General features: G+C 37.9%; 2 protein-coding genes across 2 annotated transcripts; both read left to right on the plus strand.

The window, feature by feature from the left end:
* The first annotated feature begins 21,586 nt into the window (after positions 1-21,586).
* Positions 21,587-31,206, plus strand: MMP12 (matrix metallopeptidase 12). The gene is made up of 10 exons (XM_024574608.3): positions 21,587-21,720; positions 22,613-22,845; positions 23,440-23,588; positions 23,677-23,802; positions 26,627-26,788; positions 27,659-27,782; positions 28,616-28,749; positions 29,115-29,274; positions 30,029-30,132; positions 30,689-31,206. Exons 1-10 carry the CDS (start codon positions 21,622-21,624, stop codon positions 30,787-30,789), a joined length of 1,392 nt encoding a protein of 463 aa, XP_024430376.2. The 5' UTR covers positions 21,587-21,621; the 3' UTR covers positions 30,790-31,206.
* Positions 31,207-52,696: 21,490 nt separating this feature from the next.
* LOC112317540 (stromelysin-1) lies at positions 52,697-61,269 on the plus strand. The gene is made up of 10 exons (XM_024574618.3): positions 52,697-52,943; positions 54,182-54,426; positions 54,521-54,669; positions 54,786-54,911; positions 56,384-56,548; positions 56,734-56,872; positions 57,772-57,905; positions 58,310-58,469; positions 59,791-59,894; positions 60,920-61,269. Exons 1-10 carry the CDS (start codon positions 52,839-52,841, stop codon positions 61,018-61,020), a joined length of 1,428 nt encoding a protein of 475 aa, XP_024430386.1. The 5' UTR covers positions 52,697-52,838; the 3' UTR covers positions 61,021-61,269.
* Positions 61,270-72,089: the final 10,820 nt, after the last annotated feature.

A 72,089-nucleotide genomic window follows, 5' to 3' on the forward strand; every position in this document is an offset into this window, starting at 1 on the left:
TACTTCGCCCTTACCTGACTAAAATAATTCATATTAAAAAAATACCTGCTCCAGCAAGGGACATCACCTTAGCATAATATGAACTAAGTGTGGCAGACAGGGAGGAACCTAGGAAAGTCTGTCAGATTCCTCCCTGTATCCCATTGTTGCTGAGTGACCTGGCAAGAATTTATTTACCAAATGTTTTCTTGTTCTCATCTACCTTTCCTGTGAAGTCCAAACCACTCCCCCCAAGCTCTGCCCGCTCTCCTTAGCACAAGATGGCATATAAGTCTGAACTGCCAGATTTGCCCCAGGATCCCATATTCCTATGGAACCCCCATATGTACAGACATAATCAATTTTGTTATTTTCTTCTGTTAATCTGTCTCATGTCAATTTGATTAGTAGACAAGTTAGAAGAACAAGGAGGGGAAAGAGGGAAAATTTTCTTCTCCCTGGCACCTCTCAATGTTTGCTGGGAATAAAATCTAGAGAATACTCTCCTTTACCTCCTATTTTAAAAAAGTAGAGAAAACTTATAACTAAGGAAAAGAAAAAAAAAAACATGTCCTTTCAATGTCCTTTCAGAGCATTGTTTAATTGGTCAACCCAAGGATTAATCAATAGTAGAATATATTTTCATTTGGCTTGTTACTTATTATTGATTAAAAGTGTAGACTTAAAGAACTACATGATAACATAATTTTTTGTGTGTATTTGTGATATCAATGATTTCTATCCAGTAGAAAAGATAACCCCAATGGTTATGGTTTTATTGTCTTGTAAGATATTAACCAGTTTTGTTCCTAACCTAAACTTATTCTAACTTTTTTTTCAAATGTCCATACACACTTAGTTTCTTAAATATTCCTTGGACTCACTTTACTATTCTTCTGATTATCTCATTAATTAATTGAATACATTCTTATATGAATCATATATTTAACTTTTTGAAAACTTTATTTTGGTGCTCTCCTTTCTTATTTTTAACCAATTTTCAAAGCCTAGCTCAATGCTCATCTTTTTCCCAAAGAAGGCTTGCTTAGCCTCAAAAGATCTCTACCTGCTTTCCACTACTATTGTGTTTTTCTAGGTGGAGCCCTAGCATTTCTTGAAGGTACTTGGGTACTTGGGACTTGGAGGTACTTGGTACGCTGGGAAAGGGGAAAAAATGAAAAATAGGAAGATAGTGGTAATAATGACTAAGTAAGGTCTTCTTTTCTGTTTTATGTATTGTTTTTCTTTTAAACTAATTTGGAAATCCCTGTCCTACAGCAGGGGTCAGAAAACTTTATCTGTAAAGGGCTGGAACATAAATATGTGAGACTTTGTAGGCTATAGGGTCTCTGTCACAACTATGTACTTAATTCTACCATTGTATGAGAAATTAGCTATAGACAAATATACTTAAATAATGTCATGTTTTCCCATAAAACTTTATAAACACTCAAATTTAAATTTTATATAATTTTCATGTGTCTTGATGTATTATTTTGAACTTTTTTGACCATTTTAAAATAAGAAAACATCTTAACTCACAGGCTGTACAATAACAGGCAGCAAGCTGAATTTTAATTGGTCCACAGCTTGTGGATCCCTATTCTTCTACAGTGTTTAAGAATCACACACCTTTTTGATAAGCCATTGACAGACTATATTTATTAGGTTTTTTTTTATTGACGTCTTATGTCCTTAGCTAGGTTGTAAGTTTTTTGAAGGCAGGTATCTCATACATCTTTGGAAACCTCCTGAGGACAAAGTCCATTGATGGAGAAAAGGAAGCACAAAAAATGTTGACTCTGAGAAACAGTCTTGCCTGGGATGAGCCCAGCCTGAGGAAATAGTGGGTGGTAGGGGAAATGGTCTTTTAAGTGGGTGGGAGATTCAGGAAGAACCAGAGAGAAAGCAGCCTTAGCAAAATCCATGAAAGATGGCCAGAAAATGGAGTTGGAAGCACAGATGCACGTAAGGAACTAGGAGGCCAATGTCCATTCTTCATCCAAATTGTGAGGCAAAGTGAAGCTAAGCAGAAGAAAAAGCTAATTCCTAACTAGTTTTGCTCCTCCAGGGTTTTACTATAACTTTAAGGATCAAAATATGTATTGCCAAGGGAATCTTTGAGCCTTTCTGCAGGTTGGCCCTTCTTACTTTTTGACATCGCCTCCCAGCTGACTCACTATTTCCAAAAAGCCTCCCTCACTTTCCACTCCACTCCCAACGCAGACACACGCAGGCACGTATACAGGCCTCTGGGGAAGAATAGTCAGTTACCTTTGTATTTACTGGGTATCATTGGTACTCGGTAACTTTCCTTGAATCGGGGTTTTAAATAGAACCTCCCTTAATATAGCATTTTATAAGTCTCAGAAAGGCCTAATTTTTATGCATTTTTATCTTTGTTTCTATGGAGTGTAGAAGTGGGGAACTAAACTCAGATTTTAGAGCAAATTCTTTGCAAATCCTCCCTTTAAACTCCTGAGCAGTGACCTCCGAAGCAGAATTGCTGGACCCTGCTGTAGAGTTTCTGAATTGAATAGGTCTGGGGAAGGAGCCAAAGTTTTGTTCTGTAACACATTCCTAGTCAAGCTTGCTACTGCTGGTCTGGAACCAGAGTTTGAGAACCACTGGTCTAGAAGATTAACCCTACTATTGCCCTATACCACTAAGAAGTTTCGGAAGCTTGTCTTCTGACTTGGTGGCCTCCATCCTTATTATCAACCTTCTCTCTCCAGTAACAGACCCCTGATTTTTCATTCCAGTTCCTCATCATTGTTATCCTCCCATTAGGACAAGAAAGGATAAAACTACTAAAAAAGGAACTTTTGAAATCATTTAAAATTAATGATTTGAGATCATTTAAAATTAAAGTAAAAATAAATGATCAAAGCTTTGTTTTACATTAAGAATTAGTCTTTAAGGGGTGGTATAATTTTGTAAGCTAGTAGAATGGCACCCTAGGAAGAATTTCAGGGTTTACCTACGTGGAACTGAAGCTTTCCCACAGAAAATCACACAATCCCAGCCACCCCCACCACTAGTGGATACAACCATCTCAGGGCAAGTAATAAGAAATTAAACCCCCCTTGGATCATGTATTCAAAACACCATCAATTGAAATAAACCCATATTGAGTTCTGATTTGTGTGTGCAGCTTTGTGGTGGTATTTGGGACTAAAAGAAGATAAAAAACAAAGTCCAGGAGTGTAGTCTAGGAGGGAGAAAGGGAGATCGGACAATAGCTGGAAATATCCATCAAGAGAAGAAGATTAAGATTTGGAGAAATCAGAGAAGTGAATGAGGAAGTCCCTCTAGGAAAAGAGTAACTGCAGCAGCAATGTCAGAGGGACGGGAATAGGAAAAATGGGAGCGTTGGTTGAAATGGAAAAGTCCGTGAAAAGAAATGTTGGAGATAAGCTGGAAAAGGAGGGGGGTCAGATTGTAGAGATTAAATTTGACCTTGATTAACTGGACTACAATTTAGCCCTTCTCTCATACATTCTCTTTACAAGGACCAGAATGACATTTCTAAATGAAAGTTCGACCTTTGGGTATGTTCTTCAGCGCCTCCTAGCGCCCTTAGGATTGAATTGAAACTCCTTAGCACAATTTAGGACTCTCCTCTGTTTTCCTATGGAGTTCCATCTCTAGAGAAATCCTCCCTTCCCCCCCACCCCTCCACACACACCCCCTGCTTCAACCATTCTTATTCCTTCAGGCTTTGCACATCCTTTGTCACTTCCCCTTCTTCACTCCCTGCTTCCCCTCTCTACTCTCACCTGGTTTAAGACTTCTCTGAGACTTCTCTGGGAAGTCTTTCCCGACCCAGAGGAAAGGGGGTGTGTGTGCTCCTCCTGTGTGTTTAACCCACCCAGACCCCAGGGCCGCACTGTCATTGTTGGATCCCTGTAAGGTCCCAGGGACAACAAACCCAAAACATATCTTCTCAGTTGATTGTAATTATCTGCTCATTTCTCTGTCTCTGTTTTCACACTGTGAGCTCCTTAAGAATAAGAGCTGTGTCCCTAAAACCTAAAAGCATGTCTGGCACATAGTTGATAAATATTTGTGCAATCAGTGGATTGGGAACATTTTATCTCTTTTCCCCACTCCTCACTTGAGGATACGTTTATTGATGAGAGAGAGAGAGAGACATCAATGTGAGAAACAAACATCAAACTTGATGTTTCTCCTATGGGTGATCAAACTCACAACATTTTGGTTCACGATATGACGTCTCCAACCAACTGAGCCACGTGGCCAGGGCAAGAGTTTATCTTTAAAAAAATAATAATGTGTTGGAATTTTGACAAAAAATGTATTCTAGAAAATTTGGAAAATACAAAAATGTACAAACAGGAAGTAAAAATCATTATCAATCTCCCTATTCTCAGATAACCCCTTTTAATTTATGAATGAGTTTTTCAGAAAGGGCATACTATGTAAAAAGTAAAATGTGGGGGGAAAATGTGTAACAATGAGTCTTACATAGAGAATTGAATTAAAAAACTAATTAGAAGGGGGTTTAGATTCTAGGTATAAGAATGATAATAAATGTATGGACTAAATAGGACTAGAAAAAGAACTAAGGCGATAAATACATGAGATGACAGGACTTAGAAAGTGATTAAAGGTGGTGGTGAGTGGGGAACAGAGCAGAGGAAGAGTATCAGATGCCCTACAATGGGCGTCCAACCTTTTGGCATCTCTGGGCCACAGTGGAAGAATGGTTGTCTTGGGCCACACATTAAATACCTTGGGACACATAATCACAAAACAAATCTCATAGTGTTTTAAGTAAATCTGCGATTTTGTGTTGGGCCGCATTCACAACCATCCTGGGCTATATGCAGCCCATGGGGCACAGGTCGGACTCCCCTGAAAGGTTAATAAAATTGGTTGAATAAATGAAAAATTTTGAAATTATATGAATGGAGGATTTGTTACTCATTTATTCTTTCATCAAGTATTTATTGGGCACCAATGCTTTGCCAGGCAATGATTAGTTACTAGAGCACATCAGTGAATGAAACAGCAGAAGCCCTGCCTTTCCAGTAGCTTCAGTTCTGGTGGTAGGAACTGTGGTACCAATGAGAAAAACAGGCAGACTTAGACTGGAAGATCAATCAAGGAAAGTTAAAAAGTTGTTTAAGAGTTGTTAAAAGAGCACATATATTCCTTCAATTCTCTGAACATATGTATATAATGATAGGAATAAAACATATTCAAGGCTGCTACACAGTAATGAGCTGGGGGTTTTTGGTGGGTGAAGAAAGAAGGTGGCTGTTTCAGAGGGAGGTATAAAACCCCTGATTATGCAATGGCTGGTTTTTGGTTGGTGCCAGATGTGGATGGGCTGAATTCCTTCTTGATGAAAATTGAGAATTAGTTTGTCTCTGAAGAGACATTCCCTAATAAAAAAATTCCACAATAGCCAATACCTCGAAAAACCACAGAAAATTAAAGAAACTTTGGAAAAAATTCATTAAATAAATAAAATGGACCAATGAAGATTACAGAAGTATATTTACTGTATGAAAATACTTTAAAATACAATGGTACAGAGAAGAAACAGAAAATTACTTTAACAAATTTGCAAATATGAGAGAAGAAAAGTGTCTCAGTAAACTTAACATTTATAATTTTTATACTTTTCTGTATGTATATTATATATATTAATAAAAATTATCTTAAAAGAAAAACTGCCCCAGATATAGCTTCTTTTAAAAAACAACAAAGCAAAACAAAACAAGAAAGTTCTTTCTTGTTTCAGTCTGACAAGAAGAATTACTGCCTCAGGCTATGATGTTAGAGTGCACCCTGAGGGGCACCCTCCCAAGGAGTTAGTGAATGTGGACACAACACACTCAAATTCCAGCTCCTTAACTGTGTTCCTCATCTGAAAAATGGGAATACAACAGCATCTTAGAGTCATTATGAGCTTGAAAAAGAGAATGTGGATAGTGTTTCTCCTAGTGCTTGCCATATAGAATGCTCCCAGTAATGTTAGGTTCTCATTTTCTCAAACTTCCCTCGTTTACAACTTCACGAGTTTTCCTGGTCTGAACTCCCAATAAAGGCAAAATAAGATGCTACTGGGTCGAACATGCCGAGGGCTGAAGAGCAGGAGAGGCTCTAGCAGGAGCCAAAGCCAGCCAGGCCCTGGAACTCTTGAGTAACAAGGGAAATGTGAAAGGATCCCTGTTATAATTGAAACCCAGCCAAACACTGCTGTTGAGGGCCAATGATAACATGGGAACTTACAGCTGAAATTATAACATTCGCTCACTGCACAGAAGTATAGAAGGGTAAGCAAAACAGACAGTAGTGTGAAATATCCAAACCCTGTATTTTCCCACTGGATGATTATAGCAGGGAATCTGAATTTACTTTTTGGTACCAGTCTTACAGGAATGTTTGGTTGACTCATTATAATCCGATCAATGGTTGTTTTCATGTGCCATCTTCTGACACAGGGTTTTGGGGAATTGAGATATTCTGCTGTCAGCAGCAGAATATGACGTTAACTTTCTTAAAATGGTTTTCCTCAAGTGTTCCATTTTCCCTAATTTGTACCTTAGTTAACTTGTCAAGATTTAGCTGGCAATAGAATTTGCATGGCCATTAGTTCTAAAGCTTCCCCTGGTTCTTCCTTCCTTGCCTCAAAGCCCACCTTGGTCTTAATCATCATCTCAACATTTGGGTGCCCTCTGCACTTCACATGTAGCTCTGGCCTGATGCTATATTTTGATGTGCTTATTTGGTGACTTTAGGGATTTCTTTCTTGTCCTGCATATTGGTTTAGTGTGGTTTCCATGAATACTGTGCCACCTTATACCCATGCAGACTGTATTTTCCTCTTTATAAATTTCTTAAATATGAACTAACAATCCCATCAACCTATCATTTACAAGAAAATGTGTTAAAACTACATATTGCTTAAACACCAACTGTGATACTGTACGTATCATTGGGTGGTGTTGGCTCAATAGAACAGCTGACCTTGTCTGTCTCTGCTGCCTTATGTGATATGTGAATGATAAGTACTTACATTTAGGTTGCATGTAAGAGACCAATCACTTCCACAGCAGCCCCCAAACTCACACAAGTCAGGATATAAAGGGACATTTGTCCAGTGGCCTGTGAAGTCCCTTGTGCTTCCACAAAGAAGGGTATGAACATTGCCTTCTCCGCTGCCTGCCTTTAGCATGCTTCCTGACCACAGTCTATTATGGGTCATATCAACAGAATGAAGATGTCCAGAGTTTGGGGGCTGTTTACAATGATAATAGAAAGTTCTTTATTGTGCAGAAGTTTCATTTAAAATTTAGGAATTTTTCACTGGGTCCAAGGACACTAAAATTATAGGCAATTTTTAAAACTATCAGTACATTTTTTTTCTGGAAAGTTTCATCAGTTTTATGAGATTTTTGAAGAGACCCACAGTCTCGAAAAAGTTCCTGAACCACACAGCTTCATTCAAATCACTAGACAATGGTACAGAGAAGAAACAGAAAATTACTGTAACAAATCTGCAAATATGAGAGAAGAAAACTGTCTCAGTAGAGTAAACTTAAGATTCCCTCACTGCTAGTGTAGAGGTAAAAAACTGGAAATGGAGTCTATACCGATCAATAAGGAAAGCCTAAACTATGAAACATAATAAAGGTATTTTAAAGATCAAGTTAAATCTATATTTGATGATTTGGAGGTCTGTCTGTGATGTGATAATTTAGTGAGAAAGGCAAGAATCAGAGAAATAGATGTAATATAATTTCATTTTGTAGAATAAGTTATGATAAACTTCCTTTCCCTTCACATATGTATATGTGTGTATGTGTGTACATATAATAAGAGCAAGAGGGAAAAATATAGAAGACTATAATACCAATTACTAATGAAGAGTAACCAAACAGAGAGCAAGAGAGTTATTCAGTAGAGAGAGAAAAAGAGAAGGGGGATACATACAAAACAAATGAAGAAACTAACAAACAACAACAAAAAGACCCACTGTATTGAAACATGAAGGTGTCCGTAAAAAAATTGCATGCAGGATATGAACTCATTTATATAAAATTAGTTATGAGTGCATAAAGAGATGCATAGAGGAATGGTGACTAGAAAGGTGATTAATGTGACTGAAATATTAATTGACATTTTATTCTATTAATATATATAAGTTGATTCCTTCTTCTTATTCTTATACCTTTTGTAGTTCAAATATTTTATGACTGGCATGTATTATTTATATAATCAGAGAAAACATTTTAAGTTTCACTGTGATAAAACAAAAATGTTTGCTAATGCTTATTTTGGGTTGCAGTTTTCATTCTCAGTGTATAATTCCAAAGCCATTAATTTAATTACCCTCATAAATAAGACATAGAAGGCACACTAATTGTAGTCTCTACATTATTCACCTTATGTGAGCAGATTCCGTAAGGGTATAGTATGCACTCATCAAACCAAATGATGAGTGTGAATGTGGGTGACGCCAATGGAGTGGCTTAGATGTTGAAAGGAAAAAACCCACTAAATCTAGTCTCATGGTATAAGGAAGGCAAACCCATCTTAGTTTTTGGTTGGAACACTAACAGAGAGACAGATTAACAAGATAAAACCATTTTATTAAATGAGAGCAGTGCGCACAACATGGCAAAAACCTAAATGAAAAATAACTCAAAATGGCAGCTTAGAATTCCAGCTTGTACACAATCTTCAGAAAAATCAATAAATTTGTAGAGAAATGACAAAACAGAGGAAAGCAATTTTAGCCTTCTCAGGAGGGCAACCTGGGAAGGTAAATATATAGAAACGGGTAGAGGAATCTGCAGGTTCCTCTGGTGCCTTCTCTAGGCTCTACATGGTAAAAGGAGAATTTATATCTTGACTTTAGGCCATGAAAACAGAGAGCTTTTTCCTGCATTTGCTGTTTCTTACTTGTCTTTAGCTCAAAATGATTTTTATGTCAAAGAGCCATATTTTAGGGTGAGATATTCCAGTTTCCTTCAGTGGATTTAGGTTCTGGGAACGAAATCAGAATACAAACAATTTACTCAGGTTACGAATGCTGGAGCAAGAAACAGTCTGCTGGCTCTCTGAATAGGGCTCGAAGCAAGAGTGAGCTTCACGCAAATTTTGTTACCAGAACTGGGCCCTGGAATGCAGGCTGCACTGGATTACTGAGCAGGATCAGAGTTTTTTCCGAAGCAGGCAAGAATGTGACCAAAGACGTTTTTTCCTTGGACAATGCCTAAAACATAGTTGTTTAGACATTGTTGTCACCCACTTTGAGGTATTCTGCATTTATAAAATAAATTTTAAGCATGATTCATACTCTTTGCACAGCTTACCAATAGTCTGATGAATTTAGTATTAGAAAGGAGTAAGTTCCTTTCCATCTCCACAGAGTGCATCTTCTTAGAGTTGATTTGATTTGGAAAATCCCAAGAGCTTTGTTATTCATAATGAAACTAAGATGTGAAACTTGAGATCATGAGCTTCCTTGGTGCTAAAGAAGGGTTTTATCCATATTTGAGGTAAGTTATCACCTTGCAGCATAGAGAATTCCACTTCCAAGTTTATAAATCAGTGCTCAAGTAGCTACATTCATTTGTTCTAGGCCTGTGTGTCCTTTTGACCTTCCCTTCCCTGGATTATCTTCCTTGTTGTCTTCCTTTTCTTTCTCCCCAGGGGCTAATGTGATTCTCCAGCAGGACCCCACATGGCTTACTTTCAGTCAAGGTCTTGGCGTATCCTAACTTTGGATATTGAAGTGCTTTCAGTGGAAGAGCTCGCTCAAAAGCTATCTCTCTAAGCAACCTAATTAAAAATGGGCAAAGGACTTGAACAGACACTTCTCCAAGGAGGACATACAGAGGGCCCAGAGACATATGCAAAGATGCTCAGTATTGCTAGCCATCAGAGAGATGCAAATTAAAACCACAGTGAAATACCACTTCACACCGGTCAGAATGGCCATCATAAACAAAGCAACAAACAACAAGTGTTAGAGACATTGCGGAGAAAAGGGAACCCTACTGCACAGTTGGTGGGATTGCAGACTGGTGCAACCACTATGGAAAACAGTATGGAATTCCCTCAGAAAACTAAAAATGGAACTGTCTTTTGACCTGGCAATTCCACTGCTAGGATTATATCCTCAGAACCTTGAAACATCAATCCAAAAGAACCTATGCACCCCAATGCTCATAGCGGCACAATTTACAATAGCCAAGTGCTGGAACCAACCCAAGTGCCCATCAGTAAATGAATGGATCAAAAAACTATGGTACATTTACACAATGGAATTCTATGCAGCAGAAAGAAAGAAGGAGCTCCTACCCCTTGTGACAGCATGGATGGAACTGGAGAGCATTATGCTAAGTGAAATAAGCCAGGAGGTGAGGGACAAATACCATATGATCTCACCTTTAACTGGAACCTAGTCAACAAAACAAACAAGCAAGCAAAATATAACCAAAGACATTGAAATTGGGAACAGGCTGACAGTAACTAGAAGGGAGAGGGGAGGGGATAATGGGGGAAAAGAGTGAAGGGTTTACAGGAACAATTATAAAGGACACATGGACAATAACAAAGGGGGGTGGAAACAAGGGAGGGAGGTGGGGAAGGCTGGGGTGGTGGGGAGTGGTGGGGGGAAAGGCAGAAAACTGTACTTGAACAACAATAAAAATCAAAAGTATTTTAAAAATAAATAAATAAATAAATAGGAAAAAGAAAGAAAGGCTATCTCTCATGAGCTAACCATGTTTCAGAGTCTTCCAGTAGAAAGTAGTCATGACTCTCCACATTTTTCCAGGAGAAGACAACTCAATCGCTAGAGAGAGGGGGACAAATAAGAAAGAATCAGTGCAGTTTTCTTCAAGGGTGAGGCACGATGATTTTTAAAATACTATTTTCCCCTATATTTCTCTCCTTTCCTTCAAGCTCCATTCACGCTGCCAGGGGACTCTGTGTCTTGCCTCACATTTGCGACCCTGAACATATCATTCACTCTCTGACTTCTTGCTAGGAACTTAAATCCACCGAAGTTCTGTCCTTCAGAGTTCTCTATGACAATGAAAATGCCTGTAATATAAGTAGCTCTTTAAGGAGCCATCAAACAACACTTTGTAAGAGGATATTTTTTGCAAGGTAGCTGAGAGCAAGAGAGGCTTCTGGGGCTCTGATTTGTTTCCATGGAAATGGCTCAAGAATTGGGGTGGGGGCATTCAAATATTTCAAATATTTGCCTTAGATAACCCTAATTGGAGTTCATGCATAAAAAAGAGACCACCAGCTGTAGAAATATGAGCGCGTGCCTGTGCTAGGTCCTGTGGTGTTGCCTCCATGTTTTTATTTCAACTCATTTAAAGTCAAACACCTATTTACTGACCAGCTAGTAATAATACTCCTGTGATGGGGGGGGAGGGAAGGGGAGAAAAGGCATACAACTGTAATTGAATAACAATAAAAATTGAAAAAAAATAAAATAATACTCCTGTGTGCTCTTTGAAGACTGAAACAGGGTGTGCAGTGATGGCTAATTCATAAAATTCACACACTTTGTAGAAAAGTGAAACAAAACACTTAAAATTATACTTAAATATATTATTAATAAAATAATTATAATAATATAGCACATTCAATATGTAGAAAAGACCATGTTAGGAAGCCCGGATATGAAGCCATACCAGATAAAATGCATTCTTTTTAATTTAACTTTAATTCTGAGATCCCATCTCACTGGGCTGGTAGGAAATTCACCTTCAAGCATACTGGGATTGTGTCTCCTCCATAATGATTCACCCATCCCGCGTATCCTTTCAGTTCTGCTGAATGTTGCTCTTGTTTCTTGCCTGCTTCAGGGAAGCTAGAAGCACCAGACCCGGGATCTCACTTCCTGCTGCATCCTGGGATGATTCTTTCTGTGGTCCCACCACATCCTCGCAGTGCTGCTGTGGAGGAGGCCCTGTTCTTCATGGAACCCAGAACATCACACCACTCCCAGTCTTGGCTCAGCTTAGGAAAATTCCTCTCTTCTCAGACATATTCACTTCACTGAATTTAAGCTCTTGGCAAGAAGTCAGAAAGTAATAATGTGTTCAGGGTTACAGATGTTTGGCAACAAACAAAATCCACTGGATGCTTGAATGGAGCTTGAAGGCAAGGAGAGAAATACAGGAAAAATTTAGTATTTTAAAAATCATCTTGCTTCACTCTTGAAGAGAACTATGCAGATTCTCTCTGATTCTTTACCCTTGTCTCTAGCCATTGAGTTGCTTTCTCTCTGAGTTGATCTAACCCACAAATACAGCTGGTCAATCCTTTGTAAGAATTTCACTACTTCTTATTGACCCGGAGTTCAACAGGCTTGCCCTCTGTGATCTAGGCAGTGTCTCTAAAATCCCGATCTCTGGGCTTTATGACATCTTCCAGAAGCTGTGCCTTTTATCAACCTCCTGGTGAGATGCCATATCAGTCCAGGCATAACTGGTGTCATGGGTCATTTACTGACCCAGCAATGTAGAGTATATGCTACTGTGTAACAAACATTCTCAATGAGGGTGATATCACCTGAAAGTGGATAAAAGTGGGTCATTGGGAGCAAAACAATTGTTATGTATACAGGACACATATATTGTACAAATAGCACATAAAGAGATGTATAGTACATCTCTGGTATTAAGATTTCATAAGGGAGAATGTTTAAAATGCCTCTTTGCAGGGGCCATAATAAAGAAAATGTTGAAAAACACTACTCTAAATCTTGGCTACTGTAAATAATGCTGCAATGGACATAGAGGTACATATATTTTTTTGAATCAGTGTTTCAGGTTTCTTCAGATAAATTCCCAGAAGGGGAGTTGCTGGGACATAAGGCAGTTCTGCTTTTAGTTTTCTGAGAAAATTCCATAATGTTTTCCATGGTGGCTGCACCAGTCTGCATTCCCACCAACAGTGCACTAGGGTTCCTTTTCTCCACAACCTCACCAACACATTGTTTCTTGATTCATTAGTGATGGCCATTCTTGTGGGTACAATGTGATATCTCATTGTGGTTTTAATTTTCATTTTTCTGATTATTAGTGATGTTGAGCATCTTTTCATATGTCTATTGGTCATCCATATGCCCTCTTTGGAGAAGTGTCTATTCAGGTTCTCTGCCCATTTTTAAATTGGATTGTTTATTTTGGTGGTGAGTTGCATAAGTTTTTTATAAATTTTGGATATTAACCCCTTATCAGATGGGTCATTGGTAAATATATTCTCCCATTCACTTGATTGTCTTTAAACTTTGTTGATGGTTTCCTTTGCTGTGCAAAACCTTTTTAGTTTGACGTAGTCCCATTTGTTTATTTTTTCTTTTGGTTTCTTTGTCCGAGGAGACATATCAGAAAAAATTTTGCTCTACAGAGAGTGATACTCAGTAGATGAGTAGATAAAAAATCTGTTGTACATTTACACAATGAAATACTATTTGGCAGTAAAAAAAGAAGGAAATCTTACTTCTTTTGTGACAGCATGGATGGACCTAGAGAGCATTATGCCAAGTGAAGTAAGTCAGTAAGAGAAAGATTATCCATATTATTTTATTTATAAGTAGAATCTAATTAACAAAATAAACAAACAAAATAGAAACAGACTCATAAATACAGAAAACAGACTTACAGTTGTTAGAGGGGAGGAGATTGGAGTGCTGCATGAAAAAGGCAAAGGGATTAAGCAAAAGAAAGCCTCATAAACAGAGACGACAGTATGTGATTACAAGAGGGAAGGGGAGGTGGGGTAGTAGGAGAGGACAAATGGAAACAAACAGTGATGGGAGGAGACTTGACTTGAGATGGTGAACACACAATACAATATACAGATGATGTATTATAGACTTTTATACCTGAAAACTATATAATTTTGTTAACCAATGTCACCCAAATAAATTCAATAAATTTTTTAGAAAAGAGAAAAACTAGTCTAGGTATTACAAAAGAAAAAGAACCAATATTTTTGCACAGGCTGAGCAGTTTTATGCATTATCTTATCTAATCCTCAGGATTGTCATTTATGGGTGAGGAAACTGAACTTAAGTAACTTGGTCAAAACCATATAGTTCATAGGTAGCATAGTTGAGGTTTGATGCCAAGTCTGTTTCCAAAGCCTTGCTCTCCACATTAGACCAGGTCACAAAGTCCAAATCAGTTCAGAGATATGAGTCATTATTTCAACCTTTAGGTATTCACCTTGTTGTTGGAGGGCAAGAACAGGAAAGTAAATAAGACTAACACCACTTATGAATATGTCACCAAATTGTCTCTACCTTGTGATGTATACATAGGACATGTGCTTCCTGCTGTGTTTTTTTTAATATATTTATTGATTATGCTATTACAGTTGTCCCATTCCCCCCCCACTCCACTCCATCCTGCCCACCCCCTCCCTCCCACATTCCACCCCTATAGTTCATGTCCATGGGTCATACTTATAAGTTCTTTGGCTTCTACATTTCCTACACTATTCTTACCCTCCCCCTGTCTATTTTCCACCTATCATCTATGCTACTTTTTCTCTGTACCTTTCCCCACCTCTCCCCCTCCCACTCCCCTATTGACAACCCTCCATGTGATCTCCATCTCTGTGGTTCTGTTCCTGTTCTAGTTGTTTGCTTAGTTTGCTCTTGTTTTTGTTTTAGGTGTGGTCGTTAATAACTGTGAGTTTGCTGTCATTTTTACTGTTCCTATTTTTGATCTTCTTTTTCTTAGGTAACTCCCTTTAACATTTCATATAATAAGGGCTTGGTGATGATGAGCTTCTTTAACTTGACCTTATCTGAGAAGCACTTTATCTTCCCTTCCATTCTAAATGATAGCTTTGCTGGATACAGTAATCTTGGATGTAGGTCCTTGCATTTAATCTTGGGTAATGTAATTATAATGTGTCTTGGCGTGTTCCTCCTTGGGTCCAGCTTCTTTGGGACTCTCTAAGCTTCCTGGATTTCCTGGAAATCTATTTCCTTTGACAGATTAGGAAGTTCTCCTTCATTATTTGTTCAAATAAGTTTTCAATTTTTTGTTCTTCCTCTTCTCCTTCTGGCACCCCTATAATTCAGATGTTGGAACGTTTCAAGATGTCCTGGAGGTTCCTAAGCCTCTCCTCATTTTTCCGAGCTCTTGTTTCTTCATTCTTTTCTGGTTGGATGTTTCTTTCTTCCTTCTGGTCCACACCGTTGATTTGAGTCCCAGTTTCCTTCGCATCACTATTGGTTCCCTGTACATTTTCCTTTGTTTCTCTTAGCATAGGCTTCATTTTTTCATCTGGTTTTCGAACAGATTCAACCAATTCTGTGAGCATCTTGATAACCAGTGCTTTGAACTGTGCATCCGATAGGTTGGCTATCTCTTCCTCGCTTGGTTGTATTTTTTCTGGAGCTTTGAAGTGTTCTGTCATTTGGGCCATTTTTTTTTTTATTTTTTATTTATTTTTTTTGTCTTGGCGCGTCTGTTACTTTAAGGGGAAGAGCCTTAGGTGTTCACCGGGCAGGGTAATGCTGGTGGCTGCGCTATGACGCTGTGCGTGGGGGAGGGGCCAAGAGGGAGCAATGGCGCCGGCTTCACTCTCCTCCAGATTTAATCCTTCACTCCGATACCCACAATTGAACTGGGCCCCTCTGGTGCTGGTTCCCAAGTGGGTGGGCTTGCGCACGCTCTAGGCCCCTGTGGGTCTCTCCAACGACCTCTCCCGTGAGGCTGGGAGTCTCTCCTGCTGCCGCCCCAACCCCCACGGGCGCTCTCAATCAGAGGTTGAGGCTTTATTTTCCCCGCACTGGAGCCCTGGGTTACACGGTCTGCTTCACTCCCCGCCATTCGTCCAGTTTATCTATGCGTGAATGTGGGGCCGCAGGGTGCTACCCACTGCACAGCCTGCCCCGTTCTCCGCCACTCTGAGTCCGGCCCTCTCGGTTTACCTGGGCGAATGTGGGGTCGCAGGGTCCGCTAGTGCCCGGACTGCCTGCACCGTTCGTCCCACACTCCGCCAGTCTCGTCCCGCCACAGCCACGTGAGTCCTCTCTGCCCCGGTGCCGTCTCCGCCCCTCCTACCGGTCTGGATGAATGTTTATTTTTTATTTCCTTGGTGTCGGACCCCCTTGCTGTTTGATTCTCTGTCAGTTCTGGTTGTGTGAGGAGGCGCAGTGTGTCCACCTACGCCGCCATCTTGGTTCTCTCCTCCTGCTGTGTTTTATGTCTTAGTATATGGTTGTTTGAAGGGGAGCCTTTGCTGGGGGACAATGGGGGACAAGAAAAAGAAACTGCGGCAACCTTTACTTTCCCTATGTGCTCCCTCTACATCTTTCCTCTGGGCTGCACCCAGTGTGATTGCTCTCATTTCCAAACCCTACGCTTTCCAGGGTTCTCACCAGTATTCCTTTGGGAAGAATGCCTTGGGGTTAGGGAACTCATTGATACAATTTTTGGCTGAGCACAAGTCTGACAGACAGTAGATTTCTAACCAGTTACTCTGACATTCCCTGCCTTACGGACCGCCAAGTCCTAGTACCATCTGGGTCCAGTTCCCCTTCATTATGGAGGAAGGTGGAGAGGACTCTATGAGCCACCTCCACCACCAGTATCAGCCCCTTCCCAGACCATTTCTGTTTCTTTGCTAGGTGAAGTTCCACTTGTGGTTGAAAACCATTATTTAGGTTAATTTTTCTCCTATATGGAAAAAGTTAGCTGGTATAACTCAACCACCACATGACCAGCATACAGGGACAGAGGTGAAGTGAAAAAGCAAAGAATGAACATTTATGAGGCCCGAACATATGAAGCTAGGTGCTTTTAATGGATTATGTTACTTATTCTTTATAAAACCTTAACACTAACCCATTTTACATATGAAGAAATCAGGAACAGAAAAATTAATTTGTCGATATCCATAGGAATGGCTGGTAACACTGTGCTCTTCAGAGATGCTCCAGACAAATTCCTGGGAAGCCTTGGCAACAAAAGCACCTCAGCAGCAGGACACTGCCCAAGAGGAGGCAGAGAGATGGTACCCAGGAAATTGTTCTCCAGAGAGCAGACAAATGATGCCACCTCCCCAGAAATCCACAGTCACCTGTGTAAGGACAGAAAAATTTTCTCTTCTTCCCTTCCAGGTTCTTTGGCTGGTCTAATAGTTAATTTAATGTAAGATGAATAAACAGGAGAAAAACAAATTTTGTATATAATACAGGAGCCCTATAAAATATGAGACTCTCCAGATGGGTACTAGACTTATCGGGTGATCCTTTCATAAGATATGTAAATATCTAATCATTGCATAGTACACCTAAAACTAATATAATATTGTATTTCAACACTGATGGAAAAGTAAACATAAAAAAATTAAAAAATATGTGAAACTCCCCAGCAGTCCGATAACTGAGGCTTATATGCCATCCTGAACTAAATTGAAAGGGTAGGGGCCTATGGCTCCAAAGGGGAGAAAGAGCAAAGGTTAGCAGACATTTGTCATACCATGCAGATAGCCTTTAAGTTATCTCTGATAATAGTTAGGAGGGACATAAACAGCTCTTCCTGAGTCTGCAGGGCCCGGATTATCTTCAGCGAGATATAATCTCTGTGCCAAGGTGGCACATTCCGAGGTATTCTGCTTCCCCTCGTCTACAACATTCCCAGGGCTGTTTGGTTACTCCTAACCTTCACAACAGCAAAAGGAACAGCCTAGCTTTAAATTAGAAAGTTTAAGGGTGTCATAATATCATTTTTGTAGTGTTTGCATTAGTGAGATACCCACAGGGAAACATAAATCTGAAAAAAAATTAAAGTGATACACATGACAAAATGAAGTATGTTGTAACAAACAGTCAGGACAGAATCAGGAGACCTACCAGAATTTTCTTCTCAGGCAATTCACTTCCCTTTTCTAGATTCCTATTTCTTAACCCATAAAAGGAGATGGTTAACCAGTTGAAGCTTGCTTTTTGCATGAACAGACTATTGGTGAAAGGGCCATCTAAGGAATTTCCATATTTGGGGAGCATTTCTCCTGCCTGGTCTTCTCCATTTACCTCTGAATCTTCTGGGGAGTCTCCACAACTAGCTGACAGTTATTATATGCCCTAGTGTCGAGCTCAGAAAGGAAACAATGCAACAGAGAAGACTTGTGTTATAAATCTGCCTTTTTAACATTTTTTAAACATTTATTTATTTATTTGTAAAGAGGGGATAGGAGGGAGAAAGAAAGAGAAACATCAATGTGTGCTTGCATTGCCAGACCCTCTACTGGGGACCTGGCCCACAACTCAGGCATGTGCCCTGACTGGGAATCGAACTGGTGACACTTTGGTTTGCAGGCTGGCACTCAATCCATTGAGCCACACCATCCAGGGCTATATAAATCTGCCTTTTAATAAGGAAACTCTTGTCAAGAAAAGTTGTCCATCTTAAGAGGAACTCTTATCTCAGGTACTTTCTGCACTTTCATAGACATGCTTTTCTTCACGTAGAGTGTTGCTAGCGACCCCTGGATTCTCACTTCTCTCAGTGTGTTCCCTGGAAGTCACGTCTCTGCTGGGATCCCCAGCATCTAATCGTGGCCAAGATTGTTACTGGAATTCCAATGTTTTTGAGTCCGTCTGCCTGCATGAACTGGAGCAAAGAAATGCATGAACAGGAGAGAAAGAAAAATAGTTTAATATTGAATTGGCCTATTTGAAGATGGAAAACTAATGCTAAAGATCCAACTATCTGTTGGCGTTTAGGTTACAGATTATATAGGGTGAAATCACAAAGTATTGTGGGTTAGGGAAATTGTGCTCACACTGAAAGCTGATTGGTGAGAGGTGAGATAAGAGGTCTATCTCTTATCTCAAGAGGTCTTATCTCAAGAGGTCTTATTATCTGAAGAGGTTAACCATTTCTTCAAGTCTTGAGAACAGTTCTGAGGTCGCTTCTGTATCCCTATGTCTGATTTCATGAGAACATAGCCAGGGGTCAGTAACATAACTCAGGTCAGATATTCTCTTGAGCCTGCCAGAGTTCCTGACCCTGCGACCATTATTCAGGTCCAGGCCTCTGCCTTCTACTGCCTAGGGGGTTGCTGATTATCAGGGGAAAGGCCTGGTCTCTGAGGGGTGTGAAGAGGAAAAGTTATGGTTTCCAGAGCTAGGATTTAAAGCTAAATTTAATCAAAGTCATAAGAATTTGATCATAATCTTTCTGTAGCTCCTTCTACCATAAGAGAGTTACGAGCATGTAGTTGATCTCCTTTCTCATCTCCATTTCCAATTTCTTTCAAATGTCTTACATAAGAGTGCAGTAAAGGAAGGATAATAAATCATTGAACATTGAAGATGTGTCAGGATTAAGCCAAATACTTTTCTCTGTATTTTAATGTAATCCTTATAATAACTCTTGAGGTAACTGCTATTATTCCAATTTTACAAGTGAAGAAATTGTCTTATAAAGATGAAAGTGATGGCCCCAGTTCATAAAATGATGGAGCTAAGATTCTAAAGCGGGTCTGCTTGACCCCAGAGCCTAAACTGACAGCCCCTGCAATGTTCTCCAGATGCCCAGGGGGGCCTGGTCTCCTTGATCCACTTGGGGCATTAGATGAGCCAAGACCCAGAGACCATTAAAATGTGGTCGTTTGCTATTTTTTGAAACTTTTCAGTGAGGACATTCTTTCACTTCCTTTGTACCTTGGTCAGTTTTTATCTTGTATCTTATATCCTATACTTTCCAGACTTCCTGAATGCCTTCCAAAAACCAGATTCCTTCCTGCTATGAATAAGACCAGTTCCTGTGTGCTTTCAGTGAAGTTTGGGAACACATCCCTCTATGTAGTAACTGCTCCCACAAAGGAAGTTTACTACTGGTATCATTTAGGCCCTGTTCTCCAACTGGATTCACTCACACATTTATTGAGCACTTGCTAACATCAGGGTAGTTTTAGGTGCCAGGAATACAGTGGGGACAACACAGACAGACCCTGCTCTCATTGAGCAACACCCTGCTGGTGGAGAGCCAGTCTGCCCATAGTTTCTAATAAATCCCATTTTTTCTGCTTTCTAGCTAATGGCATGTTCCTCTTATGATGCTTGAGTTAAATCCAGTATTTGAAAAGATCACCTTATAATTCTTCTATGTGAACTTTTTTACCCTGAGTCCTACAGCCACACCTGTTTGCAGACTGCAGACGCATGATGTTCTCCTTTCAGGCCAAGGGGAAGGGAATGAATAGTAGTGAGCACGTGTAGTACGGGCTGGTATTTAAAATGCAATGTCCTATTTAATCATTGCAAAAGCATAGGGAAGCCAAGGTTATCATTCTCATTTTTCAAATGAAATACTTGAAGATTTTAGAGATCAAATCCCAGAGTTTGAAAAAAACAGAATTTGGAGGTGGATGCCAGGTGCAATGCAGAGGGCCTCCTTTCCTGCGTATGTGGGACTGGATTCAGTCCCCTGGGCCCCAGCCGCAGGGCAATGCTGGGGAGCAGCCAGCATTTCCCAGGCCTGGAAGATGAGGCAGAGCAACAACTGAATCATAACACAGTATTTTGTCTCTCCCTACCAGCACCCCAGACTGTTCATATGGCAACAGGATTCTAACCTTAGCAGTTAACTCCTTGATGCTTTTTCTAAAATTATTTTTATTGTATTTTCCCCTGTTACCATTTATCCTCCTTATATCCTCTACCCCTGAAACCACCACAGCATTGTCCACGTCCATGAGTCCTTTTTCTTTTTTCAATCTTCAAACATTCTCTATTGACTGACAGGCAGATTCCATGTTAATGGGACAATTAAGTCACAGGAAAATAAAGCTGAACTGATAGCAAGGAAGAGAGGTTCTAGAGGCAAATTTTTCTACCTCCCAAAGTTGCAGTGTTGGTCTTCGTGCTCCCAACTCCAGACAATTTCCTCCAGGGACATTTGCTTCTTGAATCTCTCTACCCAGCTACTCATTGGGAACTGGGCCTCTACTCAGATGGCTGAAGATCGGAAGTTATAGAAACAGGGCCTAAGCCCATACAACTCATAGAATGAACGCCAAAGCATCATGATGTTATAAACTTTTCTTTGATAAACGTGTAATCTCTACATCACAGTACTCTAGGGAGTTAGATTCAGCTTGGAGAATATTCCTCTATTCTAGCAAAATAATTTTATTTCTCTAATCTTCTAAATTTATTTTCTTATGAAAGCCTATAATGAACATAAATAAAGTATTACAGGGAATTTCAGGTACTACACTTTCTAAAAATTTATTTTTTAGTATTTATATATTTTAGGTGTTCAGTATTTCTTGTATGATGGCTTATTTTTTAGGGTGGGTAGAAATAGTGGCTGATTTTATTTGAAGAAATGTAACTTGTCTGAGTGAGTGATGACTTCATTGCTAACTGACCCATCCATGGGGTAGATGCTGACTGACATATTGTTGGTCCTAGAATAAGGTCATGCTTTTTGTGGGTTTTGAGACATATCAAAAGAATATGATATCAACTATGAGTCACTCAAAGGACTTCATATTCACAGAGGCTGGCCTAGGGACTATATAAAGAGTGACATTCAAGGAACTTGTTCTGAAAAGGAACAGAGTGACTTACATTAAGTCATTCAGGAGAAGTTCAGAATGAAGTTTTTTCTGTTGATATTGGTCCTGCAGGCTGTTGCTGCTCCTGGAGCTGCTTCTTTGATAAGCTCTGAAGAACACAATAACAACATTGCTAATGTAAGTACTAATGCTTTCGTACTTATCTATGTTGATTTCTGTCTTAAGATTTATTGCATGACCAGTCTTTTCTTGAGAAGTACCATTTGAAAACTGGTTTAGCAGGCTATTTGATTTTAGCACTGAATTTTTCTTTGCCAAAAAGGAATGTAATAAAGAAGTACTGGTTTCAAAGGAAAATTATAAAATTGGGGGCGAATTTGTCCCTTCTACTAAAAAGCTGAGGCCATGTAGTTAGTTCAGAATAATTGGTGTTCTACTTCTGTTATGGTATTTCATCTTAACCATTTAATGCTGGTTAATAATCTGAGATTTGAACAATGTCTTAATTGATTTAGCCAGTTAAGTCTGCCATTATAATTGAAGAATATTCTTTACTTTCACTATCTCAGATATTTTATTATGAGCAGTTTTTAAAATATAACTTTTCAATTTTTTTATATGAGTTCAGATGATTTCCCATTTTCTAAGACTGTTGCAACTTTGAATTTGTCATAGTTGTCCATTGTATTGAAGGCTTTCTATTTTTAAGCAAGGAATTTTTCTCTCAACTTAAATTAATAATTTATGCATCTGACAATAAAGATTTTGAGGCTTACTAAATGCCATGATGTGCTAGATACATAAATAAGTTCTAAAAAGTAGAAACTAGTTTGAAGAGGTAAAGACATAAAGGTGTTTTCACTGGGCTTCCAGAAATCAATCTTACTAACACTTTATGACACATCTTTGACGGCACAGAATATTTTTAATTTTTTTATTATAATTGTATGATACCTGGTTCAAAATCATCAGTGTGAATTTGAGTCATATATGCAGGGCTCCAATAGAAACCTTTAGATGTATAATAATGTAATACTACATGTATTTTTTCCATGATTTCTCGACACAGTTTTATAACTTAAACCTGGAGATAACTCCAAAGGCAAAAATGAAAGTCAATACAAACTTCATGGAGAAAAAAATTCAGGAAATGCAGCAGTTCCTGGGGTTAAATATGACTGGGCAACTGGACAAATCGACGCTGGACATGACACACAGACCTCGGTGTGGAGTGTCTAACGCTCAGGAGTTTAAGACAATGCCAGGGAGGCCAGTGTGGAAGAAACGTGTTATCACTTACAGGTGACATCATAGCCATGTATTTTTCTATTTTCTCATAGGTCTGACTTCTAGCAACCTGAACCATTTAGAGATAGTCTTAAATCTGGTAGCAGATAAGAAGCCTTCCTCAACTATTAACACTACCCTTTTGCTAAAGTTCGTTATCTCTGGAAGGAGGGGATTGTTCATCCAGGGATTGTTTGACTTGCTAGTCCAGACCAGACTAATAAGGCTGCGAATGAAAGGATAATGAAGTTAAATCTACAGTAAATAAGACACAGGAGAAAGTTTTATAGAATAGTCAAGATGAATAAATGCAGAAGTCTTGGAGCAGGGGCAAAAGTCTTAAGCTTCTATGAATGTAAATCTCTCATAATGGTGACCTATAAATCATAAATAAGAATGAATCAAATTAGATTCTGTTTAAGGAGGAAGCTGTCCAAGGGAAAATGTCTCTGTAGTATAAAAAGTATGTTCTTTTTCTTTTTATCGGGACAATTAATTTATGAAATGATTCATTCTCTAATGCTGCTAGGAGAAATGAAATATCACAATAAGACAAAATTAACACATGGTTTCCATATATTTTTCTATTTTTTCTTTTGACTGATAAAGAATCAATAATTACACTCCTGACATGAAGCGTGAGGATGTTGACTATATCATCCAGAAAGCTTTTCAAGTATGGAGTAATGTGACCCCACTGAAATTCAGAAGGGTCAACGCAGGCGAGGCTGACATTATGATACGTTTTGTATATGGAGGTACAGAACTTGGACTTACTTCATCTGTATCATTTGGCATGACCTATAGCATATATAGAAGAACTGATTTTCTTCTCTTTTTAACAAGCTCATGGAGACTTCAGTCCTTTTGATGGCAGAGGTGGAGTTGCAGCTCATGCTTATGGACCTGGACCTGGTATTGGAGGAGATGCACATTTTGATGAGGCTGAATTCTGGACTAAAAACTACAGAGGTAGGCAAACAAATAAACAGACAAACAAAAACGCACAACCCCCCCCCCCCAACAAATTCTAAATTGCATCATTTTGTTAAATCATTTTGAAAGGCTACCATCTGAGAAAGAATTATAGGATAAAAAAAAAGTGTTCTGATTATAATCTAGACACTAAATAAAAAGTAACACTTTGTCCCAATTATACTCTATAAATTGCGGATATAGGATCTATCTTAAAGATCAGTTCTTAGAATCTGAGGATGAGCTAGTTGGTTAGCATAAACTCAAGCACCTTAAGAACTACAGTGTATAAAAGTAAGAGTTGTTAAGTGATCAGTTTTGCCAATGCAACCCATAAACTCAAGACAACACAGATGCTAATTTTGTGTATGCTAACAATCCTGAACTAGTGTGGTCATCTTCATGATCCATTATATGGTGATAGTTTCTTAGGTTTATAGTGACACAGAAAGATGATGCTAGAGAGAATTTAGAGATCCTCGTAGAGATACACAATGTTATATGGCCATGCAGTCACTTGTTCTGGGACAAAAATTTCAGAACGCCCAACTGATCATTGAATAATACCTTGTATGTATTTACTGAGGGGCTGTAAGTCACCATTCCTATCAAAGAGTTGGAAGATAGGGAAAATTAGTCTCTGTTTGGAGGAATCACTTTCCATTGGAAAATTCAAACTATCAAATCAGAAGCCTTCTTAATCTCTCCATTGGAAATCCTAGATTATATGACTAACTTATGTGGAAAGTAAATGGAAAGTCATCAAGAATGAGTTTTATTCAGCATCGCCCTTTCTCTGGGTGATAATTATTGACATTAGATGGCAATATTTTATAGATCAGAAAGACTAGTTGTTTTAGTCTGACACATGGTCTAAAACTTATAGAATTCTTGAGTGATAAAAGCAGTTTTACATTGTCAAAAGACAAATGATGTAGGATTAGGTTTTTACTGAGCTGAAAATTCTCAGCTAGACATGTTAAATTTGTCTAAATTTTATACAAGGGAATTTGAGTTTTATAATAATTTCATCTGATGTGGGAGACTTGTGCTAGTTAGCTAGAATATTTTGGAATTCTAAAGGGCCCTAGAAAAAATCATTTAATATAGTTTTTTACAGTTAGAGGATATTGAGGCCAACAGAAAGTTAATGGCTAGTTTGTGGAAAAGCTGGGGTCAGAACATGCATTTTCTAGTTCTTATCTTGGTCCAATGTGTACTTTCTACCTGTCCATGTTGCTTATTTTTAATTGCCTTGATTATATATTTTCAAAAAGTTAAATTATTTATAAAAATTCTAACTTCAAGTGCTCATTATCAACATAATTTTTGACACATTAAATGAATAAACAATTAGCTCAATAGTTATTAAGTTTCTATTATAGTTTAGCTGATGCGATGTGGGTATTTGGCTATAGAGATGAAAAGGACCCAGTCCTGCCAGTTTGTGTGCTAGTTTGAAGAGCTAACAAACTAGCAACACACAGAACACAAACAGAAATTCATTATTTTAAGATAAAGACCAGTGCTGGTTTTTTATCCAAAGTATTATATGAACTGGAAATAAGATAAATTTAGGTCTAGGCCAAAATAGAAAAGGCTTTGTTTACTCTTCCTTGTATCATGCAGAGTGGAAAGAATGACAAAGTCTATGTTTCTTTTTCATTATCTGAGAGAAGCTAAAGCATTTCTGAGTTATCACTAAACCCTTGTGTTACAAGAAATGTTCCTAGACATCCCCAAGAGAGAGGTGTAGATTCTATGTTCACACTTGAGTGCTGGCGAGTATTTCAAGTCCAGGCTCTGAGGCTAGGTGGAATGTGACCCTGGGCAAGACAGTTCTGAGATTCAGTTTTGCCAGAGAAAAAGAAAGACAAAAATAAATGTATTGGACTAGAACACAGATTAAAAACTAACAGTAAGGGAGTTAATAACTAACAATCAAGTCTTCTTGGATTTGAGAAACTTGACAGAAAGGACACACCCCTCTTTCTTACCTACAAACGTGCATCCTCTAGGGCATAAAGAATAAATGGACAGGAATGACTATAATTTGGCAGTGTACATGTGCCTAATTTATAAGCATAGTCTCTTAGTTCATTTAGAATCATGTGTAGAAAAAGGATGAGATTTAGAGCCAAGAAATTTGGGTTTGAATCTTAGGTTCTTGGGTCAGCTCTTAATTTGGTCAATTAATCTTGCTGATGCTGTGTCCTCATCTTAAATAGAGTATATGGTGGCTTCCTATCAGTTGTATAAGGATTAGACATAATGTGGTGTATTTGTCAGTGACTCATAGTACCTGGCAATTAATATGACCTTTTATTTGGGTTTAGTAAGGAATGGATATGAGAGACTTTTTAATATATCCACTCAAGATTAATCAAAACTGAAAGCAGAATGAAGTGGGAATGATTTAGAGGAAATGAGAACTATTGAACACAGCTATGAGTTATTCTAGAAATTTTCACAACATAATATATTTCATTTGTGTGATAGTGTGGTGGTCCTTAACCAAAGGCCATTCTGCTCCCAAGGGGACATTAGACAATGTGGGGAAACATTTTGGTTGTAAAAACTGAAGAAGGATTTTCTACTTATTTAATGGTAAACCAGAGATTTCTAATCATCTATAACAAACAATTATCTGGCCTGTAGTGTTAATAGTCCAAGGTTGGAAAACCTTGTGCAAGGAGGGGAAACAAGTGAAGGATTCCCAAATGTTTCTTTTTTCATTGTGTCAGATTTAAAATGTGTTATTGTCTTCTAAATGCCATTATATTTCATTGCTCTTTTCCCTTTTTGGTTGGTTTCCTCTTAGGCGCCAACTTGTTCCTAATTGCTGTTCATGAGTTTGGCCATTCCTTGGGTCTTGGCCATTCCAATAATCCAAAGGCCATAATGTTCCCCACTGTGAGTTATGTTAATCTCAACACATTTCATCTGTCTCCTGATGATATACGTGGCATTCAGTTTCTCTATGGTAAGTTGAATTTATTTACCATTTTGCCTTATAAACATATTCACTCTTATGAATGAATAGTTTTAAGATATCTGCATTTGGATAAAACCTTAATATCTATATTTGCTTTTGAACCCTATGCAAATTCTATGAGGTAGATAGCACAGATATTATATTCATTTTTATAGATGAGCACCAGATACCTACTATGTTAATGCCAGAGCCAGAGGCAGAACTAAGCCTTCTGGTTTCAAATCTGTTATTTCTATGCAATGTAACATCATCTATTAGAGAAGGCACACAGAGAAATAATTTAACTGGAACAAAAAAACCAGAGTGAATAGATTTTTTTCCTCAATGATGTTGCAGCTACATGGGGGAAAAAATCTTTATGGTTTCTGTCAATGTTAAAAAATCATAAATTGCTTTCTATGCATTTTTCAAGAAAATTAAATGTTTTTAATTCCTTGTTCTATTACAGTTGTCCCCATTTTCCCCCCATTTCACTCTCTCCCATTCTCCTCACTCCCACCCCCAATGTTCAATCCCCCCCACCCTGTTGTCTTTGTCCATGGGTCCTTTATACACTTTCCTTGAAGTGACCCTTTCCCTTCTTCCCCCCATTATCTCCCTCCTCCCTCCCCTCTGGTCACCGTCAGTTTGTTCTTTATTTCCATGTCTCTGGTTCTATTTTGCTTGCTTATTTGTTTTGTTAATTAGGTTCCACTTAAATGTGAGATCATATGGTATTTGTCTTTCACTGCCTGGCTTATTTCACTTAGCACAATGCTCTCCAGTTCCATCCACACTGTTGCAAAGGGTAGGATTCTTCCTCATATGACCTAAAGTGCATGTTTTTTCCTAATACTTCTTGAAATGCTTTTTTTTCAGGAGGTCCAGAAAAGGACAAACCCTCATCAAACCCTAACAGCATAGAACCAGGTGCCTGTGATCCTAATATGAGATTTGACGCTATCACTACAGTGGAAAATAAAATCTTTTTCTTTAAAGACAGGTAGGATTGTTTTTATACCTGACCAAGTGCAAAGGTTCTGTCCTAAAGTGGCTTTTGTTGTTGTTGTCATTGTTGGAGAATAATGGAAAATCAAGTAGATGAAAATTATGAGTAGGGACTTGGACTTGGTTCTGTAGGTAGTGGAGAGATCTTGAAGATTTTGAAGCAAGACAGTGTTATGATTATATTTATGTCTTAACTGGAAAACTGGCATTAAATAATGGGTTTTCAGTAGAAATCTGGTTGGGGAAAGATAAGACAGGAAACAGAGCAGCCAGACAATTTTAATCAAGGATAAAAATAGTGTCTGGAGCCAAAGCTGTGATAGAGCACCTATTTAAAGGATTTGATTCTTGATTACAGGGAAGGGAATTCCAGGATGATTTATGGTTTCTGTCTTACAACACAGACTGAAGCAGATATTGGTGGTGTGTGGCAGTAGAGAAGATTAGTATTTGGAAGAGAGGACAAATATCCTTCATATTTGGAACTCAAAAACTGAGACACTTGAGGATAAGTGACTTCCCTTAGATTACAAAACTAACGAATGGATTTTGGGACCAGACTACAACTTAGATCCCTTTATTCCAAGATCGAGGTTATTTCCCTATAACAGTTTGCCTGTTAATACCATTGCCTGCTAATAATCTACAGATCATCAAAGAATTCATTAGCATCCTTTTCTTGTGGTATTCCTACTCAGACATCCATGGAACAGCATATGAAGATAGTGGGAAGAAACATTAAATCATTTCACAGGTCCTTCCACTCACCTTTCATGATTCCTGAATCTACAACTATTTTAAACACATATTTAATGTTTTACACATCAGGTTCTTCTGGTCGAAGCTTCCTGAGAGTCGGAAGAGCAATGTTAGCCTAATTTCTTCTTTATGGCCAACCTTACCATCTGGTATTCAAGCTGCTTATGAAATCAGAGCTAGAAAAAAAGTTTTTCTTTTTAAAGGTAATTCCAATTTTTAGTTTTGTTATTTAGTCTACTTCAAGGAAGAGAATAAATTAAGGAACCACTACTTTTCATAAATAAAGGCCAAAAAGCACTCCGAGTTGTATTAATTGTACTCTGAACTATTATCTAAAAGAGATCAAATACTTAGATAATACATAAAACTTTCAGGAAAATTTGTAAAATATAGATTATGATACTTGTGGGAAAAAATACAGAACCATAGGTGGTGGGCCGTGTTTAAGAACAAGGAACAATACATTTTGGAACTGTGGGGAAAGAATGAGGTTTGTAGTGAGTCAGTACATATTTCTATTACTCTTTCTGTAGGATTGCAATGTACCTTTTTTTCTTTGCTTTTACAGATGATAAGTACTGGTTAATCAGCAATTTAAAACCACAGCCAGGCTATCCCAAGAGTATACATTCCTTGGGCTTTCCTGACTTTGTGAAAAAAATCGATGCAGCTGTTTTTAACCCACATCTCCATAAGACCTTCTTCTTTGTGGATCATCAGTATTGGAGGTGAGCTTTAATGGTTAGTAATTTGACCTCTAAGGTTTGTGAAACAGACAAGGAACGCGACTTTTCCAGAAGATGATTTGCTATGCAAATTCCCAAATATCCTTGACCTTCCTGGGAAAGGGATCAAGAGACTGTAGGACTGGGATAGTTATTGTCACTCTAAGTTTCCTTCTCTGGACTTTCGGATTCTGATCTACTAGATAACACCCAATGTGTTTTAAAAAGAACACTTTAAATAAAATGTCATGGTATTAATCACAGTGGAAACACATTGGACAATAGTGGTAGAGATGCGTGGGACCTGGTCTTTACAGCCAGTTTAGAGGCTCTACAGAGTTTCAGATTCCCTTCCATTACCATTGGACTCAAGAAAACAAAGAGAGGAGACTATCCCCTGAGGGATGGCTGACCCTGCAAGGTCTTTACTGACAGGAATTTAGACAACCAGGCTCTATAAAGCAGTACTGGGCACTGGTGGAAGCGTAGTGGAAGGGTGAGGAAAGTGCTTGACTAGAAGTCAGGAGGCCTTGGATTAGAGTCCTAGTGGGACTTGAAACAAATCAGTGAACTGTTTAGGTCCTTGGGTGTCATATCATTGTAGTTTAAACCCTTTTTAGTACGAGCCTTTCAGGAGAGGAATAGGTGGATTTTGTTGTTCCTGTCATGAAATGTCAAGTTTATGTCATGAGATCTATTTCTGATGGAGTTCCTGCTGATTATTTTTATTTATGTATTTATGTATTTATTTATTCAGGTACAACGAGAAGACACAATTCATGGACCCTGGTTATCCCAAATTGATTGCCACATACTTTCAAGGAATTAAGCCTGAAATTGATGCCGTGTTCTATTATAACAGTAAGTAGATTAGAGAACTGTGAAGATACTTGAAATCCCCCTTTAAAACACTGTCATTCATACTTTTTTTGTACCTGCATTCTTTACTTTCCTTTTAGCTCCTTTTACACTTTATGGGTTCTCATGGTCTGGGGTTGTGGGTGAGGTGAGAGAAGCTTGAGTTTGTTTGAGTTTGTGTTTGTGAATGTCTTTAAGCAAAGTGATCCTCAGCAAAATTGTTGACTGGGCCAAGTTTGTTTTTTCTTTCCATCCCTATGTTCTTTTCATTTCCTCCATCAAGGATTCTGTGTGATCTACCAGAGTTCAACTGAGTTCTCCACCTGGAGTATAACTTTTCAAAACCCATTTTCATGTTAACAACCTTCTCAATAAAATTAATGAAGATATTTCATACTGAAATGATTGGAAACAGGCAGATATCTTGGGGCCAAGGGACCCAACATTCATATACTCGAGTCAGACCTTGTCTAATCTAGATAATCTATAAAAACACAAATCTATGTTATCTTTTTTCAAAGAAATACAAGCAGAGTTAAACTATTCATTTTTTTTTTAGGACACTACCATTTTTACCAAGGATCTAACGTACTTGAATATAATGTCCTGCTCAATCGTGTCACCAGACGGCAGGGAAGCAACATTGACTTTCATTGTTAGGAATAATGGTATAATTACAGGTGTTTGTCAATTCACTTCAGTTTAATAAGTATTTATTGTATACTTGTTATATGCCCAGTGTACTATTAAATCATGACATATATCATAAAATAAGATAAAATCTGTAGGACATAGATAAATGATCATATTGGTAAATGATTATACAGAACACATAAGATTTTATAATTTAAAAATCCTCATTGTCAATTTTTACTTGACTCTGCAATTAAGTTTGAAAATAGACAACTTCAGTGGACAAGAGCATATCTTGGTCCCTAACATCCTTATACCGAGAGATTATAATTATTTCTCTGGCTTAACCAAAATTAAGAAATGATTTGTTTCTTTGACCATTAAATGTTTCCACAAGGGTATCATTTTAATTGGAGTAAAAATAGAATATACCTAGATCTTAAAAATGACAATAATGTAAGATATAATTAAATTATATAATTATGTTGATAATGTAATATTATTCTGTTGACAATGTTGACTTTTCTAACATTTCACATAAAGTATACATATTTATGTTGTTCAATAAAAACATTTAAAGAAAGTATTTGGTTTCTAAGAATTTTTCTTGAAAAATGGAAAGTGTATTTGAAAATAATCCTCGACCTACCCCTAAATAAAACTAGTCTCTGTGATTATACTAAAGGGTGAATAGAAATATGGCAACTGGGAAAAAAAGAAAGTTGTATTTGCTTTGGCTACTTGTTTAAAGCCACTTGAATATTTAGTCTCAAGTCCAGAAAACTTCACCAGACTGCATACAGCTCCAGGATGACCTATAGTGTATGACCACAAACCTGAAGAGAAGAAGGGATGAAAGAGGAACTTCCCATTTTGGCAAAATTTCCATTGCAGATCAAATCTCACAATATGGGCCAGTAATTGCTATGTGACCTTGGCAAGAGATTAAATCTAACGTTCCTTAAATTTAGGAGAAAATATTAGTGGTACCCATGTCATAAATTTATTGTAGAAAAAAGTGATTAATGATATATTGCAAGAACATCACGCTGGTAGCTTGGCCTTCCTTTTATCAATTTTCTCCTACCTTGAACACATTCTCCTTATCTTCTGGATTGTACACATATAAAAACTTCCTCTAATGTCTTACAGATTTATGGAATGCTTAGAGTTTTCAATTGATTTTCAGACCATTGCTGATTGATGTACTCAAGGTCCAGGAAAAGATCAAGTTCATTTTGGCTCAGATGATTGTTTTTGGCTAGTAGAATGAACCGAGATCAGGAAAATATGAGGATCAAAAAGAATCTAGTTGGAGATGGAGCTCTCTGTCCTTCATAGCTTAGATCCATTCTCAAGTATTATGTGTTCCTTCAGTATAATAATCCTAGAGTTGTCTTTACAAGGAGTAGGGTCAAGTCATCTTTAGAGGAAATTTTGTTACCCTATAGGAAACTAAATGCTGTACTTCCTTCAAAAGAAGAAACTCCTTGCACAGTTTCTTTAGCATGGAAACAAAACTTAATGGTATCTGGGTTGAGAAGTCTTTGGCCTTAGGTCATTCGGGACTAAGCAGTTCCTCTTGAACAATGGCTGTATTGGAGTAAAGGCCCAGTGTACACCCCTCTCAGTTTCATGAGTGCTCATGAAAAATGCCTTTAAAGATTTAAAAGTGAACACTTTCTCCTTCTACCTCCATTTGTGTTACATTGTAAAATCTTTTAACAAATCCTTATACTGTTAAATCTATGCCAGATACTGTTCTAAGTTTTGCACACACACAGAAAAAATCCTTAAATTTAACTAATAATAATAATAATAATTAATGATGATTTATTAGTAAATAATCACCTAATCATTAAAATTATGAGATAAATACTGTCATCCATATTTTTCAAAGGAGGAACTGAGGCACTGAGAGGTGAATTAATTTGCCCAACACCTCATAACCTTGGAGCTGCAATTCAAAGCCAGGCTTTGATTCCAGAATTTGTGTTATTAACCACTGCAAAATTCTGCCCTTCAAATTTATAAAGTAAAAAAAAAATCGAATAAAGTAAAAACTCCTGACATTCCATGCTATTTGTACTTTTACTTGACCTTTCAATCAAAAGGTCTTTAACATGTCATAAGAATTTTTTGTGTGTCCAGACTGAGGAATTCCATTTTGCAATGGAAGAGGTAGTAGTGATATCTTATTAATGTCAGGAAAAGAAATGTCCGAGACTTGGAAATTACAGGTATCTTTACAATGGAATGTTGGACATTGTCTGATAGATCTTCTGGAGAGTAGCTAATTTCACGAGAATGTGAACCTGATGCAGGTGTTCTGGGGGTCGGGGGCCCCAAGGGTCCCAGACAAACTGTGGATTCCTGGCTTCCCACAGGGAAGATTTCAAACATAAGCCAACATAAGTTTATTAGTGAAGCAGTAAGACAGAGAATGGGTTACTCTGCAGACAGAGCAGCTCCCCTTTAGCAGAATTTGATTCCTTTACTGGGGTTCATTTAATTGAGGGGGGATGGTATTCAATAAGGGGAAGGAATATTTAGGAACTTCCCAGGAAAGAGGTAGACATTGCTTGGAGGAGCTCCCTCAGCCATTCTGTGTCCTTATTTGGGCTTCGTGATTCTGACCATGTCTGTGAGGGGTGTGTTGGTTAGCATGCTAACATATTATAAGTGTATAAGGCTAAGGGTTATGTTAGGTAAAATTAGTCCTCATGTTGGATAAAGCTGGTCTCTGTCAGTTTTAAGTCATAAATCCAGTGTGGGGTGGTCTTACTTCCTTGTTGACAATTCCTGTTTGTTTGTATAGATTGCACCTCTTTTAATATATTCTTAAATATTTTATTTATTTATTTTTAGGCAGAGGGGAAGGGAGAGGGAAAGGGATGGAAAGAAACATCAGTGTGTGGTTGCCTCTCATGCACCCCCCATCAGAGACCTGGCCTGCAACTCAGACATGTGCCCTGACTGGGAATAGAACCAGTGACCCTTTGGTTCACAGACCTGCACTCAATCCACTGAGCCGTACCAGCCAGGGAAGACTGCAGCTCTTTTGCCAATACCCTATCTCGCACTTTTGACTATTCATCAGCCAGTCTATTATATAACTCTGTAAAGATATGAATATTAGAAAATCAACAATAAAGCAAATGGCATTTTCTATAGCAACGCAAATAAATGTTATCTTTCTTCCAGTCAAGATGGTGGTGTAGGTAAACGCAGTACTCTGAACTTGCAACAACCACATCAGAATTACAAGTAAACTTCACAACAACCACTACTGAGAACTGCCTGAAATCTAGCTGAACAGAAGTCCTATAACTAAGGATATAAAGAAGAAGCCACATCTGGTAGGAGGGGTTGAGATGCAGAACAGCCTGGTCTAATATCCATCTGCGGAGGTTAAAAATCCAGAGGGATAGCTTAGCTTTGAGGGTCTTCCCTGAGGAGCAAGAGGCTCTGGCCCACAGTAGAGCCATATCCCAGGGTTCCAGTACTGGAAAGAGATGTCCTCATAACTTCTGGCTGTGAAAATTGTTGCTGAGTAAGACAGATGGTTCCCTCTCTTAAAGGGCCCAAGCATGTACTTACTTGGATTCACTCAATGTGAGCTCCAGTGTTGGGGCAGCAGCTCAAGAGGTGCAACAGGGACATATGGGGAGGAACTGAATTGTACAGATTCAGGGTAAGGGCTGGAGAGGTAGCTTTCTCCCAGACAGAAGTGCTGGCAGAAATCATCGTTCCTTTGCTGAACCCTCCCCTGACAAAGCTGGCAGGCAACACTATATCTGAGTCTCCATCAACCTCACTAACACTGCCCTGCCCTGACAATCCTCTGAGATCCCACCAAACTTTCAAACCCACCCAAGCCATATCCTGTGGCTATTCCATACAAAAAGCTTGTCTTAGCTTACACTACAAACTTTTCTAAAATCTCTCAAAGGTTCAAACCCCCCAAATAAGCAGCATCTGGCCTTTGTGTGTCCTGTACTTCTTGTTAAGTGGTCCCAGGCTGACACTAAGTGACAGCCAACCTCAGTTTGCAGCTTGGTCTCTCCTGGTCTCTCCTTGGTTTCTCTCAATTTTATGGAAACATAAAATTGGAGCTAGAAAACATTAAAAAGAACCAGTTAGAAATGAAGAATACACTAAAAGAAATGAAGAATACATTACAGAGAATCAACAGTAGTGTAGATGAATCAGAAGATTAAATTAACTATTTGGGAAAGTAGGAAGCATAAAACAGTCACTCAGAAAAGCAAAAATAAAGAAAATCCAAAACAAAAATTGAGGATAGTTTAAGAAGCCTGTAGGACAACTTCAAGCATACCAACATTTTACATCATGGGGGTGCTGCAAGGACAAGAGAGAAAGCAAGAAATTGAAAACCTATTTGCAAAAATAATGATAGAAAACTTTTATAACATGGTGAAGGAACTAGACATACAAGTCCAAGAAATACAGAGAGTCCCACACCCAAAGAAGCCAACACCAAGACACATCATAATTAAAATTCCAAAGGTTAGAGACAAAGAGAGAATCTTAAAAGCATAAGAGAAAAGCAGTTAGTTACCTACAGGGGAGCTCCCATAAAACTGTCAGCTAATTTCTCAACAGAAACTTTGTAGGTCAGAAGGGATTGGTACCAAATATTCAGTGATGAAAAGCAAGGACCTAATAACAATAAATACATTTCTATCAATAATTACTTAAATGCAAATGGATTAAGTGCTCCAGTCACAACACATATGGTGGCTGAATGGATAAATAAACAAGACCCTTCTATATGTGTTCAGAAGAGACTAACTTTAGATTAAAAGACACACACACTGAAAGTAAAGGGATGGAAAAAGATATTTCATAAAAATGGAAACAAACACACAAAAAAAGCTGTGATAGCAATACTTATATCAAAATAGACTTTAAAACAAAAGCTATAACAAGAGACAAAGTAGAACCCAGAAGTTTCACTTATGGGTATTTATCTGAAGAAACCCAAAACACTAAATCGTAAAGATATATGTACCCATATGTTCATTGCAGGATTATTTACCCTTAAGTGTTCATGAATAGATGAATTGATAAAGAAGTGATACATATATACAACAAAGTATGACTCAACTATATAAAAAAGAATGAAATCTTGCTATCTAAAACAACATGGATCTAGAGGGTATTATGCTAAGTGAAATAAATCAAACAGAGAAAGACAAATGCCAGATGATATAACTTATATGTGGAATCTATAAAAAAACAAGAACAGAGAACAAGCAGATAGAGAATATTTTGATGGTTGCCAGAAGGGAGTTACAGAATAGTCATGGGATATAAAGTACAGCATAGGGAATAATGTATGGTGTCAGAGGAGTACTAGATTTATTGAGTGATCACTTTGTAAGTTAGACAAATGTCTAATCGCTATGTTATACATCTGAAATTAATATAATATGTTGACTCTAGTGAAGAAAATTTTAAATTATTAAAAAATCAAAGAAATGTTATCTATGGGAGATACAACTGATTACCTTCTGGTAGAAGAGACAACCTTGAACATTACATTTTATTGGCCTATAAGATATTAATGCATTTTTAACATTAGAATGTACATTTTAGCATTTCTTACTGCATATATATCTATTCAGATCCTTCTGTGAACTAATTCCTTCATTAGTTAGTGAGTTGAATAATATCTTTAACGTTTGTTTTATATTTTATGAAAGTCATTTTCAATTTTTTTGAAAAGTGTAACTTATTTGAAACTATACAATAGGGGAGAACACAGGCCTACCCAGCTTTTAGAATACCAGGGGCAGAAGAACATGTACTAGTGGTCAACTTCTCAAGCCTCACACAACTAGAGTCTAAACTTCCTGATCCTGTCTACCTCCCTACCTTCTAATAATGTACTGACAGACATTGCCCCTGTTCAAGAATAAGGAAAATATATGCCAAATCTAGGTGACATATAATTTCCAAGGTTCACTTTTTTTACCTCACACATTCACTCAAAAATGTTTATTGAGAATCTGCCAGATTCTAGATCCCATGACTGGCATAACAGGTGAAAAGATGACTAAGACAGTCTCTGCCTTCAAAGGCACAAAATATGGTAAAAACATAAAAATACAGACACATAAACAACAAGTGATTATGTAGTGAAGTAGGCAGGTAGACTAATAGAAGTGTGTACAAGATACAAGAGTGAGTCAATCTCTGTAGGATTCAGGAACCACAGAATACTTAGTGTGGAAAACAATATTTGAGATATGTGTTAAAATATAAGAGAGATTTGTTATTTGGAAAATTGGACTTCTGGCCAAGAGGGAAGCATACGTAGATATACATTGTCTCCTCACACAACCAGAAAAAGGACAACAACAAATTTAAAAACAAAAATGAACCAGAGCTGCCAGAAAATTGAACTGTGTGAAAGTCCAACAACCAAAGACTTAAAGAAGAAACATTCATCCTGACCAGTAGGAAGAGCGGAGACAGGCAGCCGGGGTGGAGAGAACTTGCAGCAAGGTGGCACTTGGAGGACCAGGGAGGGCAAGGCGGTGGCTGGTGTGTCGGGCTAGGCATCAGCTGGCAGAGCAGGCAGTCCCACCTTTGCATGCAGATAAACCAGGAAGGACAACTGGGGAGCCAGACAGACTGTGCAACTCAGGGTTCCAGTGCAGGGAAATAAAGCCTCAAAACCTCTGCCTGAAAAAATCTGTGGGGGGTTGAGGAGGCAGGAGAAACTCCCAGCCTCAAAGGAAAGTTCACTGGAGAGATGCACAGGGTCCTAGAATGTACACAAAACCACCCACCCAGGAATCAGCACCAGAAGGGCCCAATTTGCTTGTGGGTCGCAGAAGAAGTAACTGAAAGCTGACTGAGAGCTGAGCAAGTGTCATTGTTCCCTTTCAGACCCCTCCTCCACATACAGCGCCACTACACAGCCAAGTGGGTTGCCCCACCCTGACAAATACCTAAGGCTCTGCTCCTTAATAGCTGCTCAGAGATTAAAAAAAAAAAAAAATTGGCTCAAATGAAAGACCCGATCAAAGCTCCAGAAAAAATACAATTAACTGATAAAGAGATAGCCAACTTATCAAACGCATAGCTCAAAACACTGGTAATCAGGAGGCTCACAGAAATGGCTAGTATGGTTGCAAAATAAAGAAAAAAGTGAAGGCTATGAAAAGTGAAATAAAGGAAAATGTACAGGGAACCAACATGAAGGAAAGGAAACTGGGACTCAAATCAATGGTTTAGACCAGAAAGAAGAAATAAATATTCAACCAGAATAAAATAAAGAAACAAGAATTCAAAAAAATGAGGAGAGGCTTAGGAACCTCAGGGAAAACTTCATATGTTCCAACATTCAAATCATAGGGGTGCCAGAAGGAGAAGAGGAAGAGCAAGAAATGGAAAACTTATTTGAAAAAATAATGAAAGAGAACTGCCCTGATCTGGCAAATGAAATAGACTTCCAGGAAGTCCAGGAAGCTCAGAGAGTCCCAAAGAACTTGGACCCAAGGAAGCACACACCAACACACATCATAATTACATTACCCAAGATGAAAGATAAGGAGAGAATCTTAACAACAGAAAGTGAAAAGGAGAGAGTTACCTACAAAGGAGTTCCCATTAGACTACCATCTGATTTCTCAAAAGAATTCTTGCGGGAAAGAAGGGGCTGGAAATAAGTATTTGAAGTCATTAAAGGCAAGGACCTACATCCAAGATTACTCTATCTAGCAAAGCTATCATTTAGAATGGAAGGGCAGATAAAGTGCTTTCCAGATAAGGTCAAGTTAAAGGAGTTCATCATCACAAAGCCCTTCTTATATGAGATGTTAAAAGGACTTATCTAAGAAAAAGAAGATAAAAAATATGAACAGTAAAATGACAACAAACTCACAGCTATGAGAAACTGAACCTAAAAAAAGAAAACAAAAACAAACTAAGCAAACAACTAGAACAGGAACAGAATCACAGTAATGGAGATCACATAGAGGGTTATCGGTGGAGGAATGGGAGGGGGAGGGGGAGAAGGTACAGAGAACAAGTACCATAAATGGTAGGCACAAAATAGACAGGAGGAGTTTAAGAATAGTATAGGAAATGTAGAAGCCAAAGAAGTTGTATGTACGACCCATGAACTAAAGGGGGAGAATGCGGGTGGGAGGGGGTGTGCAGGGTGGAGGGGAATAAAGGGGAGGGGGAAATGGGACAACTATAATAGCATAATCAATAAAATATATTTAAAAACAAATAAATATAAAAATGTACAGAGCTATCAACAAATAAAGAAAAACAAGAAAGAAAATTTGGGTAAACCTATTCCAGGCAGAAGTAGAAGCCTATCAAAGACCCATTATATACAAAGAGTAGTTTTTTATAAAATTTGGAGCCTAACATATTAAGGAAAGAATGGCAAGAGATAAAACACCAAATCATGAAGGACCTTTACTGCCATGAGTTCTACTTTTATCTCATAAGTGATATGGCTTTATTAAAGGGATTTAAGATAGGGAGAAATGACCAAATTGTATATTACAAGATATTTTTGATGGAGCTATGGAAGATAGAACAGAAGAAATTAAGGCTAGGTACAGAGAAGAACATCTATTATATCGTTGCACTACTCCATGCAAGAAATGCTGAAACCTGAGTTATAGTCATGGGGATGACAGAGGTGACATTATAGTAAAGATATTATGACGGCTAGAAGGGAGAATTAATAGAGTTTGATTTTTGCTTTGCACGTGAGGTGTGACTGAAAAGGAATAATTTAGGATGATATTTAAGGATCTGGTTTGCAAATAACCTTCAATAGTGGAATAGAGAAGGAAGGGCAGGTTATTGGAAGGTGACAGTATACCTGATGGAAACAATATAATTGAGTTTGTTGAGTCTGGGAAGCCTTTTTATTGAAGTACGTTTAACTTGCAATGTTATATTAGTGTCAGGTGTACAACATAGTGAATTACCACAATTAGGCCAGTTACTTTCAGTCACCATACAAACTTACTACAATATTATTGACTATATTCTCTATATTGTTTGTTATATCCCTCTGACTTATTTATTTTATAACTGGAAGTGTGTCCCTTAATCCCCTTTACCTATTTTGCCTAACCCTCTCACCCCGACCCCGAGTATGAAGGGGCCTTGAGACTTTCAGGTGGTAAAGGAATGGAATCAAAGCCCAGAAACTTAAATATTGGATTCTTCAGTAGACAGATGCAAGGTAACAACTTAGATGTTAATGGGATACCCCAGGAAGAGCATAAGTAATAGTCTTTACAGCATTCATCATTCATCATACTTTACAGTATCCATCATTAAACACTTGGGGTAATTAGTAAAGGTCCCTTAATAAAGGGCTAAATTAGCCCTGGAGTAAAGGCTACTACACTAAGACCCACCCTGAAAAAGCTTAAAATAAAACTCTGAAAAGATCAATGTGATATCCAAAGTATTTAACCGCCTGCCAAAACTAAATTAAACACCTTCTAAAAAAATTAAAATGTAAACACCTAATAATATAATACTTACAAGGTCTAGGATCCAATATAAATTTACTGAACATGCAAAGAAGAAAATGTGACCCATAATACGGAAAACAATTAACCAATAGAAACAGATGCAGAAATGACAGAGATGATGAAATTAGAAGAAAAAGGGGATTAAAACCAGTTATAAATATTTTCAATGATTTAATGGAAAACATGGGCATAAAAAACTAGCAAATAAAACTGGAGCTAAAAATGCAAATTTTTGTTTAATTCATTTTCATATCTGACTGGTCATTCTTAGTTTCTTGCTGCTTGCTCATTTTTGTGATTCCATCTTATATTCCTTTATACTTTAAATTCTTTGTTATTATATAGTCTGGATTTGATCATTTAAATATCCAAAGACCATGTGGATCTAATTTGTTATTTGCTCTTTCTGTTGACTTTCGTTGCTGGAGTTTGTTTTCTTGTGTACTATTAGGTGAACTTCGTGAGCTCAGTTTTTAAAAATTTTAATTTGCAGCAGCATAGAGGGTCTGAGGAGGGCATGCTTTTCCGTTAAGAATATTGGTTACTGTTTCTATTAGGAAGCAGGGGATTTTTTCATCTAAAACTACTTTAGTCTCTATATGATTTGTGACAGGGGCCTTAGATGCAGATTCTCCACCTCGCAGATTGTTTATGATTTAGGATCCTCAAGCTCCTTCTGCTATAAGCATTTGAACTTGGGGAATTTCCTTTTTGTTACCATTTGTTCTTTGTTAGCCACTCATTCACTCTTAATCTAGCTTCAGCTCACTGTGATTGTGTGGGGGAGTCGGGGGGTACACGCATGTGTGTAGGGGTACTGGGGAAGACTTGAAGATTTCCATGATCTCCTACAAGCCCAGGAAAGCAACAAAAAGTGGGTTTTATTAAGACTATAAGTTATCGACTATCATGTGGGAAGTAAAGTTATGGTTTGTCTCTTGCTTGACCTGTTACAAATATTTTGGAAGGCAGAGTTGTGTGTAGAGACTGGTTGTACAAAGTCCATGATATTTATAAGTTATTTTCTCAGACAAGTTAGTTGACCTTTTTGTATCAAAGAAATTAATACCTGCATCTTAGGTTTGTTCTGGGAATTAACATAGGTGAAGCGCCTGACACTTAGTAACTACTCAACTGAAACTTCTTTCTTTCCATCTCAACTTCCCCTTGACGCAGAATTCCTGTTTTGTTGCTCTTCTCCCTAACAGGTATGTTCATATGCCAATAACTTCTTTGACCTGTGGGAAAAGTAGAGAGCCCATGTGGTTCCTCTTCCATTTCTCTATATTTCCCTTATCCCAACTACTAAAAACCATCCAAAATTGGAAATACAGTCACCTACATTTTACCATCATTCTAGATATAAATTGTTATACATAGTAATGTTTATTGTGTGCTTAACATTATATATATATGTATATCTTTGTTATACATATCAAGCTCATAGGATAGACAGGTTTATTACTCCTTTCAGAATGAAGAAGAAAGGGCACAGAGAAAAGAAGCGGTTTGGTGTCAGGGGACTAGTCCGTGCAGACTAAGAGTCAAACTGAGGACTGCTTATCCTCAAACTTGTACTCTCTCTGCCACGTCACTTCAATTCTTTCCGCTAGCAGTCGTTAACAAGGAGCATGATTAGACAGCGTTTGGCTAAATTATTCAGGGTAAGTTAAAATGATTTTAAATTATCAACAACAAAAATTCTACTTCTATTATGTGCTGGGTTTTTTGGTTGGGGTTTTTTGTTTTGTTTTGTTTTTAAGAAATCAAGTTGGCAAATATCTTAAGGGAAATATGAATCTAAGTGAGGTTTGAGGAGAAGCTTCTCCACTTATGCTCTAGATTCATGACTAGAACACCATGTTCCCAACTAGTAATTGAATAAAATATGACTTTAGAAAGAAACAAGAATTGTGAAATGGGTCCTGAGCCACGAAGGTACTGAACTGTGCTTATGCTCAGAACCTCAGCTTTGTAATTTTTGACAAGCACTTAAGAATTCGTGGCCAGCAGGATTTTCCTGATTTTCTCTTAGAATTGGAACATTGACCAGCCTTGGTGAATAAGGAGGGTTTGTGGATTTTTGAATCTTAGTGACACATAGTAACTGCTCATAGACATGTGTCCTAACTGGGTCACACACAGGCGCCATGAGAAATGGATGATGGGCAGGAATGAACATGAAAGGGAGAGAGAAGTCAGAGGTCAGAAACTGATGAGAAGAGCCCTCCAAATGGAAAACTAACAATCACATACTTGGTTAAGAGACATAGCCAAGATTCAGTTTTCAAGAACATGAACATTTGAGACAGAAAATTTGTGTGAAGTGTTAAGTCGGCTAAGGGGGATTTATAAACAGATGAGAGGCAGGGATTGAGTTTGTTTGCAAACACTGCAAACTCTTTTCTTTTCTTTTTTAAGTTGAAGTTGTTGTGGTTACATTGGTTAAGAAAATTATATAGGTTTCAGGGGTACAATTCTATAATATTCTAATAGGGTTGGTTTTGATGACTTAATGTGTACATAATCTCTGCTACTCACTGTGTGAGTATACTCAAACGTTTTAACTTTCCTGCACTTCCATTTTTTCATCTGTGAAATGAGGAGACTGATCTTTATCTTGCAATGGGGATTTAAAGATTAGACATAATATATATAACATGTTTGACATATACTAGGTGATCAGTATACAGTGGTTTTCTCCTTTCTTAGAGGAAAGCTTTGAATATATATCTGTATAAGTACCACGCGCTAACCAATTGTGCCACTGGAACTCCGCTTGAATATATATCTGCCTGACCACGTTATGTACTTGGGGAAGTTTCAAAGCCATTAATTACCTAAAACTATATAAAATAATGAAAGTTCAGAATGAAATGTCAGAACCCTGATCTCATTCTTCTCATGGTATAGTTTTAATGGAGAGTAAGCTGGCAACCAACACCAGCTCTGTGGGTTTGTGTGAGTTAGCTCAGCCTTAGTATATATGCGACCGTAATTTTAGCTATTATTACAACACAAAATTTTATTCTGTGAGTCTTACATAATGCGACCCATCTGAAAGATGTTTCAACATTAACAAATCATACTCAAGAGATGAGGGTGGGAACCATGGCAAAGCAGTGCTTAAGACCATTACCGCAGATCTGTCAGGGCAATGAGCATTACTAGTCACAGGCATTTGACCTAACCCCCAGAATAAAGCATTTATGAATTCTAGAATTTAAGTAAAGAATATATGGGTATCAAAAGAACAGGTGATTCAGCCAACTGTAAATACCCTCAAATTTTCCTTATTACAGAGGTGCATAGCCTTGGAATAGAGAAAAGTTTTCTAGTGAGAGACTGAATACACAAATGAACAGTGGCCAGACTATATAAAAATAGAATTTTGACCCCAGACTTGCAGCAACCTGCTCAGATAAACAATCTTCTTATCCATAATAAACAACCCAGGAAGCCAACTTGTTATAAGTCAGATATGTAGGAGGCCTGACTGCTATCTCTAGTGACAAACCAGGAAGCTAAACAATAACTTCTCTGACACTTAGTCCACAATGGCCAAGACTTGATTAATAGCTGACAGCATCTCTAATTTTTGCCCGTTTCCACCAGAGGATCAATAAAAACAATCAAGTATGAGCCCCTAACCAATAAATAGCATAGAGTGCCCCATTTCCAGTTATCTCACCTACAGCTTCCCCTTGCTAACAGCACCTGTCAGAATACACAAGAAGCCTTCCCCCTTTTCCAATATAAAGTTTCCCACTCCTCTGCCTGCTCTTGAGTCTCTGCCAAAATACAAGTGATGATCGCTGACTCCCTTAGTATAGTAAGCTCTGAATAAATTACTGTTGCTTGTTTTCATTTGGTTGGTCTTTATTTCCACACCAGGCAAAAATCTGCCAAGTGATAATAAAAGGAACTAAATCTAAACTGCAGACTAGCTATTTACAATCCTTCCCAATCTATAAGACTCAATACCATGCCGTGTCTTTTTCATCCTGCCTGTCCATTTTCTGTTGGTATCATCTCCTTCCTTTTTAAGTTATTTGTACTTATATCTGTGGTCATTCAGGGTCCCCTTAGAGCTCACATGGATGATTATAATATCCCCTAAACCAAGGGTGTCCAACCTTTTGGCATGTCTGGGCCACACTGGAAGGAAGAATTAATTGTCTTGGGTCACACACTAAACACGCAAAAACTAATGAAAACTGATGAGCAAAAAAAGGTTGTAAGTAAATTTACGATTTTGTGTTGGGCCACATTCATAGCCATCCTGGGCCACATGGGGCCTGCAGGCTGCGGGTTGGACACCTCTGCCCTAAACCAATCAACTTCACTTTCTTCACATTCGAATCCACCTCAATCACTGCGACTAGATATACAAGGTCTATCCAGAAAAAGTCCAGTCATTGTTAATATAACAAGAATGGTTACATTCGATGTAAACTGGCAACCAAAGAGAGTGGACTGGATTGCGCATGCATGAACAATGACAACTTTCCTATACTGGTCAGTGGAGGCGGTAGATACTGTTGAGTGAGCATATGTACTGTGTGGCCATCACATTCAAAATGACTGAGTGAGTAAAGCAACATATCTGCATCAAATTTCGTATTAAGCTTTAACATTTCTCTGTGGAAACTATTCAGATGATTCAGAAGGCTGGAGCTATGGGCAACTGGTGATTGGCAGCTTCATCAGGAGACAATGAACTTCCTCATGCATCACTGTCATGTGCAGAGTTTTTTGGCAAAACATCAAATCGCCAGGTGACTCAAACCCCCTACAGTCCAGATTTGGCACCCTGTGACTTCTGACTTTTCCCAAAACTAAGATCATCTTTGAAAGGGAAGAGATTTCAGACCATCAATGAGATTCAGGAAAAAATGATGGAGTAGCTGATAGAGACTGAGAGAACTGTGTGAGGTCCCAAGGTGCCTACTTTGAAGAGGATTGAGGCATCATTGTCCTATGTACAATGGTTCTTGTATCTTGTATCTTCTTCAGTAAATGTCTCTATTTTTCATATTACATGGCTGGATACTTTGTGGACAGACCTCATATAGTTTGATGTTGTCACTTATCTGACCAGAAACATTAAATGGGAATATTTTCAGTTTAAGAAGACAACTGTCCTCCATCAAAATCCCAGTAAGTTATTTTGTGGATGTCAACAAATAAATTCTGAAGTTCATATGGAGAAGCAAAATAGCCAACACAATATTGAAGCAGAACAATAAAGTTGGAGGACTTATACCACTCAACTTCAAAACTTACTCTAAGGGTACAGTAATCAAGTCAATGTGCTCTTGGCAAAAGAATAGACAAATAGATCAAAGAAATGGAATAGAGAGCCCAGAAGTAGACTAACATAAATATAGTCAACTGATCTTTGATAAGGGAGTAAATGCAATACAATGGAGCAAAGATACTATTTTCAACAAATAGTACTGAAAAACTGGATGTCACATGCAAAAAACAAATTGAAACACCTTTCTCTTTCACAAAAATTAACTCAGAATGGATCATAGACTTAAATGGAAAACATAAAACTATGTATAATATGAATATATTTAAATTTTATTTTTTAGAAAAGAAGACACTGGCTAATAGTCACTGAAGCAACCTTTCACAAACTTTTGCTGTAGAACATAAAATGAAAAGGAAAAAAAATACTATAACATTGAAAATAAAGTTTATTGTTTTAGAATACACTTTTTTACTGTTTATAGGAACTGTCAAACTATATTAGAAAAAAATTTTGGAGACCTATTCTTGTTTGCCTTATGAAACCTCAAGAACTTCTGGTCATCTGAAAGAACTAGAAAGATATTTTACTTCTCATTTGTCTGCTCAGGAACCAGAACTAGAAAACATTGAAGCCATATCTTTGTTGGATGGGTGTTTATTATGAAAGAGAGAAGGAAAATTGTGACCCTAGAGTGTTATATGCATCCAAGGTATCTACCCTAAAGACTGGTTAGCAAAAGAGATTCTAGCTTAGACACACTACGATCGGTACATTTCTCCTGAACCACTGTGGAAAAAAATACATAAAAACAATTATCAACTGACTCAAAACAAACAATTTCAGAATGTGTCAGTCAGGATATAAAAAGCTTAAAAGACCTGCTTCTTCTTAACTTTGTTTGACAAGTCAGTTTTTCAATTGAAATATGGCTTGGCAGGCGGATTGGGCAGTCTGGGGTTTTGCTTGGTCCGTGCTGTTTCACGCATCTGTTCCCCTTCAGTTTCCAGTCTAATCCTCCGATGAAAACAGTGTTCCTCCAGCAACATCTTTTACCCTACAATCAGATTTGTATTGTGCCGTGTACAATGTGCAATTTTTTGTCCAAATTTTGTAGGGAAAAATAAGGATGCACAATATAATGGGCAGTGCCTGAAATACCTTGTATCTGTTCTTGTGTTACGTAATTATTTGTTACATAAAATTTCTTGGGCCATAATATGTTCAAAAACAAATGCTAAAATTCCTTTATAATACAAAAAACAACTATCTAAATATAAATAAATAAATAATTGAATAAAAAATGTAAATGAAACTTTTTCCTGAAAGTTTGTGCCGAAAACATGGGTGCGTGTTAGACCTGGCAAAATACAGTAATATACTACTTGTTGAAAGACCATTAACAATTTTAATTAATGTTATCCTGTTTGTACAATTGAAATACTTATGCCAAAAATATTACAAAATACTCTCCTTCCTTCCATAAAATCAGAGTTGCCTAGAGCCACACAAAGGCCACTGTCATTGCCAAGGAATTTGAATGATGGATTTCAACATTTTTCACCACTTGTTGAGTGGTGTGAGTCATTAAGCTTTTATAGATGGAAAGAGATTGAGCCATCCACGTGCAGATGTTATCTATTCCTAACTCCCTTTTCTATTCTAATTCGCCTCCCAACTACAGTGTTCAAAAGGTTTTGTGGCAAATAGTCATAAAATGAGCTATGTGCTCTGATTTAGAATTCTGAGATTCTGAATTGTGGAAAAGATAAATAAAATTTCATAACTTTCCCATGATCACCATGATGTAAAAAAATACAGGTATTAAAAAATGAGAAGGAAGTACAGTTAAGTGTTAATTGTATTTTTCTCCTTGTGTCAGGACTATGAGTGATTTATTTTCTCCTGTCCACCTTATTTTACATTCTAAATTTTCTAGGATAAAACTGCATGTATAAAATTTTATTGAAATATAAAAAGTATAATTAAATTGTTTTGTATAAACATGACTTTTCATCACCAACAAAATAAGCTAAACAACTTAGCTACAGACTGTTAACCTAAAAATAAAAAGCCAAAGTGAGAGGCACCAACCATTTTTTTCAGATCAAAAGGAATTATAATGGGGGGGCATAGATTGTATCAGAAATCCAAATTATATCCCGATTACGGGAAAAGGCAAGGGGATCTTATGAGAGAAGGAAATAATGACACAAACAGAAGAAAGGAATTTCTATTGGTGCTAACAAGCTAGGTTACTCTGCAGCTGTAGTGGCTAGCTACTGATTCTAGAGTCCGAAATCGCCAGGATGTTTGCTTTCCTGCTAGCTTTACAGTTGCACGACAGTGTCAGTTTGCCTGAGTCCCAAGGTTAGTTTTTCCAGTCCAAACATTCCAAACTTTCAAGAAGATGTGCAATGCATTTCCTCTAACATGCCCTGGCTCTATTTTAAAATGCCTCCACTATGTCAACTTTTCTCAAAACTAATGGCTTTCCACAAATGGGCTCTAACTTATCTTCCCACAACTGTATTTTTCATTAGTACCCATCACACACTTTTTGCTTTAATAAAAAATAACTTTTTACCATTTTCCATATGGACCCTACACTTTCATAACTGCATAGTTGTTATTCTGTTTGGACATGGATTTTCCTTCATGTCTGTATCATTTCAGACTCCAATCATTTATGAATTTATCGATAAGCTTTTATTAAAATAAATAACATATATTTTGGACTATGAGACGCATTCCCCCCTCCAAATTTGGAAGGAAAATGGGGGTACGTCTTATAGTCCGAATGTAGCCTACCTGGCTCGCTGGAGGAGGCGGTGGAGCAGGGTCACAGGAGGCAGGAGCAGGGTGGCCGTTGCAGGAAGCCGGCAGCAGGAGTGGGGCGATGCTGCTGGCCCTGGGCTGGGAAGAGGGGGTGTCCTGGAGGTGCGAAGCAAGTGAGGCAGAAGTGGAGTCCCCGCTGCGGCATACTATAATGCTAGGGAGGCAGTTACAGGCGGCGCAGGCGCGTTAGGAGAAGAAAGCCTGTGGTGCCAGTACATGCCTCCATCACGTGACTGGTGTGTCCCCCATTAACGTAGGCAAATTCCGCTGCAGGGTCATCTGTCAATGGGGCCCTGCAGCTGTTGCAAAACTACAACTCCCATCATGCTTGGACAGGTTGGGATGATGGGAGCTGTAATTTGGTAACAGCTGCAGAGCCACACAGGTTGTGCAAAACTGCTGTCCCCATGCAAGAGTGCTGCACAACCTGTGGCCCTCCAGCAGCAGATCCCCCATATCAGTGTTAGCAGCAGATGCCCCCATAACGGTGTCAGCAGTGCTGTAGACGGCTCTGAAGATGACATCCTCTGTGAACAGAGTGAAGACAGTGATGCTAGTGATTCTGAGGAACTGAGCTTCATACATGTGGACAGTAGTGACGAGGAGTTCTTGGGGTTCCCTGATTAGAAGAGTTTCCGTACTTAAAGCTTAAAGTCAATAATAATGGTTGTTAATGCTGCTGTTGAGTTCTGTTACATTTACATTGGTGAAATACTATGTTATTTATGTTATTAAATATTTTACCACATTTTTTGCTTCAAAATTTTTTTCCCTATTTTCCTCCTCTAAAACCTAGGTGTGTCCTATGGTCCAAAAAATACGGTACCTTTCTTTCTGCATAATTTCTATACAACTTCTTTCTTTATTCCTTATAGAATTAATGCAGGGATCATCTTCTCTACTAGATTATATCTTTCCTGCCTTCATTCCTTCATTCTTTCATTTCATACTTCCTTTCTTCTTTTCTATTTTTTTACTCTTGTTCTAGTACAGTTGTCTCTGTTCTCACTGTATCAAGCCCCACCCGCCCCACCCATCCCTGCCTCCCACCCTCAAACCTACCCCCTTTGGCTTTGTCCATATGTCCTTTATACATGTTCCTTGATGTCCCTTCCCCTATTGTCCCCTATTATCCCTCTCCACACTTCTCTCTGGTTACTGTCAGTTGGTTCTTTATTTCAGTGTCTCTGGTTGTATCTTTAAATAGCTAATTTGGTCACGTTCCCTCTAAACTTCTCTTTTAGATATTATTTCTAAATCTACACTCTTAGTTTGGGTATTCTGAAGCATTTAAGACTCAGACACTTGATAAAGGAATGTCTGGCTAAAAGGAGGATTATATCAGCAGAAGGTAGCAGACATCATGCACCATCTTATCTGATTAGTCATGGAGAAGCGTGATAAACAGGGAGACAAATGTGAAAAGTTATCAGAATATTACTTGAACTAACTGGCAGCTTTTGCATCCAAGTTTGGATCATATTACTTCAAGTTTACTTTCAGGTCTCTGATTCCTAGAAGTCAGGTTTATAAACCTAGTCATTATCTAATCCTTGTATATATTTAGCCATATAACTAATGACTCTTCTGTGGAACAGTCATTTTCATTTCTGTGCTGAGAAAAAGCCCATCCCTTTTTTTCTAATGTTAATGACTGCATTTGGTATAGTTTTTCTCTTCTGTCTTTATTTTCCCCTTCCCATTCTCCCTCCCCACTCCCCCTCTTTTTTCTTTCTTCCCTCCCCTCCTCTTCCTTTCTTCTGCTACTCAGCATCTCTTTCATTTACCTGTTCCTTCTCAATAATGCATTGCCTTTTAAAATTTAACCTACAAAATGAATTTGACCATATCATGCATTGTCAGAAACTCCCTGATTCCATAATCTTAGTTTGGCTATTCCACAGTCATAGGAATGAGGATTTTGAATATATAAGTCTTTAAGTTGTTCCTTTAGTAGAGAGACTTAAGATGACAGCTATAGCCTTTTTCTAAGAAAACAAAACTTATTTATAAATTCAGTTATTAAGGTATTTGGTAAATATCACATGTAAGATCTGGGACGTTAGAAACATATGCATGATTTGTGAATTTTTTGACTTTTCATTCTGTTTTGACTTCTGTTATGAGCCTTTCATTTATAATTAATATATTAATTAGTTCTGTAAACATTTTGGTCGTACCTGCTATATGCAAGGCACCATGCTAAGTATCAGGAGTACAGAAATAAATGAGACACAGTCCCTACCCTCAAGAATTTACAGCAATATAGGGGATGTAGATAAGTAAAGCCAATATAGTATAGTTCAGTGTAAAAAAATCAGTGGAGGAAAGTACAAGATGCCATTAGGAAATAAGTAATGAATTCTTCCTGGGGCTTGAGGAAGAACTCTCAGAGAAGTCTCTGAAGCTGTTATTAAAAAAACGACAAAAGTTCTGCCTTTGGAAAACTTCTGTATTTATTTCAGGAATATCATGGTCCATTTTACCAATCACATTTGAACAGTTGGGAAAATAAACATAATATTTGTCAGGCTTCCCTCTAAACTTTAAATATGTTGTATAAATTATGAGAAAAATCACAAAGGAAAAACCTTAATCTAGAAGGAATTAAATATTGGGGCTGCCACAGGTATTCAGCTTTTAACTCTTCCCTCCTTGTCTGTCTGACTCATTTTCCTTCCTGCATGTCACTTCCAGCACAGGCCCCACTGCTGCTCCACCACTCCTAGCTACCCGGACACCAGTGGGGTCAGATACTCCCCTTTATTTCAACCAAGACAAGGTACAGAATTTCTTCCCCCAAAGGAATGTAGAGTACTCATTCTGAAGGGTCTTTAGACAGGATCTAGTGTAAAAATGGGTGCTTAAATTAGATGTATAGCCCCTGTCAAGTGGTCATTTTGCATCTGGATACCTCCTGTTACAGGGAGGGACCTTACTATTACTAAGGAATCCTATTGCATCTTCAATACAGATTGGATGAAATCTCTTCAATGTTTATTAAGAAACATGCAAAATAAAGCAAAAAATGCAAAAGGTGTTTAAGTGGAAAGGAGCAAAACTTAGACTGTTAAATGTTCACTAAGTACACATTTTTATTCATCACTATATTTAATACTCGCTCCCAGGATGTTCTGCTCTTTAGTAAACAAATAAGCAGGAAAACAAAGAAAAAACAAAGTGTGGTGATGAACAAAGATGTTGTGTACTTACTGAGCATTTAATATGTGTAAGCTTTGCTCCTCGGGTTTGCATTCCTTTTGCATTTCCTTTTTTTTTTTTTTTTTGCTTTAATTTTGTAAGGGTAGGTAAGAAAGGTGAGATTGGTGGTGAGAAAACTGTTAAAAGTTTAACAGTTTTCTTCCTCTGAGAATGTGTTGGGGGTTTTTTCCCTACAGGCATATAAATGATGTACAATTGATGTGCACAATACTCTACCTGACAAAGGAAAGGCAAGATGCAGAAAGGGAAGAGAAAGCAAAGAAAGAGAGGAGAGAGGAGAGGAACAGCATGGGAAAAGAACTTAGGATGGCTCTTTTAAAATTTCAAAATAACTCCTAATTTAAATTTCTATAGGAGGAAAAGAGATTGAAAGAGAAAGTTTTTAAAGTATAGAAGATAAAGACAGAGAATTTCAGTCCAGCGAACAATGTAATTTATTTCAATTCTAGTGGTATTCATGGAGCAGCTACGAGAGATCTGTTGCCTGGTAATAAACTGGGTACAGTATTAAGACCAACCAAGAGAGAACGCGATACACTTCTTCACAATCTTTGTGCTATCTCCTCTATGAGTTTTTCCTCCTCAAGGACTAACAAATCCAGCCAGAAAGCAGTGTCAAGTATTTCAAATCAAAAATACAAAAAAATAAACTCTCCCTTCCAATTTTATTCTAGATATAATTTCTTCTGGTTTTACAGAATCTAATAGTATATACTGTGTGTATGTATGTATGTATATATGTACACAGCTTTTTGTTTACTTATGTCTTATGAGAGTTGATTTTAAATACATATTTTTATAACTGCAATTCTGACTTTTCACTAAGCCAGCCTACTCCTCTCAAATACACAAACATAAACTGTCTAGTAAACTCCAGTCACTTTTTTTCCAGAGTTAAAAAACAAAAATGCCCTGGTTTTCTCCTTACTAAGACAGGAAGCATTTCCTGGAGCTTAATCACTATTTTGACTTGCAAATTTGGAAAGGTTCAGAGAAATTAGTGAAGTCACTTATATCATCCTATTTGGGATCTGGAATTTTTGGAAATGGTTCTGCTGCTCTTCGGATGACAGCAATCATGAGTCACACTGTGGGTGAACTAAGCAAACATCGCCACCCTATAAAAGTTGGGCTCCAGAGGGTGGACCTAGAAGAAGGTAGGCAAAGAGCAAGGCATTGAGAGAACACAGATCCGAGTGAAGCCAGTAGAAATGAAGACTGTTCCTATGCTACTGCTTCTGTGTGTGGCCGCTGGCTCAGCCTATCCACTGAATGGAGCTGCAAGGGACGAGGACAACAGCATGGAGCTAGTTCAGGTAACTAAAGGAGGCGGCCCTCACACTCATTCACAGGGGTAAGCGGGAAAACCATCTCTGCTTCGCATTCACAAAACTCATGCAGAGTGTTTGAATTACTGTGCAGGAATAGTTCAAGGACAGAAAGTTATAAAGTGTTGCATGTGGAAAGGGTCTCCATATTACACACTATTCAGACTCCTCCTTTCACGTAGGAAGAAACAAAGGCCAGGTATATTAGGCATTTTTCTAAGATCATAGATACTATAGTAGGGAGAGTGTATGAAATGTATCTTGCTTTTGAGTTTTTTTAGGCATTGTTTTCTTTTCTTAGTAAGAAAGAAAATAACAAAATTTAACACATACTATATATGGGAATCCTGCATACCTGAGAGGTTTAGAGTCCCTGCATGCATGAGGGGTTCAGATACAGAAAAGGGGATTGAGCTATATAAGACATTCTGAGCCAGGGATGAGGTAATGTACCTTGGGGACTTCAAAGAGTCATTGCAGGATGATAAGAGAAGAAGTTTAGTAAATAAGTTTGCTCTGACTTCTAGGGAGTCAAAACTGATAATCAGTTACAGGCAAGGCCTCTAATTCAAATATTTCTGGGCAGTTAAGGGTGGGGAGGGGCAAAAGTTTCTCCTGAGCCTGTGGCTAAGGTTTCCGTTAGCTCAAAACAACCTACATACCACAGAAGGAAATCTTGGGGTGACTTGTTCCGGATCCTCTACCGGAAACTTCTTTAGGTAGTTTAATACAATGTAAGATTAGCTAGATTTGTATGTTGCCAGTGTCATGTTTTGACACAGGAATTTGTCCATTTTCTTTTCTCAAACCAAGTCCTTACGAGACACATAAAATAGAAAATTGAGGGAATTGAAGAAATGCTCCTAAAATGGAAGAAGGTAATATTTTCTCTTGAGATTATAGTGTGTGAACTCTCAGCTCACACACTATATAGTTATGCCCAAAGAAGTTAGTTTTATCTCCTTTAAATGGACTAGATATTTATTTAAATTTTCTACTTCTTTTCAAGTGCTCTTGTAGGAAACTAAGCTATAGAGATTATTTAGCTACAAAGATAAAACAAAAGTGGAATCTGTAATTAATTCAAAAATTAAACAGAATATGACACTTTGATTTCAGCAAACTGAAATGTTTCAAATAAATTAAGTGAGCAACTGCACAAATGTACTATAAAAGCCTAAAAAGTCATAAGAATGATCTAAAAACTATACTTATTATTCCAATAGCACTACCTAGAAAAATACTACAACCTCGCAAAAGAAGTGAAACCATTTGTTAGAAGAAAGGACAGTAGCCCTGTTGTTAAAAAAATCCAAGAAATGCAGAAGTTCCTGGGGTTGGAGGTGACGGGGAAGCTGGACTCAGACACACTGGAGGTGATGCATAAGCCCAGGTGTGGAGTTCCCGATGTTGGAGGCTTCACTACCTTTCTTGGCATGCCAAAGTGGAGGAAAACTCACCTTACCTACAGGTAAGGGGTCCCAAGAGGTTTTTAAATAATACTGACAGTTCACACACTGTAATCTCAAGAGAAAATGTTACCTTCTTTAATTGTTCTCATACAGGATTGTGAATTATACACTGGATTTGTCAAGAGATGCTGTTGATTCTGCCATTGAGAAGGCTCTGAAGGTCTGGGAGGAGGTGACCCCACTTACATTCTCCAGGATTTTTGAAGGAGAGGCTGACATAATGATCACTTTTGCAGTTAGAGGTAAGAAACAAACAAAAATCATGAAATGCCTCCATTTACCTGGTCGTGTTTTATTAGAAAAGTTTCCAAAGAGGTTCTAATTACCCATCTTTCCAATAATTTTGTTTCTCTATTAGATCATGGAGACTTTCAATCTTTTGATGGTCCTGGGATGGTTTTGGCTCATGCCTACCCGCCCGGGCTGGGGATTCAGGGAGATGCTCACTTTGATGACGATGAGCAATGGACACAGGATACAGCAGGTTAGTTATACATCTCAGAATGATTTTGATTTTTTTATATTTGGGAAAGTCTTAATAACGAAGAATATTCAAGAAATGCCTTGCCTTGTATTTCCCCATGAGTGAAGGACCAGCAGGATATATTTTGTTTTAATCATTATTAAAAATGTTTTCAGATGTCTAAAAAATTCATTCTCTGTCTTGGTAAGCACAATATAGGAAGCGTCATTAAGTATTTCTTTGATGACTCTGTTTTTTCTGTGATCTTAGAACCATCATTAAGGACAATTTCTCATATCAAATTGTGGATATCCAATATGCAGTACATTGTATTGAATATATACTAACATGTGCCCTGGACATATCCAAAGGGGGAAAATGTCCCCCAATTACTTCTTTATCGATCCAAACAGAAATAAGAATTAACCTCCAGAAACAGGTTTCAGTTCAGGTTTTTCTGGTTAGAATAACATTTTATTTTCTCCAGGTTAAGAAGGGCTATTATGGACTTGTTCTGGAAGAAAGAACTAAACCTCAAATAAAAAGTCCACACTCTTTAAGGTCGAAAAGAATGTTTCTCAGTTTATACTTGGATACAAAAAATATTACTTCTGAAATTTAACTGGGATTTTATAATCAAAATATAAACAGAATCTCTGTTCAGTGCTAGGTTAGTGCTAGATAAAATTCCTTGATTGAATTAGCTACTTCTTCCTTGAAAGAAACATTCCTGCAAAGTCTCAAATGAAAACTTAAAAGTCAAATTACTTGTTATTTCAATCATAATTACCTAATGCCTTCCAATTTCAACATTCTAGTTTATTTTTATTATATGGAGAAAAATATTTGAGTACAGCTAGTATTTGTGTGGCCAAAATCATTTTTGTGACAAATGCTAAACAGATTGGGCAAGTTATGTTTTAAACCGATCTTACAAACTCAATGATATCTATTATTATTAATATTTTTGGACTCAATATGTACTAAATAATAATCATGAAACTGAAAATAATGCAAGCAACATTCCAATGGCAAATAACAGAAATAAGATTGTTTAAGGATTGCAGAATTGAAGTGAATAAATTGTGATTCATTTAATTTAGACTAACCAAAAAATGGCAATACATTAAACAGTATTTAGCTTTTCATTGAAAAATCAAAAGAAATACTTATTGATGTGCTAAGCTAGTAGGTTCATTCTATTCCAGAGGGCAATAAAAGGAATCTCATTCTCATGAAGCTAATAGGCTCCTGAGAAGGGAGTAGTGGACATGGCTTGACAATTTGTCTCAAAGATTCATGTCAGGAAAGAGCCTTGAAAAACACTTGGCTTTACATTAAGTGCGGATCACTTAATTGATCAGTTAACCAAAAATCAAGGCAAAAATAATCCCTGTGCCTCCAGGCAGTAAACAAATATAATGCACAGCCGATCTGTATAATGTACATGCATTTAAGGAATAAGTAACTCTTATTTATCATTTCTTAAATAGGGACCAATTTGTTCCTCGTTGCTGCTCATGAACTTGGCCATTCCCTGGGTCTCTATCACTCGGACAACACTGAAGCTTTGATGTACCCAGTCTACAACGCATTCACAGACCTGGCCAGGTTCCGCCTTTCTCAAGATGATGTGAAAGGCATTCAGTCCCTGTATGGTGAGTGATGCTGGGAAAATTAGGCATTGTAGCTTTGCAATGACGGTCTTCAGGAAAGCTTGAAAATGCTTCATAAAGCATTTGCAGTCAGCTTGAAGTCCTTTGAGAATGTTTGGGAAGCACCCGCATTGACAGCAGCATCACATGTCTCCTAACATTTGCATCCTCTCATCTGTTCTCTTTAGGACCTCCCCCTGCTTCCCGTGATGAGCCTGTGGTGCCCACAGAATCCCTGCCTCCTAAGACACCAGCCACGTGTGATCCCACTTTGTCCTTCGATGCAGTCAGCACTCTGAGGGGAGAATTCCTGTTCTTTAAAGACAGGTGAGAGCAGAATCTTCTATTTTCCCATCTATTCTTTTGATGTGCAATGCTTAGAAATGAAAACAAACAGAAACTTGATAGAGGGTTTTAAACATTTCAAACAAAAATGATTCCTCTGAACTGAAAATTCCTCTGATCTGGTGCTCCAATTCCCACATTTTCCTAAAACTGGCAAGTCCATTTTTGAAGTCCTAGCCAGCGTGATTTAATCCTTGACCTCTAATTGTTCCCAAATGTTATAAGTCATGGTTGCCTTTCAACAGGCACATGTAGAACTTTAAAATCAGAATTTTGTCTTTATCTCCTTAAAAAAATGACACCAAAATAGCATTACATTCAATCAATTAATTTACTCCCTGCTGAATAAATACGCACATGATGAAACATTTAAACTGCACAAATGGGAAGAAAGGTAAAAACAAGTCTTCCTTACATCATTGATCTTGGTTCCCCAGTTCGCTCCATCTTCATCCACAGCCAAAGACACTTTTTTATCCTTCCAGAAATGTTCCATGCACATACAAACATATACTTACACTATCCATAGACTTACACATACATCTGTCTATATTTTTGAAAATGGAAAAGATGATATAATATATACATTGTTTTACATGAATTTTAGGTATTTAAAGTTTACGCTCAGCTAATTAACTTGCATTTTAGGATAACTTCCATTTCATAGAAGATATTACTCTGTAATCTTACAGCAAGAGGTCCAGTGCAGTTTTCTGAAGAAAAGAGAAAAATATTTTCCCAGGGGCAGTATACCTGATTTCTGTCTGTAATCAAGTCTAGAAGATAAGGGAATGGGGAAGATGGGTGAGACAGAAAATGAGGAAAATACGCTAAAGATGAAAGACTTTTTAAATTTTCATTTCTTTTTACATGTATTTCAGACATTTTTGGCGCAAATCCCTAAGGACTCTTGAACCTGAATTCCATTTGATCTCCTCCTTTTGGCCCTCTCTTCCTTCAGGAGTAGATGCTGCATATGAAGATACCAGCAAGGATATCGTTTTCATTTTTATACGTAATTATTATATAATAATTTTTTGAACTTGTACAAAGAAATCCTCTCACAGGAAAATTGAATAGGACTTTAAGTTTTTCTTTTGTACCAAATTCTGTCTATTTTATTACACTAAGGTAATGAAGAAATGACTGAAACTGGTATTGTTTTATTTATGTATTTTATAGATGATAAAATGAACACAATAATATAAATTGCTTTAGAGTTGTATATTCCTTCATTTGATCTCTGCTCATTCATTCAATGGGTGAATTTTTGTTAAATGCCCACTTCGAGCTGGTGACTAAATCTAAAATTCTGGCATCTTCTTTACTGTAAAATCAAAGATGCTAAAAAGTATTTCTAAAGACCAAAGGTTTAACTGTTAAAAATTCCATGTGACTCAATTATTTTTTTTCAAACAGGAAATCAGTTCTGGGCCATCAGAGGAAACGAGGTCCAAGCAGGTTACCCTAGAGGCATCCAAACACTGGGCTTTCCTCCCACAGTCAATAAAATAGATGCAGCCATTTTCGATAAGGAAAAGAAGAAAACATACTTCTTTGTAGAAGACAAATACTGGAGGTAATATGCAATTGCAATGACTTTGTATGGAGCCTAATTAGAGAAATTGTTTTCTTTCTCTAAAGAAATCCCCTGCCTCGCTCAGTTCTGCTTCCCTCTCAATAGGAAGATGAGGCTTTAGACCACTGTGGAGGAAGTGTTTATTTACAGGGCTGTCCAGCCTGTGGGCCGCATGAAGCCCAGAATGGCTGTGAATGAGGCCTAACACAAAATCCTAAATATACTTTAAAAATTATGAGATTTTTTTGTGTGTGATTACGTGTTGCAGTGTATTTAATGTTTGGCCCAAGACAACTTTTTCTTCCAGTGCAGACACGCCAAAGGTTGGACACAGCTGCCATTGGTGCCTGGTCACAGACATTTCGTAGGCTCTTCTGTTCGGAGTCCCATGTAGAGCAGGAGGGAGCTTCTTTTTGTGCTGTTGCCCAAGCTGCCAGAAGTGCCCTTTTCTCCCATCCACCTACCCAAACCCCACCCATCCTCAAATCCTGACTCAAGTCCCACCACCTCCATGACGCTTTTCTGCTGGACTCTCAACCTAATTGGGCTTTTCTTTTTTTGAAAGAAGCCCTGAGAATCCAGGCCAAAATTTAGTATTCCTTTCCCATTGCCTTAAGCTCTACTCATTGTCACGTTGGGTGTGTGTCTTGTCTTCCCAACTTTACTGTATGGTTCTCAAGAGCTTCCTTTAACCTCACTCACTCATTACTTCGGCCTGTTTCAGAGGAAAATGAGCAGAGGCAGGGTAGTTTCATGGATAGAACCCAAGACTCATTGAAAGACTGATTCATGGTCATCTGCCCAGACTCTGAGACATCTGAGCAGACCAGCCAAGGTCCAGCCAACAAGTCCCAAAGGCATTTACTGTGCTTTGCTTTTCATTCTAATCCCTTTTTCTAAGAGAATGCCCTAGGAAATCCAGTCATGTAGGGTGAGGAGGGTGTATATGATGAGCCAAGTATGACAGTGAACTTGAAATTTGTATTTGAGATAAATAATTCAACTCACTTTATAATCTGTTCACATCTTCATGTTTTTGTGATAGAAAATGATTAAGGTTCTTTTTGCCTATGCTTAGAAGTATAATAATAAGCAGCATCTTCTAGATCAAAATATTACCTCTGGTCCAGGTGAAAATACAGTTTAAGAGCTAAGTTTGCAGCTGCACTAGAGACACATTTTTTATAGTGCTAAACATGTTTGACATTTATTCACAGTACTTGGAAAGCTTACTAGAATTCTACATTAAACCTGACATGATTTAAGAATTTTGGTAGCATGGCCTCTAGGCACTGCTGAGCTGCGTTTTTATTTGGTGCAGATTTGATGGAAAGAAACAGTCTATGGATCCAGGATTTCCCAGGCAAATAGTAGAAGACTTTCCAGGGGTTGACTCAAAGGTGGATGCTGTTTTTGAAGCTTTTGGTAAGAGGATACTTATTTTGTTGGCAAATGGGGCGCTTGAAATATTTTATGGTATCAGAAGGAAGATAATTAAAATTTTTTTAATAATAGGTTTTCTTCAACTAGGTCTCTTCCCCTTCCCTAAATTCAAATTTATCAATTTTAACCAATTATATAACTACTTCATACAATAAGTTGTCTTGAATCAATGAATATATTTAACACAAATCTCTCTACTTCATACATCCAGATAAAATCAAACTTCTCAGGTGTCACTTCCTTACGTCAAGAGCTATTACCTTTCAAATTACCATGTTAGTATAAAAAGCCACTCCTGGTGTGTCCAAACTCAATACTGGCTGGCTGGCTTTCCCCTCCACTCTGTGCTTAGCTATTACTAATTCCTAGGAAGATGTTCTCTACATTTCCTGAGAAGTCAGTTGAAAATATTTATGTTTCCACAAAAAAATCTTTAAAAGATTTTTTTTTGCTACTCAAGGCTAGATGGGTGGAGGCCGATGATCCTGGTTGTGGGGTAACCAGAGCACCTTGAGGGCAGAGCCCAGCGGGTCCTCCATGATTCTCTAAAGCTACAAATGCCCCACAGGGTGCCATGTGGGGAAAGGAGAGGAGGAATATTAGGAAGAAGGAAAATAAGAGATCATAATTTCCCAAGAAGCAGAGACTTTTATCTGCTTGGAAGCAGAATAACCTAATAACCCAGAGCCTGGCTTTGCTACCTGACAGAGCTGCAACAGAATCCTGTCTCCTCTTTTCCTTGTTGAATGACTTTGAGCAAGCATTTAAATCCGTCTGAACCTCACCTTGCTCATCCGTAAAATGGAGTTAGCTATACTTACCTCAGAGGACTGTTGCAGAAATAAATGAAAGAAAAATGTGTAAAATATTTAATACAGAATCTCAGGCACATAGTAAATTCTATACATACTTTCCATGTCTATTTATCTGTTATTCTGAGTTTTGTATATTGCCAAATTTATTTATTTGAAAAAATATCTCACTAATTCCCTTGTCTGTATTTGCAGGGTTTTTCTATTTCTTCAGTGGATCTTCACAGTTGGAATATGACCCAAATGCAAGGAAAGTGACACATGTTTTGAAGAGTAACAGCTGGTTCAATTGTTAGGAGATATATGTAGGAGACACAGCATGGGCATTTTAAATGAAGCTAATAATTCTTCACCTAAGTCTTTGTGAACTGAACTGGTGCATTTTCTCCCACCCGTGCAGTGCCTGAGAGCAGGAGTATGGACTCTTGTGTCTCAGCCGTCGGCCTCACAGGTATCACAGGGCACTCAGACCCGCGCAGAACTTGCACTCGGGTCATGCAGAGTAAACTTCAAAGGAGAAGGGGAAAGCACTCGTGTGCAACAGATGAGGGATTATATGTAAAGTATTTGCTTGTTACTTAATAAAGATTTGTCAGTTATTTTATTTTATTGTTTTGTTTGTTTTTCAAGAAAAAGTTGTTCTCACAGTCTTGTGCACTCTGTGGACTGAGCAGTAGACAGCCTGAGCTGCTCAGCCATTGGAGATGGCAGGAGGGGGTCTCCGTGGCTGTGGCCTCACAGTGGCTCCTCCAAAACTGAAGACAACTTACCACGTGCTCTCCCCCAGCGCCCTACCAACAGGATGTCTAGTTCCACCACCCAGACATCATGTGTTCCTGACATGCCCTGGGAGAAAAATCTAAGGCAGTTGTTACCTCATAGGGCAGGGTCTAAGACAAACTGTAAAGCAGAACCTTATAATTATGATGGAGGACCCCCCAAAACCCCAGAATTTATTTTTAAAAATTGTGTATCTACTGTTACACATTAAAACTTCCCTCACCTTCAAAATACTCTCCATTTGATGCAATACACCCATTGACACTTTTTCCCACTGCTCAGACAGTTTTTGAACTCATCAATTCTGATGCCTTTTAGTGCTTCTGCCATTTTTTGTTGCACCTCTTCCACATCAGCAAAACATTTCCCTTTGAGAACTTTTTTTCCATCCATGGAAACAACAAAAAAAAGTTGCCTGGGGCAAGATTGGGTGGATAGGAAGGGTGGGGCATGGGGGTTATGACGTTCTTGGTTAAAAACTGCTGAACACTCAGCGCAGGGTGGACAGGTGTGCTAGTAAATCACCCATCATGAAATGGGCAAATGAATTTGCTGAGGCCAAATGCAGCCTGTCACAACACCAGCAGGTACACCGATATAGATGGGTTCCTAGAACACTCACTTAGTGGAGAAAACCTGTACTACAAGGGTCTTATCCACCGCTCGCAGTTCATAGTTCCACCCCTTGTCGAAGATAATTCCAGTATGGAAGCATTTCTGTTGATTATATTCCTGTCCTTCATCTTTTCCATTGACTTATGCATGTCCTCAGTGGAGCCCCTTCCCTTCTGCAGCCAACAGATTTGCTCATATCCACCCCATTCACATATGCAACTATTCTCTCGCACTCATTTTGTATCTGTCTCTGCTAGAAGTCTATGGGCAAATGCTTACACAAAGACAGATTTATTGCCCCCAAGTACCATGTCTAGAACATCATCTGCTACACAGTAAAAGCTCATCCACTCTTAAACTTATTTATTAATTTGAGAAAAATTAACCAATTATGTTCTATGTGCCAAGCATCGTGATAGGCTATAGACACAGGAGTCTGAGAAAATGAACACAGCCCCTGCCCTCATTAAGATTATAATCCAGCAAATGACAGCAAACATGTACATACAATTGTACATTTAAGAAGATTTATAACAAAAAAATTGACTTCCTTGTTAGAATAATAGGAGGATTTACTTTGAACTAAGTGGTTTTAATGGAAGTTTTGAGGCAATGGCTTTAGAGAAGGTTTTGAGGGTAGGTGTAGAAACGAGGTGATGGGCTTGATGGCTTGGGCTAAAGTGGTCACACTGGAGAGTCAAAGAATAAAAAGTACATGTAAGAGATAGACCACAGGACCCCACAATTGATTGGTATGGAGTTTAAGAGCGAGGGAAGTGTCCAGAATGATCCCCAGATACCTTCCTTGAGCATAAGGGTTGTGGGTGAGAGTTTTTACTGAGACGGGGAAAGACTTGGAGAGAAGCAATTTTGTGAGAAAAAGGTAAGAGGAAGAATTGCTTAGTTTTGCCAATCTTTGAAATGTCTGAGAGATGTACAAGGAGGCCATAACATAAATGAGTCTGAAAGAGAAGATACAGTAACCATGTGTGGTAATACATGTTAATTAAATTTACTGTGCTACTTATTTTGCAGTATATGCATACATTAAATCATTATGTTATACACCTAAAATAATACATGGTATATGTCAATTAAATTTCAAGTTTAAAGGAAGAGGGAAGATATATATATATATATATATATATATATATATATATATGGAATTTGTCATCATTTAATTGTTCTTAAAACCATGACTATGAAAGAGACCATATGGGAGATTTTAAGATGGAATTTAATAATATTCTGCCAGGAATTACATGTTTACTAATTTAAAATAACCTACATTTATTTTGTTTATTTTTGTGATAGCTATTATGTAGCCGCAACACAAATTTAAAAGGTAAAAAACATTATGCAAAGTTAATTTTCTTCGCATTCCTGTCACTACCAACCACTATCTAGTTGCTTTTCTTACAGGGAACCAACTAGATTCGTATGAATCCTTTCAAAGCTATTTCATACGTACACAAGCACTAATATCATCTTTTGAAATTAAAATGCTGGCATGCAAATTCAAGCTGCTCTCCTTGTTGCTGTTCTCACTTAATATATCTTGGCCACTATTCCACATTATTCCATATAAAATTGCTTCACTCTTTCATTGACTGCATTCTGTGAAAAAAAATGTAATTTATTAACTCAGTCTCCTATTGGCGACTAAATTACTAACCAAATAAATGCACATTTCAAATAAAATTTAAAAATACAAATAATCAAAAATAAATACATTAAAATAAATATAAGTATTTATTATAGTAATTTAATAATGTATAAAATATATATTTGAAAACTACAGGATATATTTGAAATAAAAGTAATAAAAAATAAATCAATAAAATTGTGTGCATTAGTAGATTATTTTCAGTATTCGGTATATCAGTAAGTTATTTTCAACCTCTCACTATTATTCCCAATGCTACAATGACATCCCTGAGCACACTTGTATATCTGATGTAAAATTTAACCCTCAAAATCTGAGTGAGATGGAGGAGCAGGAGAACTATCTGCTGGATTCTCCAGCATGCAGCCCATTGGATGCTGTTTACAACAGCAGTATTGGTGGAGAGACAGAACTAAAAGATTGAAGTGGGTAGAAATATTGGTAAGTTAAAATGCTTTTTGTTACAGATAGCAAAAAAAGCTACCTAAAAATAAAAAAGTTTATCAAAATAAAATGTAAAATATTAATGAAAACAGAAAAGACAAGTGTTGGCAAGAATGTGGAGAAAAAGGTACCCTTGGTGAGAATGTAAATTGGTGTAATCGTAATGAAAAACAGTATGGGATCTCCTCAAAAATTTAACAATAGAGCTACCATATGATCCAGCAATATCACTTCTAGGTATATATTGAAGGAATGAAATCAGTATCTCAAAGAGACACAACACTCCATGTTCATTGCAACATTATTCACAATAGTTAATACATAGAAACAACCTAAGTAACTGCCTGTGAATGAATGAGGACAACGTGATGTGTGTGTGTGTGTGTGTGTGTGTGTAGTTAAGCCTTAAGAAAACACCCAAGTCCTACCATTTGTGGCAATGTGGATAAAACTGGAGGTCATTATGCTAAGTAAATTAAGCCAGACACAGAAAGGCAAGTACCGCATAATCTCACTTACATGTATGAAGAAAGTCAAACTTATAAAAGCAGTGAGTTTGAAGAAATCCAAGGTGGTGGAGGAGTAAATGGAAGCTACACTAACCTCTCAGGAGCAACCTAGAATTACAACTAAATTGTAGATAAATCATCCTGAATAATGAACTGAACACTAGCTGGAGAGAAACCTTACAACCATGGACAGACAGAAGAAACTACTTCACCACAACGAGACTGGTAGGGAGTGTGGAGGGGTGTGAGAGGGCTGGCTGGGCTCCCCTGGGCAGCAGCTGAAGTTCCAGAGGGCTATCTCAGCAGCTGGTGGGTTTCCCCTGAGAAGTGTGGGGTCTAAACCCTATGCTGGGCTCCCCAGCCTATAACACCAGGCCTGGAAATGAACCCAGATACCATCCAGCTGTGAAAAGCAGCAGGGTTTCTGTCTGCCTGGGAAAGACAGTTGGAAACTCAGAGAGCCTCTTAAGAAATGCACAAAGTTTGTTCTGCAGCTATTTACCATGGGCTACAGCAGAACAAGGGCAGAGTGGACTAGAGAGGCTTAAGGAGAATCTGGGGTTGGTGTCTCTGGGAAGAGAACTGAAGGAATAGCCACCAGGATCCTTGTGCTGAGTCGTTTCCCATACTGCAGAGGCCATCTTTCTCAGGCAGAGCACTCCTCTCCAAGTGGCATCAGCCTCAGGGGAAGCAATAGTTCTGCCCAGAGGAGTTACTCTGCCCCACCCTGTGGAGCTTAAGCTGGGCTGTTGATTACAGCTTGAGGCTATATCACTGATTAGTTTATAACTCAGGTGGATCTCTGGGAGCTCTATGAGACTTCAGCTAACCCTCTCCTGGGGTCTATGCTGATAGAAATCAGCCTTGATGCACAGCCAAATTCTTTCTGCACACAGACAGAACCAGCACAGAGAGCCACATTCCGTGGATCACTGGTAACTCCAAACAGTTTGACCAGAGCCAGTCACAAGCAGCATCTGACAAAGGCCTACACCAGAGTCTTTGCATAGCTACCTAATACACAGAAACAAACACAAAGAAACAGCCAAAATGAGAAGACAAAGAAACAGACCCTAAATGAAAGACCAAGAGAATTCTCCAGAAGAAGAGCTAGATGAATTAGAGTAATTAATAGTTTAGAGTAATGATTACAAGGATACTCAACAGCATGAAAGAAGACATAGAAAGCATAAAAAGGGACCAGTGAGAAATAATGAAATAATTGAAATAAATAATACACTGGAAGGAATACACAGTAGCTTAAAAGAAGCAGAGGATCAAATCAGTGTTTTGGAAGACAAGGCAGAAAAAAACACCCAGGCAGAGCAGATAAAAGAAAAATAAATTTAAAAAAGAGGGGAGCTTAAGAAACATTTTGACAACATGAAGCATAACAACATCCACATCATGGGAATACCAGAAGGAGAAGAGAGAGAGCAAGGGATTGAGAACCTATTTGAAGAAATAAGGACCTCAAACTTCCTTAATCTGGTGAAGGAAAAAGACACACAAGTCCAGGAAGCTCAGAGAATCCCAAACAAGTTGGACCCAAAGAGACCTATACCAAGACACATCATAATTAAAATTATAAGGGTGAAAGACAAGGAGACAATCCTAAAAACCACAAGAGAAAATCAGGTAGTAACATACAAGGCATACCAATTGGACTGCCACCTGATTTCTCAACAGAAACATTTCGGGCCCAAAGGGAGTAGAGTGAAATATTCAAGATGATGAAAGGCAAGGGTCTACAATGAAGGTTACTTTACCCAGCAAAGCTATCATTAAAATCAAAGGAGAAATAAGGAGCTTCCCAGACAAGAAAAAGCTAAAAGAGTTTGTTAACACAAGACTTTGCATACAGTAACAATTGTTCAATGGCTTGCTTTAAGAAGAAGGAAGAGAGGAAGAAAAAACAGAGGAAAACAGTAACAATAAAATGGAACTAATACATTTCTGTCAATAACTGCCTTAAATGTAAATGACTTAAATGTTCCAACCAAAAGACATAGGGTAGTTGAATAGATATGAAAACAAGACCCATATACACTGCCTCTAAGAGACCCACCTCAGATAGAAAGATATACACAGACTGAAAGTAAAGGGTTGGAAAATGTTACTTCATGCAAATGGAAAGGAAAAAAAAGGCTGGGGTAGCAGTACTTATTTCCGACAAAAGAAACTTTAAAACTAAGTGCTAATATCTTTAGAGCACTTCACCCCAAAGTGGCAGAATATACATACTTTTCAAGTGCACATGGGACGTTTTTGAGGATAAACCACATGTTAGGACACAAAAAAAATCTGAAAAAGTTAAGAAGATTGAAATAGTATCAAGCATCTTCTCTGACCACAGGCTAGGAAACTAGAAATCAACCACAAGAAGAACACTGAAAAACATGCAAAGATACGGAAGCGAAATAACATGTTATTAAACAATGAATGGGTCAATGACAAGATCAAAGAAGAAATCCAAAGACACCTTGAAGCAAATGAAAATGAGGACACAAGAATCCAAAATCTGTAGGACATTGGGAAAACAATCCTAAGAGGGAAATTGATAGCATTTACAGGCCTATCTAAAACAAACAAACAAACAAAAAAAGCTCAAAGAAACAATCTAACTATACACTTAAAGGAACTTGAAAAAGAACAACAAACAAAGCCCAAAGTGAGTAGAAGGAAGGAAAAAAAATAAAGATCAGAGCAGAAATAAGTGAAACAGTTTAAAAAATGATACAAAATATCAATGGATCCAAGAGCTGATTCTTTAAAAGGATAAACAACATGGACAAACCTTTAACCAGATTCATCAAGAAAAAAAGAGAGAAGGCCAAAATAAAACAAAAAGAGAGAGAGAGAGAGAAATGAAAGAGAAGAAATAACAACTAACACCAAAGAAATACAAAGAATTGTAAGAAAATACTATGAACAAATATTTGCCAACAAACTGGACAAAATCGATAAATTCCTAGGAATGTAGTCTTCCAAAACAGAATCAGGAAGATTCAGAGAATCTGACTAGACAGATTACACCTAGTGAAATTGAAGCAGTGATCAAAAAATTCCAACAAACAAAAGCCCTGGACCAGAGGGCTTCATAAGTAAATTTTAGCAAACTTTCCGAGAAGAACTAACACCTCTCCTTCACAAAATATTTCATAAAATTCAAACAAAAGGAAGGCTCTCATACTCATTTTATGAAGCCAGCATTATCCTCATTGCATAACCAAGTAAATACACTACAAAGAAAGAAAATATAGGCCAATATCCCTGATGAATATAGATGCTAAAATCCTCAACAAAATATTAGCAAACCAAATACAACAATGCATCAAAAAGCTCATACACCATGATCAAGTGGGATTTATTCTGGGAATGCAAGGTTGGTACAGCATTCACGAATCAATAAATGTGATTCACCAAATAAACAAAATGAAGGATAAAAACCACATGATTATATCAATAGATGCAGAAAAAACATTTGATAAAAGCCAGCACCAATTATGATAACAACTATCTGCACAGTGGGATTAGAGGGAACACAGGTAAACATAGTGAAGGCCACATATGACAAATCCACGGCAAGGACCATACCCATGGGCAAAAACTACAAGGGTTCCTCTTAAGATCAGGAACAAGACAGGGATGTCTGCTTTCACTTCTCTTATTCAACATAGTACTGGAAGTCCTAGCCACAGCAATAAGACAATAAGAAGAAATAACAGGCATCTAAATTGGAAAAGAAAAATTAAAATTGTCATTATTTGCAAATGACATTATACTTTACATAGAGAACCCTAAAGATTCCACCAAGAAACTACCAGAAATCCTAAATGAATTCAGCAAAGTAACAAAATATAAAATTAACATCCAGAAATCAGTTGCATTTTTATATGCCAATAACAAACTAACAGAAAGGTAAATTAAGAAAACAATCCCATTCACATTTGCTACAAAAAGAATAAACACCTAGGAATAAACCTAACAAAGGAGGTAAAAGACCTATACTTGAGAAATTATAAGACACTGAAGAGAGAAATTGAAGAAGACACAACTAAGTGGAAGCACATACCATGTTTATGGATGGGAAAAATTAATATCATTAAAATGTCCATACTACCCAAAGCAATCTATTGAGTCAATGTAATTCCTATCAAGATTCCAATGATGTATTTTATAGAACTAGAACTAATATTTCAAAAATTTATATGGAACAACAAAAGGTCCCACATAGCAACAGTGATCTGGAGAAAGAACAAAGTTGGAGGAATCAAGTTACCTAATATCAAACCATAGTATAAGGCCATAGTAATCAAAACAGCATGAGACTGCCATAAAAACATACACATACATCAATGGAACAGAAGAGAGAACCAAGAAATAAACCCCCACCTGTATAGTCAATTAAAATTCAACAGAGGAAGCAATCACATACAATGGGCTAAATATAATTTATTCAATGAATGGGGTTGGGAAAATTGGACAGATATACGCAGAAAAATGAAAGTAGACCACCTTCTGATACCACACACAAGAATAAATAAAGCAATATTTTGTCAAATACATCTCCCCAAGCACGGGAAACTGAAGAAAAAATAAACAAGTGGGAATACATCAAACTAAAAAGGTTTTGTACAGGAAAGGAAATCATCAACAAAATAAGAAGACAACCCACAGAATGGGAGAACATATCCAACAATACATCTGATAAGGGGTTAATATCCAAAATTTATAAAGAACTTACAAAACTCAACACTAAAAAAACAAACAACCCAATTAAAAAATGGGCAAAGGACCTAAATAAACATTTCTCCAAAGAGGACATACAGATGGCCAATAGATATATGAAAAGATGCTCAATGTCACTAATCATCAGAGAAATGCAAATTAAAATCACAATGAGCTACCATCTCACACCTATCAGAATGGCTATCATCAATAAATCAACAAACAGCAAGTGTTGGCAAAGATGTGGAGAAAGGGGAAACATTTGCATTGTAGGTAGGAATGCATACTGGTGCAGCCACTGTGGAAAGCAGTGTGGAGATACCTGAAAAAATTAAAAATTAATCTGCCCTTCGACCTAGTGATCTCACTTCTGGGACTATGCCCAAAGGAACCCAAACACTAATTCAAAGGAACATAAGCATCCCTATGTTCATTGCAGCATTATTTATAATCACCAAGATAGAGAGACAGACCAAATGTCCATCAGCAGAGGAGTAAATAAAACAACTGTGAGACATTTACACAATGGAATTTTACTTGGCTGTAAAAAATAAGATGGGCCTGGAGAGCATTATGCTAACTGAAATAAGCCAGTCAGAGAAAAACAAATACTATATAATTTCACTTGTATGTGGAATCTAATGAACAAGCTGAATGAACCAGGAACATGAGGTCAGACTCATAGGTGGAGACAGAGCAGGACGACAGCCAGAGCAGTGGGGTGGAGGTTAGGGGGTGGAGGGATTGAGCAAAACGGAAAGAGGACTCATGGACATGGACAACAGTGTGGTGATTGCTGGGGAGAAGGTGGTTGAAGGGGGCTAAATTGTATTGGAGAAAAATATCATAAAGATTAAATTTAAGGAAAAGAACACAGGTAGAAGCCAAAAAAAATAAGTAGAGAGTTTAAGCTTGGCCACGTGGCTCATTTGGTTGGAGCAGCGTCCCATTCACTGAAAAGCTGAGGGTTCTTTTCCAGCCAGGGCATATGCCTAGGTTGCACGTTAGAGACCTGTCCAGGGTGCATCCAGGGGCAATTGATAGACGTTTCTCTCTCACACTGATCTCTCTCTCTGTTCCTCTCTCTCCCTGCCCCCACTTCCTCCTTTCCCTTTCTCTAAAATCAATACACATATCCTCTGGTGAATAAATGACAATAATAGTAATAATAATAGCAGGGACTTGAACAGTGGTTGCCAGGTACTAGAGGGTGGGGGAAATAGGGGAATTTGGGTCAAGGGGTACAAAGTTTCAGTTATGTAAGATGAAGTTCTGGAGGTCTAATATATAGCATGGTGACCATAGTTGACAGGACTGTTTATTTACACTTGAATATGCTGAGGGTGTTCTCACCACACACACATTCACACACAAATCTGGCTCCTTCACTCTACTCTTATCTTGACTCTGTTCTCTGCGTCTGTTTTACCTTCAGGCTGGCTTTCCTCCCGGCAGTAAATCCAGGAAACACACCTGCATAAAGCACTACTCCCAACCTTCAAACCACACTTCTGAGCCTCCCCTCCCTCTGTTGGAGCACCTCTAATCACATGGTGACCTAGAACAATCAGTGTGGCAAGGGGGGTGGGTGGATTGCATCCTAACCATGTCGCTGTTACACAGTGGGGAGAATATTCTGACACAGCAATCTGTCCATCCACCACAAACAGAATTTGGGAGGTGAGAAAGTTAAAATAATAAGTGCAGATAATTCTTAAGAGAAATGGGGCTGGGAAGGAAGCAAAACATATACATACATATATGTATATGAATACATATACATATATATATATATTGTACTGCTAGACTTGATCATAGTTCATATGTCGGCCTTTTTTTGTTGAGAAAAGAAACTAGATAAATTTTTATTTACTGAATAACTGGCTTTTTTTGTCCAGGTACTGCACTAGGGGCATGATGTGTACTGTTCATTTAACCCTTATTATGACTAATAAGGTGGTGGTTTGTCTCAATAGTACAGAAATGTAAGTTTAAGTGATTTCGTAACTTTGCCATGGTCACGTTATAAGCTGCACAGTCAGTATCTAATTTCCTATCTTCCTGGTTTGGAAGGACACGTTCTTATTTTGTCTAGGGTAACAGACAATAAATCAGCATGGATGGCCTTATCTTACTTAGCTTTGACTCCGTTCTGAACTATATGTTCAGCTGTATTATACTGCGTGACCACCAAGGGTGGGGTGTGACTCTTCCTCACTGCTGCAATTTACAATCCCCACAGCCCAAGAGATAGTGTTATTCTATCTGCATCTGACATCTAACCTCTCCAAACTTCCCAGTGCTTAATGGGCAATGGGGAACCTCACAGCTACTACTGTTCCCCTCTGTACATTTCCCCAAGCAGTGTTGTTCTTGGGAGACCAGCGTGTTTATGCGCTGGCAAGCCCATTCACCCATGTTCCTGACGGCAACAGAAAGCCAAGACCAGAGATCAGACTTGTAGCCTCTGTCAGGACAAGTCCAGCCCCGATGGTGCTGTAATACTGAGTCCCAGAATGATGATCAAGAACTGGTTTAATTCCGCTTGCTTTGGAAATTGGAATAATGTTTGCATTTACAGAAATTGATTCAGAAACACTAGATCAGGGAATAGGGGGAG

The sequence above is a fragment of the Desmodus rotundus genome, chromosome 5, assembly GCF_022682495.2.
Source record: "Desmodus rotundus isolate HL8 chromosome 5, HLdesRot8A.1, whole genome shotgun sequence".
Classification (NCBI taxonomy): domain Eukaryota; kingdom Metazoa; phylum Chordata; class Mammalia; order Chiroptera; family Phyllostomidae; genus Desmodus; species Desmodus rotundus.

Coding starts and splice junctions, on each gene's coding strand:
- MMP12 (XM_024574608.3), top strand. CDS start 21,622: ATGAAGTTTTTTCTGTTGATATTGGTCCTGCAGGCTGTTGCTGCTCCT. Junction 21,721..22,612: donor ACAATAACAACATTGCTAAT/GTAAGTACTAAT, acceptor TTCTCGACACAG/TTTTATAACTTAAACCTGGA. Junction 29,275..30,028: donor GTGGATCATCAGTATTGGAG/GTGAGCTTTAAT, acceptor TTATTTATTCAG/GTACAACGAGAAGACACAAT.
- LOC112317540 (XM_024574618.3), top strand. CDS start 52,839: ATGAAGACTGTTCCTATGCTACTGCTTCTGTGTGTGGCCGCTGGCTCA. Junction 56,873..57,771: donor TTCCTGTTCTTTAAAGACAG/GTGAGAGCAGAA, acceptor CATGTATTTCAG/ACATTTTTGGCGCAAATCCC. Junction 57,906..58,309: donor TATCGTTTTCATTTTTATAC/GTAATTATTATA, acceptor TTTTTCAAACAG/GAAATCAGTTCTGGGCCATC.